The following is a 72,089-nucleotide window of genomic DNA, read 5'->3' as shown; positions in this document are numbered from 1 at the left end:
AAAAGCTTTAACCAATTCAGGATAAACAGGCAATTGTAATGACATGAAGGGTATAAGACCTAGGTTCTGAAAGGCTTGAATGCAATCAAAAGTTTCAGCAGAAAAGAATTCCATATCAACAAACTTAGGGTCGATAATGGAACGAGATGAGAAAAGATTTGAATACCGTTTCTGCTGTTCTTCGGAAGAAAACAATGTGGAAGAGGATAATGAGGGTGGAATTGGTGCTGTGGATGCGCTAGTGGCTCCGGAACGATGAGCTCTTGAAGCCGAAGCGGAGGCGGATGAACCCTTACGTTTCTTTGACAATTCTGCCATTTGAAGGAGTTTTTGCAGATTTCAATCGGTGAAATCAAAAGAAAAATGAAAAAGAAGAAGATTGCAATTTACGGGAGTTGATTTGATGAAGAAATGAGTGAGATAGGAAGGTTTGGAGGTTTGGGAATGGAGGAACGTCGCAAGGAGGAAGGGGCTGCACAGGGATTTCTGGAAAATGTGATATTTATAGAGCAGGACGCGTGGTAATCGATTACAAGTAATGGTAATCGATTACAGGAGGAGGCAGCCTACTGGTAATCGATTACATGAATATTGTAATCGATTACAGGCCATCTGTTCTAGTGTAATCGATTACAGTATTCATGTAATCGATTACCAGAACAAAAAATAGTCTTTTCCTAAAAGAAAAACTTATTTCTAAGTCTAAAAACTTATACTATCTTAAGAGTTAATTATACTAACAAGAAAAGTAAACTAAATTAAACAAAACAAGCGTCATACTTAATCAAAAACACAATCAATCATTCATAAAAATTACCTATCCAAATCACTAAGGTCTAAAAGGCCTAATTCTTTTCTTATTGAAAAGAATATTTCTTTTGGGAGAGGTTTTGTAAAGATATCAGCAAGCTGATTCTTTGTATCAACAAACTCTAATATACAATCTCCCTTTAGGACATGATCTCTAAGAAAATGGTGCCTAATTTCTATATGTTTGGTTCTAGAGTGTTGAACAGGGTTTTTGGATAGATTTATGGCACTAGTATTATCACACCTAATAGGTATACGATCAAGAAGGATACCATAGTCAGATAATTGTTGCTTCATCCATAAAATCTGTGCACAACAACTGCCGGCAGAAATATATTCCGCTTCAGCAGTGGATAAAGCAACACTGTTTTGTTTCTTACTATGCCATGACACAAGAGCGGATCCAATGAATTGACAAGTTCCACTTGTGCTTTTTCCATCAGTTTTAGATCCGGCAAAATCAGAATCAGAATATCCTATTAAGTTACATGTTGAGTTCTTAGGATACCATAATCCTAAATTTATTGTACCTAATAGATATCTCATGATTCTCTTAACTGCACTCAAATGTGATTGTTTGGGGTTGGATTGAAACCTAGCACACATGCATACACTAAACATAATATCAGGCCTACTAGCAGATAAATAGAGAAGAGATCCGATCATACCTCGATATTGTTTCATGTCTATAGATTGACCAGATTCATCTTTATCTAAGTAACAGCTAGTGCTCATCGGTGTAGCCATGTGCTTTGCACTTTCCATCCCAAATCTTTTGATCAATTCCTTGCAGTACTTGGATTGATTGATGAATATACCTTCTTGAGTTTGCTTGATTTGTAATCCCAAGAAGTACTTTAGTTCTCCCATCATTGACATTTCAAATTCACTTTGCATATCAAGGGAAAACTCCTTGCACAATGAATCATTAGTGGATCCAAAAATTATATCATCAACATATATTTGAACCAACAAAATATCATTATGCTTTCTCTTTATGAATAATGTGGTATCCACTTTTCCTCTAGAAAATTCTTTTTCTAGGAGAAAATTACTTAAACGTTCATACCACACCCTAGGGGCTTGTTTCAAACCATAAAGAGCCTTTTGTAATTTATAAACATGATTTGGTTTATCCGGGATTTCAAAACCTGGAGGTTGTTCAACATATACTTCTTCTTGAATTAAACCATTTAGAAAAGAACTTTTAACATCCATTTGATAGAGCTTAAAATTCATTATGGATGCATATGCTAAGAGCATTCTAATGGCTTCTAATCTTGCAACTGGAGCATATGTTTCTTCATAGTCTATTCCTTTTTCTTGATTATACCCTTTTGCTACTAACCTAGCCTTATTTCTAATAATTATGCCATGTTCATCTAATTTATTTCTAAAAACCCATTTTGTTCCTATGACAGGATAATTTCCAGGTTTTTCTACTAGTTTCCACACATTGTTTCTTTCAAATTGATTCAGTTCTTCTTGCATGGCAATGATCCAGTTATCATCTACTATGGCTTCTTTTATATTTTTAGGTTCAATCATAGATACAAAAGCCATATTATTGCATAAATCTTTAAGAGAATGTCTAGTTGTTACCCTTTTTGATATATCACCAATAATGTTGTCGAGGGGATGATCTCTTGAGGCTTTCCATTCTCTTGGAAGTTCATTATTTGCTCTAACTCCATTATCTTGAGAATCTTCATTGCTTCCTTCATCTTTTTCTTTAGAGTCATTTCCATGAATATGTGTATCTTCTAAGGAATCTGAAATATCATCTAAAAAATCCTTCCTTGGAAGAATGGCATTAGACTCATTAAAGGAAACATGTATAGACTCTTCAATTTTCATTGTTCTTTTATTATATATTCTATAAGCTTTACTATGCAGAGAATATCCAAGGAAAATACCTTCATCTGACTTAGCATCAAATTTTCCTAAGTTATTTTTTCCATTATTCAATACAAAACATTTACAACCAAAGATATGAAGATGTGAGATGTTTGGTTTTCTGCCATTGAACAATTCATATGGAGTTTTCTTTAAGATGGGTCTTATTAAAGCCCTATTTAAAATGTAGCATGCAGTGTTAACGGCTTCAGCCCAAAAATATTTTGGAAGAGGTGTATCATTTAATAAAGTTCTAGCAATCTCTTCCAAAGATCTATTTTTCCTTTCAACAACACCATTTTGTTGAGGGGTTCTTGGTGCAGAAAAGTTATGCTCAATCCCATGCTTATCACAAAATAATTCAAATTCTTTATTTTCAAACTCACCCCCATGATCACTCCTAATAGATATAATCTTGAGATTTTTCTTATTTTGAATGATTTTTGCAACTTTTCTAAATGCTTGGAATGCATCATTCTTATGAGTGATAAAAAGAGTCCATGTGTATCTAGAATAATCATCAACTATAACAAGAGCATAGTAACTTCCTCCAAAACTCATGATTCTGGAAGGACCAAACAAATCCATATGTAGTAATTGTAAGGGTTGAGTAGTTGAAACAATGTTTTTTAGATTTGAAAGAAACTCTAGTTTGTTTTCCCTTTTGACAAGCATCACATAGCCTATCTTTTTCAAATCTTAGTTTTGGCAAACCAACAACTAAATCTTTTGATATTAATCTATTTAAGTGTTCCATGTTTATATGTGCAATCCGTTTATGCCATAACCATGGATCATCATCTTTACTAAGAAAACATTGATTATTATCTAGTTTTTGACTTAAGTCTATCATGTAAACATTGTTGACTCTAAACCCTATATGCTTTATATTCGTATCATGTTTATGTTCAATGACACACTTTTGAGAATCAAATTATACCAGATAGCCTTTGTCACATAATTGACTCACACTAAGCAGACTATGTTTAAGACCTTCAACAAGTAGAACATTTTCAATGGAGGTTGAAGAATTTGTACCTATTTTTCCAACTCCAAGAATTCTACCTTTGTTGTTGTCACCATAAGTTACATGTCCGCTTTTCTTGGGAGAGATATGTGTGAATTTTGATTCGTCTCCCGTCATATGTTTTGAGCATCCGCTATCTATGTACCACTTTTTCCTCAATGGTTCCTACAAAATCAAGGTTGTAAATTAGGTACCCAAACTTTATTGGGTCCTTGTGTGTTAGTATGAATAACAGATCCTTTTGGGACCCAAATCATTTTAATATTGTTACAATTTCTTCTAAAATAACATGTAGATGTGCCATGCCCTTTTCTTCCACAGTAAAAACATGTGATAAAACTAGAATTATATTTTTGTGTGGAAGTATAGAAGTTTTTATGAAATTTTTGTTGCTTTTTAGATTTATATCCTAGTCCAGCCTTATTGGAGGCATGTCTTTGTTTTCCTAATATGACATCTAAATTATTTTTACTATAAGAAAATTTTGCAAGTGAGTTTTTCAACTCTTTGATTTCTTTTTCATATTTTTCACAACAACTACAAGAATCTGACATTTTCTTGTCAGAAATAGTAGAGATATGAACTTTTTTATTTGGTTTAGAAATTGAGACTTCATTTCTAAGATGATCTAATTCTTTGTTTAATTTTAAAATTTCATTTTCTAAATTTGAAATTGTTTTCTTTGAAGATGAAACTAACTTTGCAAGTTTAATTAACTCTTTATGCAGATCAACAAATGCATCTTGCAATTCATCAAAAGAAATAGATAAATTGTTTGAAGATGTTACCTCTTCATCACTTTCATAACTTTTTGCCATAAGGCAGAGGTTTATTTCTTCATTTTCTGAATCTTCAGAAGATTCCATATCGTTTTCATCCCATGTAATGTATGCTTTCTTCAATTTCTTTTCATTAATATTTTTCTTTTCAGACTTCTCCATCTTTTTCTTGAAGATGGGACAATCAACCCTCAGATGTCCAGGTTGATTGCACTCAAAGCATTTTAGAGTAGAGGATGAAGTTTCTGTCCTTCTTTTAGGTTTAAAATTGGGTCGCTTTTGATTTCCTCTTACTCTCAGGAACTTGTTGAATCTTTTTACAAACAGACTAATATCTTCATCATTATCCAAGTCAATTGAATCTTCTTTATCACTGTCTTCTTGGATTGCAGATGAGGCTTTAAGAGCGATTCCCTTCTTCTTCTTATCAGTTTCTTCATGCTGATAGTAATTCCATTTCATGCTCCTGCAATTTTCCAAATAATGTAGCAAGAGACATACTAGATAAATCTTGAGATTCTGTGATGGCTGTTACCTTTGGTTGCCATTCTCTATTAAGACATCTTAAGACTTTATTTACTAGATCTTCATTTTGAAAAGTTTTTCCTAGAGATGCAAGATGATTAACTATGTGTGTGAACCTCTTTTGCATGTCTTGTATACTTTCATTTACATTCATCCTAAAAAGTTCATATTCACGAGTTAAAGTGTTTATCCTAGATCTTTTAACATCTGTTGTGCCTTCATGTGTTACTTGTAGTGTATCCCACATATCCTTAGCACTTTTATAATTTGAAACCCTAAAGTATTCATCTATTCCTAAGGCAGATGTAATAATATTTTTGGCCTTTAAATTATATTGTACTAATCTTCTTTCTTCCTCAGTCCAATCTGCTCTAGGTTTTTCAATTGTTGCACTTCCGGCCATTATAGAGGGAACATAAGGTCCTTGTTCTATGGCTTCCCAAATATTTAAATCTATTGCCTCTATAAAGATTTGCATGCGGGTTTTCCAGTAGTGGTAACCCACTCCATTAAAGATGGGAGGTCTATTTATAGAATTTCCCTCGGGAAACAAGTAGTTTGATGAGGCCATAATTTTTGAAGCTTCTAAACTTTATACAAGAATGAAGCTCTGATACCACTTGTTAGACAAGTGGCCTCAGATATCTTAAGAAGGGGGGGGGGGGGGAGGGTTGAATTAAGATATTACAACTTATTTCCCCAATTAAAAATTCTATTTAACTTTATATTCAAGTTATAAATTCCCTTAATAATGAATTTCTTAAATAATGATTCAAAAGAACAATTTGAATATGAATATAAAACAATAATAAATAAAGGAGTTTAAGGGAAGAGAAAGTGCAAACTCAGATTTATACTGGTTTGGCCACACCTTTGTGCCTACGTCCGGTCCCCAAGCAACCCGCTTGAGAGTTCCACTATCTTGTAAATTCCTTTTACAAGTTCTAAACACACAAGGACAATCCTTCCTTTGTGTTTAGAATCCTTTCACAACAAGAGACCCTCGGTCTCTTAATCCCTTTTCAGAATGAAGAAGAGAAGAAGAAATCTCTCTATAAAGAGATAGATTGAACAATTTGAGCACTCAAATAATTCCTTATTGAATCAAAAGAGTTTTGGCCAAGGAATTTGTAAGAGGATAAAATTATTTTGCTTTCTAAGAGGATAAGACCTTTTTGTTCTGAAAAACTCTTATCAAATTCGTGTCTCAAGTCACATATATATATATATATGCCTTTGATGGCCATTCAAGAACCAAATAAAAAGATGTGACTGTTGAGAATATTTTCTGAAAATCTCCTCTGGTAATCGATTACAGTATGTGTGTAATCGATTACAAGCTTTAAAATTTGAATTAAAACGTTCAATAACTGCTGGTAATCGATTACCATATATGTGTAATCGATTACACAGTGCAAATTTTGAATTCAAATTTTAATAGCTGTTGTAAATCATTTTTGGCCACTGGTAATCGATTACATCCTTTGGTAATCGATTACCAGAGAGTAAATCTCTTGAAAAAGACTTTTTAACTTAAATTTCTTGGCCAAACCTTTTGCTACTTCAAATAGGAATTCCCTTCCTATTTAATATACCCTTCCTAAGACTCTAGAAACTGTATTGATCATCCATTTTGAATATCTTTAATTTCTTTGTCTTGAATAAAGCTTTGAGAACCATGTGATCCTTTTTGAGAAGCATGTGATCCTTTGGCATCATCAAAACATTCAGCTTGATCCTTTGTCTACACACCCCATTCCTAGACTTGATGATTTGCTTGATGAGTTGCATGGTGCCAATATCTTTTCAAAAATTGATCTTAAAAGTGATTATCACCAAATCAGGATGAAAAAGGGTGATGAGTGGAAAACCGCTTTCAAGACCAAGTTTGGTTTGTATGAATGGCTAGTGATGCCTTTTGGGCTCACTGATGCACCAAGCACCTTTATGAGGCTTATGCATCATGTCTTAAGGGATTTCATAGGTAGATTTGTAGTTGTTTATTTTGATGATATTTTAGTGTACAGTAGGAGCCTAGATGATCACTTAGGACATCTCAGGAAAGTTCTTTCAGTCCTTAGGTTAAGCACCCTCTATGCAAATATAGAGAAGTGTACCTTTTGTGTAGATAATATAGTCTTCTTAGGTTTTGTAGTTGGTAGAAATGAGGTCCAAGTGGAACCTGAGAAAATCAAGGCCATCCAAGAATGGCCCACCCCAAAAAGTGTGGAAGATATTAGGAGCTTCCATGGGTTAGCAAGCTTCTATAGAAGGTTCGTTCCTAATTTCTCTACAATTGCATCACCTCTCAATGAGCTGGTGAAGAAGAATGTGGCATTTACCTGGGGTGAAAAACAAGAGCAAGCCTTTGCTTTGCTCAAAGAAAAGCTTACTAAGGCACTTGTTCTAGCACTTCTTGACTTTTCTAAAACTTTTGAGCTACAATGTGATGCCTCTGGAGTGGGAGTTGGAGCTGTATTGTTACAAGGTGGGCACTCTATTGCTTATTTTACTGAAAAACTTCATAGTGCCACCGTTAACTACCCCACCTATGATAAAGAGCTTTATGCCTTAACAAGAGCCCTCCAAACTTGGGAACATTACCTTATTTCCAAGGAATTTTTCATTCATAGTGATCATCAATCACTTAAGTATATTAGAGGGCAAAGCAAGTTAAACAAGAGGCATGCAAAATGGGTAGAGTACCTAGAGCAATTTCCATATGTTATGAAATAGAAAAAGAGAAAAAAAATGTGGTAGCTGATGCCCTCTCAAGGAGACACACATTGTTTTGCTCCCTAAGAGCTCAAATTTTAGGATTTGATAATATTAGGGATTTGTATGTTTTAGATGAACATTTCTCTCCCATTTACGAGAGTTGTGGGAAAAAGGCCCAAGATGGATTCTATTTGGCTTAGGGGTATTTGTTCAAAGAGGGAAAGCTTTGCATACCCCAAGGATCCATTAGGAAATTACTTGTGAAAGAGAGCCATGAGGGTGGGCTCATAGGCCACTTTGGGATAGACAAGACCCTTGTCTTACTCAAAGAAAAGTTTTATTGGCCCCATATGAAGAAAGATGTCCATAAGCATTGCACTAGATGTGTGGCTTGTTTATAAGCCAAGTCTAGGGTGATGCCTCATGGGCTATACACACCCTTACCCATCCCATCTGCACCTTGGATAGACATTAGTATGGACTTTGTCCTTGGGCTTCCTAGCACCCAAAGAGGTGTAGACTCTATCTTTGTGGTGGTGGATAGGTTTAGCAAGATGGCACACTTTATACCATGCCACAAGGTGGATGATGCTTCCTATATCTCAAAACTCTTTTTTAGGGAAGTTGTGAGACTCCATGGTTGGCCTAGGACCATTGTGTCAGATAGAGATGCTAAGTTCCTTAGCCACTTTTGGAAAACCCTATGGGCTAAGCTAGGAACTAAAATTCTTTTCTCTACCACTTGTCATCCACAAACTGATGGGCAAACAAAGGTAGTGAATAGGTCTTTATCCACCCTTTTAAGGGTTCTTCTGAAAGGCAACCATAAGTCTTGGGATGAGTATCTTCCTCATGTAGAATTTGCCTACAACAGGGGGGTTCATAGAACCACCAAGCAGTCCCCTTTTGAGGTTGTCTATGGGTTCAATCCCCTAACACCATTAGACCTCATTGCCCTCCCACTAGACACTTCTTTTATACATAAAGAAGGGGAATCTAGGTCAGAGTTTGTAAAGAAGTTGCATGAGAGGGTTAAGAACCAAATAGAGAACCAAACAAAGGTGTATTCAACTAAAGGCAATAGAGGAAGAAAAGAGCTAGTTCTTAATAAGGGTGACTGGGTTTGGCTCCATCTTAGGAAGGATAGATTCCCTACTAAAAGAAAATCCAAGCTTAGCCCTAGAGGGGATGGACCTTTTCAGGTTTTGGAGAGGATCAATAACAATGCCTATAGGTTGGACCTCCCAGAAGAGTATGGAGTCAGCACCACTTTTAACATTTCTGATTTAATTCCTTTTGCAGGTGGAGCTGATATTGAGGAGGAGGAACTAACAGATTTAAGGTCAAATCCTTTTTAAGAGGAAGGGGATGATGCACTCCTCCCTAGGAAGGGACTAGTCACTAAAGCCATGAGCATGAGGCTCCAAGAGGATTGGGCTAGAGCTGCTGAAGAAGGCCCTAGGGTTCTCATGAACCTCAGGGTAGATTTCTGAGCCCATGGGCCAAGTTTGGGTCCAATTCTCTTTGTACATATTAGACTAGGATGTCATTATATTTGATCCTTGTATTTAGGGCTCCATATTGTAGGTAGGGTACCCTAGAAATATAGGATTTTTCAGCCCTTGTATTTTAGGGCACCTAGACTAGTTTTTGTATTAGGGGTAGTTTTGTAAAGTAGTATAATGAAGTTGACTACGATTAGGAGTTAATATCTGATCTCCATTGTTAAATGTTAATTCAGAAGCTATAGTGGAGATCGGAATAGCTAATGCATCCTTTGTAATTGCTTGTAGTGTTGGATACTTTAGCTCATTCAATTTCCACCACATTAAGATATCAAAATCTAAACTTCTTGGTAAAACTTCCTCTTCTAAGTAATGATCTATCTCTATTTTCATAGTTGAAGTTCTTGCCTTTTTCTTTCTTTCAATGTATCTATCATTGTCACACAATTTACTCTTTCCATCACTAACCACATTTGGCAATTGAAAAGAACTAGTAAATCTTCATGCTTTTTGGCTTTATATTCCGAAACCAAATCATAACACAAGTTTCAGATCCTATTAACTTTTGAAAAAAAATCCATGGGGTAAATTGATTTAAAGTAAAACTCAAGCAACTTCATTTTTGTATCTTGGATCTAAAACAGTAGCAACTCTCATGATCACATGAATAACACTCCAATAAGAATCAAATTTTTCTAACATCTTTTCTACCATTTTTTGAATCACTTCATTAGGGAAATTGACCTATTCAGATAAAGCCATTTTGATCTCACAAATTTGATGAAAATAAATGTTGGTAGTTGGATATTTTGTGCTAGAAATCATTTTTGTAATATCATTAAATAAGGCCAACCTCTCACACACTTCCTTTGCAAATTCTCATTGTGAATCACTTGGAAAACAAGAGTATTGAGTTTCACGATGCTTTAATCGGGAAAACACATCCTTATATGATATTGCAACATCAAGAATCTTGTAAGTTGAATTCCATCTAGTTGGACAATCTAAACTTAACTTTTTGGTGCAAGGCATTCGCAATTGTTTAGCCGTTTCTTGAAATTTTTCCAGCCTTTTAGGTGTTGCAATCCAATATGCTACACTATCTTAAATTTTTTCCACTCCATCCTTCAACAACTCCTAAACCATCTTTTGCTATCAATTTAAAGATATTTGCACAACAACGCATGTGAAGAAACGCTCCTTCATAATTAAAGTGCCTAATTGCAATTTATCCTTAATTTTTGCAATCATGCAATCATTTGTACTACAATTATCCAAAGTGATAGTGGACAATTTTGTAATAATGTTCCAATCCAGCAAACACTCAACTAATGCATTGCAAAGTCTTTCACTTGTGTGAGGTGAAGGAGCATAAATGAACCTAGTATATAATATAACAATAAATAGCTTAATCACACTATCACACAAAAAGATCTAACACAATATATCAACACAAAAATATCTAAAACAAAAAATTCTAAAAAATATCCAACACAATATATTGGGAAGCTATAAAATTAAGAATGTTGCTAGTACCTCAAAATGTGACTTTGCAAAGTCCATGAGCTATCAATGTAATGAGCTGTGATAGCCATATACCCTTTCTTTTGGTTGCTTGCATTGCTTGAGATGTCCTAAGTGATCATCTAGGCTCCTACTGTACACTAAAATATCATCAAAATAAACAACTACAAATCTACCTATGAAATCCCTTAAGACATTATGCATAAGCCTTATAAAGGTGCTTGGTGCATTAGTGAGCCCAAAAGGCATCACTAGCCATTCATACAAACCAAACTTGGTCTTGAAAGCGGTTTTCCACTCATCACCCTCTTTTATCCTGATTTGGTGATAACTACTTTTAAGATCAATTTTTGAAAAGATGTTGGCACCATGCAATTCATCAAGCAAGTAATCAAGTCTAGGAATGGAGTGCCTATACTTTACAGTAATGTTGTTGATAGCCCTGTAATTTGTAAACATTCTCCATTTACCATCCTTTTTGGGCACCAACAACACTGGCACAACATAAGGGCTTAGGCTCTCTTGGACCCAACCCTTCTCCAACAATTCTTTAACCTGAGACTCTATCTCCTTAGTTTCTTGAGGGTTAGTCCTATAGACTGGCCTATTAGGAAGGCTTGCTCCTGGGAATAAGTCTATTTGGTGTTCTATTCCCCTAAGAAGAGGTAGCCCATGGGGTATCTCTTTAGGAAATATATCACCAAATTCATGTAAGAGTTCTTGGACCTTTTGGGGTAAGGTCTCAAATGTAGGAATTGTGGCAGTGCTAAGGGAGGTTTCCCTTGATAGAAGAAGGTAGAAGAATTGTTTTAGAAGGAGTGATATTTTGATATCACATTTTGTTGCAAAATGAATTTCCTTCTTAACAATCTTCTTGGAGGAATCCTTTTCATTTTTTTCTTCCCCTTGGCCTTTGAAGACAAGGCCTTACTATCCTTCTTTTTCTTTTGTTTTTCTAGTTTTTCTTCCTCATCCCTCTTATTTTTCATAGTTAGTTGATCTTTGACCACCTGTGAAGGTGTTTGAGGATGCAACACAAACTTTGTTCCAAGGTGGGTGGGGGTTATCTCATTAGTTAGGCCATTATAGATGATTTTCCTATCATATTGCCATGGCCTACCTAAGAGAAGGTGTTTTCCTCCATAGGAACTACATCACAAATCACTTCATCCTTATATGTTCCAATGGAGAAGGGCACTTTCACTTGTTGATTGACTATCATCTCTCCTTTCTCATTGAGCCATTGAAGTTTGTAAGGCTTTGTATGGGAAGTAATAGAAAGGCTCAACTTAGAGACTAATCTTGTGCTGCAACAATTGCAACATGAACCACTATCTACAATGAGAGAGAATGTGTTATAAAAATTTTTACACCTTGTGTGAATAATATTATTTCTTTGAGATTGGGTCAAGTCACAAGAATGACCTCCTAGAAGCCTTCTAACCATTAGAAGGTCCTCTTCTTCTTGGGGGTATATTTCTTCACTAGATTCTTCCCCTTTTTCTTCTTCACTTTCACTAGAGGAAGGCAAAGTAGTAACCTCATCTTGGCTACTATAAATGTCTTGGCCCCTCATAATCATGGTTTTCTTGGTGGGACATTGAGAAGCAATGTGTCCTCTTCCAAGACATTTAAAGCGCTTTATAGAGCTAGTCTTCTCTTGCATACTAGCCTTAGGGGGTTGCTTTCCTATTGTCCTCCCCTTATCAATTTTGGGCTTAGAAGGTGCAGCCCCTAAGATGCCTTGACCTTGATCTTTCTTTGGATAAGAGTGAGAGCCATAAGATTTTGAAGTAGGTTTCCTTTTAATTTGTTGCTCTACCTTTATGCAAAGTTGGGCTAGGTCATCTAGGTCCCTATAAGGAAGCAGCTCAACCTTGTCCCTCACTTCCATATTAAGTCCACTTAGGAACCTAGCAATGCTTGTTCTTTCCTCCTCCCTAAGCCCAACTCTCAAAAGGAGTAGTTCCATTTGTTGCCTATACTCAACACTCATACTCCTCTGTTTAAGCCTTTGGAGCTTGTCCATAAGCTCCCTTTCATAGTAGGAGGGGATGTGCCTCTTCCTAAGGGCACTTTTCAAGTCATTCCAATACTATACTGGAGGATCCCCATGAATCCTTCTTTCCCTAACTAGGGAAGTCCATCAATAGAGGGCATACCCTTGGAAGCTAAGGGTAGCCAAAGGAACCTTCCTTTCCTCACTTGTATGATGGCAAGCAAAGTGTTGCTCAACCTTCATTTCCCAATCTAAATAAGCCTCTACATTTCCCTTTCCATGGAAGTATGAGAGGTTAATGTTAGCTTCTTGAGGTTTTCTTTCCTTTTCTCTCCTATGGGAGTGAGGTCTAGGATGGGACCTATGCCTTCCTCCATAATAGTCACTAAGTTATTCACTTAGGCTCTTGCAAGAGTCATGACTACTATTGGAGGCATATTTTTCTTTTCTTAACTCTTTCATTATTTTTGTTCTTTCTTCCTCTCTTATTTATTCTCTCTCATCTTGATTTATTTCTACCCTTTGTTTTCCTTTTTCATTTCTTTCTAGTTTTTCTTTCCATAACTTGAGGGAACTCAACTCATATAAGATTCTAGATAGAGGATCCTTATGACTAGTACCCTCACCATTAACACTAGATGAATGATGACTCATGTTGGTTCCTAAGTTATGGTTCTTTCTTGTTAGGGGTTTGTAAAAGGTAAAAGCTAGGGTTCAGAAGAACTCAAGATAAGCGTGATAAGCAAGAAGAAAGTATTATGCAATTACAAAATGGTCCTCAATTTTGGTGGTTGTTCTCTCTTTGGTGATTCACTCAATTTGGAGTGCTTTTTAGTCCAATAGCGCTTAAGGTGGTTGGCCCCTTGCTTCTTGACTCAAATTCTTCAAGGGATGGCACCAATCCTCCTTTCTAATTCCCTATATGACAACTCACAAACAAGGAAACAAAGAGACAAGCAATAACCAAAGACCAAAAAAAATGAAATGAAAGCTAAACCAAACAAGTTCTAACAAGACAAATTTTCAAGGATTATTCAATAATTAAAGCAATGAAAAGCACATAAAAGCAAGCTAGGACTCAAAGAGAAACCTAGAATGGCTCTAGAGTATAGTAGAAAAACTAAACAAAAAAACTCAAGAAACCTCTAGTTTTGGCACTTGTTTTCACACTACTTTTCAATTGAAATTTCAAAACTAAGATTGGTATAAAATAGGCACCAATTATAGAACAAATTTTGAGCCAAACAACAAGCACATTTCCCTTTCACTTTTTTTTTCTGCACACTGATTTTCCTCCCAATGTGTATGCTTTGTCTTATTTTTTTTCCATTTATCCAAATCACTTGGTTATTTATTTTCTAATTTTGGCCCAGATGTCTAGAAAACTCAGTAAAAATTTCAGCTCAAAATTCCCAGTGACCAATTCCCATTAATTTTTACAAGTTCGTATGTTCAAGTTGTCAGTACCAGCGATTTCAACCTAGAAATCAAGAGTAGTGTTTATGTTGCTTAAGGCTTGAATAGTTACAATTTGTGTTTGAATATGCTCAATTGTCTTGAATAACACAATTCAAGAGAGCTTAAGACTTATTTTGATTCACAAATCCAGCAACAACTTAGCACCACAACTCAACTTCTTCATAGGCATCATGTAAGAAACTTAAAAAAAAGTTCAACAACAAGACTACTTCTAGGAATTGATTTAGAACATGTTATGAACTGAATAACATGCATGAATTAGACTCAAAATTAAAAAGATAGGCTAAGAATGACAAGAATACATGAACAAATATATCTAGAATTCAACCAACAAAATAAAAATTCAACACAAACTTAGAACATAATGTGACAATTATTATGACTAAACATGACTCTAAGATAACATGGAATAAATGATTTACACTTAGATTTTTGTGTTTTTTTTCTAATCAATATTTTGGAAGAAAATTTAGATCTAAAGGTTCAACACAAGAAGATCATGACTGAAAAATGATAGAACCTAAAATCAACACAAAAACATGATTCAAGAGTAGATCTATAAAATTTGAACCATAAAAATGCAAGAAAAAGTATAGATCTAAGATTTAATCAGTTTATTTTTTTGAATCTACTCTAAAAAGCACCAAACCACAAGACAATGGAGGATATACATTTAGAATAAGATGAAGAACAAAGAATTGAAGTGAATTGACCGAACAAAAAGATAGAGGAAGCAAAAGAACATCACCCAGACGAAGATGCTCTGATACCACATGATGTAGCTCCATGTAAAGCTTGTGGGCCTTGGATCTTCTTCATCAATGGAGTCCTTTGCTTCTTGAAGTTCAATGGTAGCGGAATGGAGAAGGAAGAAAGATGATTAGAGATGCCACTTCAAGGAGAAGATGAGTCAAGAACAAGCTCACCAGCATAGGAAGTCATGCATAAGAGCTTGAGGGTAGGAGAAGATGAGTGGAGGGAGAAGGAGAGAAGGAGCATGAAATTTTATGCCTCAAATGAGGTCTGAACTTTGAAGTGTAATTCTAAAATGATAAAATTTGAAAAAATGCACACACATGACCTCTATTATAGCCTAAGTGTCACACAAAATTGGAGGGAAATTTGAATTTCTATTCAAATTTCACTTGAATTTGAAATTGAATTTATGGAGCCAAATTTTCACTAATTATGATTAGTGAATTTTAGCTATGGTTCAGCCCACTAATCCAAAATCAAGTCCAAGATTCTCCACTAAGTGTGCTTAGGTGTCATGAGGCATGTAAAGCATGAAGGACATGTACAAAGTGTGACTATATGATGTGGCAATGAGGTGTAGCAAGAAAATACTCACCTCCCTCTCTAAAATTTAATTGGATTGGGCTTTTCCCAATTCAATTAAATTTATTTCCCAACACACATCAAATATTCACTATAACATGTGAAATTACAAAACTACCCGTAATACAAAAACTAGTCTAGGGGCCCTAAAATACAAGGGCTGAAAAATCCTACATTTCTAGGGTACCTTACCTACATTATGGAGCCCTAAATACAAGGCTCAAAAATAATGAAATTCTAATCTAATATGTACAAAGATAAGTGGACCCAACCTTGGCCCATAGGCTCAGAAATCTACCATGAGGTTCATGAGAACCCTAGGGCCTTCTTCAGCAGCTCTAGCCCAATCCTCTTGGAGCCTCTTGCTCATGGCTCTAGTGACTGGTCCCCTCCTAAGGAGGATTGCATCAACTCATGGTCGTCATACCAACGCTCAACAAGGGCATCGCAATGGTGAACGAAGGAGCCACGATAGGACTGACTGAAGTGACCAATGTGGAAACTACAACAACAGGAGAACCGAAAACATCCTAAACAGGCGTAGGAGGAGGAATTGGAGGAGCAGGAGCAACAAAAGTAGCAGCAGAAAGAGTAGAAGCCTAGACGACTGATAGAGCCGAAGGCAGACCCTGCAAACTAGAGAGGTAACCCAATCCGGGCATCAACCCTGTAGCCTGCCTTATAGCTCAGAGGCTGAAAGGGCCCCTCAACTTCTTGTGGTCAGACACCCCAACACTATCATCACGCTTCCTCTTAGCCAAAACAGAGAAAGACATGTTGGGGGAGACCTTAACAACTTCATCATTGGGGAAAACCCTAGCAGAAGGTTGACCCCCTTATCCAGCAAAAGGAGTGACAACAGACAATGGCATAGTTCCACCAGAAAGTCCGACCTACTTCACAAGGGGCCTCCATGAAAAGTCACCCATTATACCTGGAAAACAAGCAAAAGACAACAAGTGTTAACTCAAGCCAAAATCTACCTCAGACACAAAAGAGGACAAGGTAAGGCACATTACCATATATGGCAGTGATAAGATCGTCTGTCGAAAAAAGAGACAGGATGGCTCGTGCATCCGATAAGGCCAGCAGTTGCTCCAAGATAGCCTTGTCGAACCTTTCCACAAGGGTTAACAAATCCTCGTCAAAAGACTTGAACCCGGTAGGATTTGACTGCTGGTAGAATGGGAAGCAAGGTTCCTCATCCCGGTTGAACACTAGTGGCAATCCATCAGCCACAACGTCAGTAACTAGGACCTTGAAGAAATAGTCCTTGAAGTGGCGAAACACATTCGAATCAAACTCATATAGCTTCTTAGACACGTTGTTCAAGGAGATCCAACCTATCTTTCTTGTCAATTTCATCTGAAAGAAATACAAAAACACTATCACACTAGGTCAAATGTTGAAGAAGAGGCATAGGACCTCGAAGGCCCTCACCATGGTCTAACTATTGGGGTGAAGCTGAGAAGGGGTTACATTTAGATGCTCAAGTAGAGCACACTGGAAGGAAGACAAGGGGAGAACCAAAACCAAGACCATGAAGAGAAAATGATACATAAAAAGGAAAGGCGGACTACCCGATGCCGTCCTCAGAAAAGGGAAATCGTCACTCCCGCGAGTTTGGCCGGCTATTTTGCAGCAATCCTCCATATGGGCCAATTTCACATGGCACTCAAGAGCAGCGACGCTTGCTGCAAAGGTAATGGAGGACCGATATTTCAAAACATCGTCCCTCACCCACTTATAGCCAACAACAATAAAGGGGGACGATGGTGACCCAGTACTGTGGCTACGCCGCACAAGGGGGGAAGCCTTAACGTCCTCGCCACCACTCCTTCTTGCTCCCCCAAAAACAGAAAGAGGGAGAATAATGGTAACTAGAACAAGTTTCCTATTTAGAGAAGAAGTAGGAGGCTACGCCCTCCTACAGAGACAAGAAGTGCCTCTGATAACACAGTGCGAGACTGTCAACCTCTCTGACAAAGAGGACTCACTATCAAAAGCCCCACGATGAGTCTCCTCCTCCGAGGAACCGCCAATGGGGATGACCTCTTAGTCCACCAGGAGTTTCTGAATTGAACCCCCAGAGTCACTACCTCTCATGCTCATGGCAAAGTCAGAGATGAAAGACATCGTCAAAGGGAATGTACCTTAAAAAGAAGAAGACAATTGGAAGAGAAGAGGAATTGTAAATCACGAGCAAAAGGTAAGGAAGTTTCAAGAAGAGATGGCAAAAATTGAAAGTGACGGTGATCACAAAACCTAACGTACACTTCATTTAAAGTGGAGGCGCGACTCTTCGGAAATAGGCGGGAGCTGAAATGATGCCCTAAAATTTCGCACCACAATGCAGCTCCACTCACCCATAAATTGTGTCTCTAGTACGTGTCCATGAGTGACGTGTACGCAAGAGTAACGCGTGTGTGCTGCACTCGCCCTTAGCAAAATGAAAAATGAAAGTTTGTCTTCAATGCATTCCCCAAAGGTCAGAAAATGGAAAAATTGTCAAATGCAGAGACTCCACTCACCTGACACATCTGATTTTGCCTGCAAAACCAAAAGTAGGTCCTTCCTAGACAACTTAACTGCAGCAGCCCAGACAATACTTGTCCAGGTGGGGGGGGGGGGGGGGGGCTTGACAAGCCTCATAGACCTACAACTCACACACTCGTCAAGGTTACCACTCTTGACACCGAACAACACTTTTTCATGCTTAGGGACTTGACAAACTTGTGACCCTCCTACTTGTCAAGGCTACTACCCTTGAAACCAGACAATTCCTTGACATTAGACAATCTCTTTCACCTGCAAGCTGGCTTAGAGCTTAGGGGGCTTATGTAGTGTCTAGGATCCACATAATACAGGTGCCAAGCTACGTGGCACTCCTATACACACGTTACTCCTCCATGTCAGCCCAAACACAGGAGCACAAACGTCTCGGCCTTAGTAGTTGGGCTCCCAAACCGACAGGTTATCTTTAACCACTTCATTATTTGAATATGTTATAACCTCCTTATCTCAGGGAAGGTATTCAATTATCTATAAGCCACACATTATCTATAAGTTACAATTATCTACAAGCTAGTCATTATTTGCGAGGGTTGTTACACCACTATAACATGATGGGATTTCTTGTGGAGCTTCTATGGAGGCTGGATCTTTAAGCTTCAATGAGGTCCTTCAATGGTGATTTTCCACCATGGAGATGCAGCGGAAGGCAAAGGAGAAGAGAAGAGGGGAGGCACCATCCACTAGGGAATAAGCCATGGAAGAAAGAGCTTCACCACCAAGAATGTGCCTTGGATAAGAAGCTTGAAGAGGATGTTGTAATGGAGGAAAAGAAAGAAAGAAGGGGGGAGCACAAAATTGAAGGAATAAAAGAGAGAGAGAAGTGGAACTTTGAAGTGTGTCTCATAAGACTTTCATTCATCAAAGTTACAACAAGTGTTACACATGCTTCTATCTATAGACTAGGTAGCTTCCTTGAGAAGTTTTCTTGAGAAAACTTCCTTGAGAAGCTTCTTTGAGAAAACTTCCTTGAGAAGCTAGAGCTTAGCTACACACACCCCTCTAATAACTAAGCTCACCTCCTTGAGAAGCTTCCTTGAGAAGATTCCTAAAGAAGCTAGAGCTTAGCCACACACACCTCTCTAATAGCTAAGCTCACCTCCTTGAGATGAGAAGCTAGAGCTTAGCTACACACCCCTTATAATAACTAAGTTCACCCCTATGCCAAAATACATGAAAATATAAAAAAAGTCCCTACTACAAAGACTACTCAAAATGCCCTGAAAATACAAGGCTAAAACCTTATACTACTAGAATGGCCAAAATACAAGGCCCAAAAGAAGGAAAAACCTATTCTAATATTTACAAAGAAGAGTGGACCCAACCTTGGCCCATGGGCTCAGAAATCTACCCTGAGGTTCATGAGAACCCCAGGGCCTTTTTTAGCAACTCTAGCCCAATCCTCTTGGAGCCTTCTATCCAATACCCTTGGGGGATAGGATTGCATCATAACAACCCCTACAAACAAGGTTTTTCTCACCCTTTTCATACTCACTCATTCTCACTTAACAAAGGGTATTCTCAGTCCAACATGTGAGATCATGGAGCCTACCTTGGTTATGTCCACCCTAATGTGGGACAGTTCTAGATTTTGGTAAGTTCACTTTGTAAACATTACTATTTTACAATTTTTTAGCTGAAGCATATCTTATAGTATTAGTAGTATTGATTTTAATTTTATCTATTGTTCAAATATGGTATGTTCTTTGTATATTATTCGCTTTGTTTCCTTCTTTTTCAATTGTGATAATCTTGAAATGATTTATAGTTAGTTTTTCTACTTGATGTCATCCATCTTAGGTTTGGTACATGGTTGTGAATTGCGGTCCCTAGGATGATGCTCTATATAAGGATGTTGCTGAGAGAACTAACATGGTTTACATATCTCTTAATGGTTTCCTAGCACAGGTGGGGTTAACTTATGTTGTCTTCTATTCTTCAGAATGAGTTATTGATATATCTCGTAAATTGTATGATGCAATAAGCGCTTATGACATTACTATTTTTCCATCATAGTATCAGTGTATTACCTATTTCCCATCACATTGATCTTCTAGTGGGTCACTTATGCTATTTCCATTTTATAGTTGGGACAAAAATTTTAGGGGAAGAAATAGTACTCCATTCCAAGACAAGAATGTTACTACAAGTCTGAATGGCTCCCTCATTTTTGGTAGTTGGGACACAAATTTTAGGGAAAAGAAAAGGTAATCTAATCCAAGATAAGAAAACCTTTGGTGTATAGAATGACCACTCTAAGGTGGTGAGTGATTATTATATAACTATTGGACAAGTGGTCTCAATAACTTAAGAGGGGGTGAATTAAGTTTCAAAATTTCCCACTAACAAACTTTTAACCCCCTTCTAAATGATAGGCTCAGAATACAAAAGAAGAAGTAGCAACCATTTTTAATAATATTCTTTAAACTTGCAAGACAAAATTGATTGCAATAACACATAAATGAGATAAGGGAAGAGAGAAATGCAAACTTGATTTATACTGGTTCGTCCACTTCCCGTGCCTACGTCCAGTCCTCAAGCAACCCACTTGAGATTTTCCACTATCTCTGTAAATCTTTTACAGACTTTGAACACACATTGGGATCCCTCACCCTTGTGTTCAAAGATTCTCCAAGAGACAACCCGTCTCTTGATTACAACTGACTTTCTACGATGAACAGAAAGATTTCTCTCCTTTAGAGTGGATGATACAAATTGAAGTTCCTAGAGGAATTTCTCTCTTTTAGAGATGATAATACAATTTGAAGTTCCTGGATGAATTCTCAATAGATTTGCAAGTGTTTGCCCAAGAGTTGTTGAGAGAGTATTTGGCAATTAAGTTCTCTTAGAATATCTCTCTCTTGCTTTTCAAAGTCAGACACATATATATAGGCCATTCGTGCAATTTCAAAATGGTTTGAAGAGATGTGTCTTTTCAAAAAGTTTTTTCTGAAATTCTTCACTTGTAATCGATTATAGGTTTCTGGTAATCGATTACATAGTTATATTTTGAAGGGTCATGACTTTTCAAAGTGTTTTCTGAAGTGTCGTTGCTGGTAATCGATTACAAACATCTGGTAATTGATTACATGATTCGAAATTCAAATTCAAAACCCTTTTTAAAAGCTGATTTTCAAAATTGTCTTCTGGTAGTCAATTACACTACCTGATAATCGATTACCAGAGCCTTGATCTCTTGTAAACACTTGTTTTGAGGCAAAAGCTTGATCTTGAATTAATCTTGAAGCAATGCTTGTTTATTGAAGCAACATTGTATTAATCTTAAAGCAATGCTTAACCTTTGAATGTTTGTTGAAGTAATCTTGAAAGCAACCTTGTTTGATTATTCTTTGGCATCATCAAAACCATGTATTCATACATTCACAATAACAGTATATGCCTTATGGCAATGAAAAATGAGTATTTAAATAGAAGATTTGGGTGAATAGACAATATTTGAATAGAAAAATGAGTACATGCAATATTGACTAGAAATCTAGAACATAGAAAATTAATGAAGCATTTGAAGTACCAAGTAGGGGAGTGAAGAAGTGGTTTCATAGAGGACCAAGATTTGAACATCAGCATCTCAAAGTCACAAACAAGTGATGATTTATTTATATCTTTAGTAACAGTCTACTACATGAAGATGCCTTCTGTTGTTCAAATCTGATATAGTTATGGTTGTTAACATGGTTTAGAATCATGACAGAAAAACTGTTCAATTGAAATTTCAAGCTATTTGATGGGTGTTAAAAATTGAATTAGCAGAGACAGTGGACCCATTACACTCAATATCCTAACAACTTAAATCATGCAGGGGTAAACAAAATAAGGTCAAATCACAAGGACGAAAATAAATTATAACTTACCAAAAAATAATTATGGCATTAAATTGATATGTTTTCAGTTCATATATGTTTTGACAACTTGGCCCAGTTTACTCTACTTTGGCCAAACCAAGAAATTAATTCACAAGAATTATAAAACTAGTAGACATATATACTTGTCGCTTCAACAAGACAACACTATAGTGCAAAAGGGATTTCTACTTAAAACTCAGTATATATAGGGTTTAAACAAACACAAACATAATGTGGCAATGTCAACAAATTAATAAGCATGTTGCCAACACCAGCCGTATATAAATGAAACCTATAACAAATGAGGGAGCACGAACAACAAAGACATTAATCTTTTGAAGAAGCATAAAGTATACATTGCTACTTACTAAGCAACGAATGTTGGAGCAATCTTGGAAAGTGCTTTCATCGTGGGACGAAAGTGAGGTAGAGTGAACCAAAATGGTAGTTGCAACAGACTTCAGAGGTCACAGCGGTCATGGTAGAGTCAATAACACGAGAGTAAAGGCACCAAAGTGAGGGCGCGAGAGTGAGGTTTGTGTACAACTAGAGTGAAAATTTTAGAGTATCTATAAACTTAAAGACGGTTTTGATTAAAACGCCATTGTCAGCTTAAAATTAAAGATGATTTTTCAAAAACTATCTTGGTAACATTCAAATCAAATGTAGTTTTTCAAAAACCGTCTCGGTAACCTTCATATCAAAGACAATTTTATAAAAATTGTTGTTAACACCTTCTACCAAAGACGGTTTTTATAATACCATCTTAAAAAAGTTGGACTTAATTTCAAAAATGTCACCGCTTATTTTTCTAGACCGGTTTTTTGAAAACCGACCTAGATACAACGTTGTTAAAACACACTTTTTTAGAAGTGAAGTCAACCTCATGTCAACACACCACCAATTCGTGAAAAAGTATGTTACCTTAATTATAATCAATAAAGCTCAATTCGACATTGATTTAAAATTTATGTTGAAATCTTTTTTTTAACCGATGTTAAAAGTCTTTTCTACAGTAGTAGAAGTTGTTTTTGCTTCATAAGATGGTAGAGATCCATGGTTCCAAGTAATTTTGGTAGAAATGAAATTGCCCATATTTTTTTTAATACAGATACCCAAGGGCGGAGTTATTTAGGGATGGGGGAGTCATGGCCCCCCTAAACTTTTGAAAAATTATTTATAAGGCTCGGCAATTTAATAAATGAGATCTATTAATCTTTATCTAATAAAGATCATTACATATATATTGATCTATTCGGATTATTGATGTCCTATTCACAATAATCTTAGGTTCAAGAAAAATTTAGATTAAAATTATAAAGAACCTGTTTCTCATTATCATAATCTCTATCGTGACAACAAGTCTCTAATTTTAATCAAGGACTTCTCAAATTAATAATTTAATAAAACCATAAATATGATAATAAAATAAAGAAAAATTCTTTACTAAAATTGATAACAGGATGGATTGGATCTTGGACATACATATTTATCCTCAACAATCTCCCACTTGCACTAGAGTCAATCACTCATGTATTCCACTTCTAAATCCAACTTATGTTCACCAAACTACTTTAGTTTGTAATTTTGAGTCTCCATAAATGAGGCACAATCTTTAGTTCTTCTTAAGTACTTAAGAATGATCTTACCCACTTTCAATGCTCCCCACCAAGAATTTCTTGATATCAACTTATTACACCTAGTGCATAAATGATATTAGAACATGCAAAAACCATGTCATATACAATAGCTCCCACTACGCTAGCATATGATACTCAAACTACGTATTCTCTCACTTCATGGGTTTTAGGACAATCCTCCATATTAAGAGTAACTCCAATTCCTATTGCCAAATAGTCACTTTTGGAGTTTCCATGTTATACCTCTTTAGAATGGTATCAATGTACCTAGATTGGGAGAGTCCAAACAACCTTTTAGATCTATCTCTATAAATCTTTATTCCTAGAATATAGGTTTCTTCTCGTAAATCTTTCATGGAGAACTATTCTGATATCCAAATCTTTGTACTTTGCATTGTTGGTATATCATTTCCAATGAGTAATATGTCATCCACATATAACACTAAGAAAATGATTACACTCCCACTAACCTTTTTGTACTCACACAGTTTGTCTTCATAGCTAACCAGATTGAAACATTCAATTATCTTGTTAAAATGAATGTTCCAACTTCTACACACTTGTTTCAATCCATAAATGAATAATTGAAACTTGTAGACTTTATTATGATTAGACAAGGGTGTGAATCCCTCGTGTTGTATCATATACAAATCCTTTTTTAGCTCACCATTAAGGAAAGTCATTTTTCACATCCATTTCATATTTCATGATCATAGCATGCTACTATAGCAAGAAGAATCCAATTTGATTTGAGCATTGTCATGGGAGAAAAGTTTTGTCATAATCTATAGCTTCCTTTTGACAATATTCCTTGGCAATAAAGTGAGCTTAGTAGGTCTCAACCTTTATATTTGCTCCAATCATTTTTCTTGTAAACCCATTTACAACCAATTAGTTTTATATTCTTTGAAGCTTCAACTAAAGTCCATACTTTGTTGATCTTCATTGATTCCATAACGGATTCCATAGCTTTTTTCCATTTCTAACAATCCAAGCTTCGCATAGCCTCTTCATAGCTTCTTGGATTATCATTATAATGATAAACCTCATTTAATGTGTCATCTAGGACCATCAAGTTTAATTTATCAGGTGCATGGTGCACTCGAGTAGATTTTCTAGAAGGCTCATGCATTGGGTTCATAGGTTGTTGAATTGGCTCTAAGATTGATTCATTAACCTAATTTTGAACTATAGCTATCTGTTGAACCACAATTGTTGGAAGTGATGACCTTTGTGGTAACTTTAGAATTTAAAGAAGGTATCTCAGTTTTCAACTCATAGTCCTGAGTTGTTTCATTGGTTAATTGAGTTTCATCAAGCTCAATTTCTTTACCATGACTTCCTCTTGCAAGGAATTTCCTTTCTAAAAAAATATAGCTCTTTTTGCCACAAATATTTTATGGTCAGAAGGTTGGTGTGAACAATATCCCATAATTTCTTTGGGATACCCAATGAATCTACATTTCTTAGACCTTGCCTCAAGTTTGTCTATTCACAATCTCTTAATGTAAGTGGGACAATCCTAAGCCTTGTGTTTAAGATTCATTTTAGCCCTTTCCATATCACATATGTTGTAGACACTAATTTTGAAGAAACTTTATTTGGCAAATAAGTTACTACTTCTAAAACATATATGCACATAAACTTACTAGAACATCATTGGTAACTTGATTCTCATAGTCAATTATCATATTAAACATCTTATGCATGAGAACAATTCTTAGGTAACGACACTAGTCGTCATAATTGGACCCAACCAATTTGTTTCAATATTTCTTTAAGTGGGAAATTCCTTAAAACTATGAATGAGTCACTTGGTTGTCATGTCGTTTCTCAAACATATTCTAAGGTAGAATATATAACATTATTTTTCTAAGACATGATGTTTCATATACACTTTGAAAATATAATCATACCGAATAAGTTCTTGGTTGTCAGGTCAATTCTATTAGTATCTACAAATTAAATTTAATGCTCCTTCGGGTAGTCTAGATGTTTGGTATAAAAAATAATTTTGAAATCCACATCTCATGTTATATCAATTAATTGTAAGTCCCCTGGTTGTCAGGTTATTCCTTATTATAAATTAAATAAATAACTTGCATCACAAGCTTTTATTTTAAGCTACAAGTCTCCTGGTTGTCATGTTGTTCCTTGTAATACAAATAATTTTCATCACATGCTCCAATTTATTTTTCAAATTATAAGTCTCTTGTTAGTCGAGTCATTCCTTGTAATAAAATAAATCAAAACAATTTGCATCATTTGCTCCAATTTATTTTCAAATTACAAGTCTCCTATTAGTCAAGTCATTCCTTATAATAAAATAAATCAAAACAATTTGCATCATATGCTCCAATTTATTTTTAAAACTATAATGACCCTCCTTGTCACTATGATATCACTACTCTAAAATGCTTAAAATTTTAATTTTTAAATGAAAACTCCGTTAATTTGTTTTTAAAAAACGAGAGTAAATTTTTCGCGATATACATTCACCAAACATCACACAAATACTTAAATGAATATACATATATAGATATATTAGCAAAGTACACATCATTCACATGACGGAAAGTAAATTAGTTCATACATATAATCAAATCTTTGATTTACATCCTCAATTCAAAAAGAATTATAGAACTAGCTACAAAGGAGTTGATTAACAAATCACAACTCTCTCCCAAAATAATCTCAACATCATCACGTCGGCTTGATGGCTTCAACAAAAAGAATCTTACTCCATGTAATCTACTAATGTCCATCTGATCCCACAAATGAAGGTTCGTGATCCTTACAGGTACCAACGATACGGTACAAAAAAACATGCAAGGGTGAGTTTATTATAAAAGAAATCAACACAAAATCAAATGACCATGATTAGTAAGGAAACATTAACAAATACCATAATCATACTCAAATGTCCATTAGTCCAACATATACTCAACAAGTAGTCATCAGCTTTCCACAATTCCAATCAATCATGCTCAGTATGATGATTGCACCTGACCTCAACCCTTAAATGCAATGTGGTACCATTCATCAAGAAATAGCCTAAGCATGTCCACATGACACTTTCACTTAGAAAAACTACACAGTAAGTGTCGAGGTGACCCTATCATGCATAGACAACTCCCCGTCCCTTCCATGGTGATCAAACTAAGTCTCAAAGGAGTTCCAAACCGAGTGACATGCCCCCAAGTACAAGTATCTTCCCTCATGAAAAACTACAAGTACTTACTAACAAAGTTTATATTATTTTTATTCAGTGTGAAGTATGAAACATGGGTGCCATCAATGCACTAACCGTGGATAATTAAAGATTAATTCTAAGTCATCCCCCACCAGAGATGCTTAAAAGTCTTTAACCATTCTATTTACCCCACCAGGGACATCTAACTTGGTCACTACACCCCCATGTACATATACAACACACATCATCACAATGGCAGCATCAACATTATCTCATTTTGATGTCATTATCATCATCTCATCACAATATCATCATCAACATCAACATCAACATCATCTCATCTCAATGATATTCTCAACATCAACATCATCTCATCTCAATATCATCATCAATATCGACATCATCTTACATCAACATTATCATAAACATCGACATCATCTCATATCATCATCATCATTTTCTAAGTTTATACTATTTTACAAAGTCTCATTTTCAAGGGTATTTCAAATGAAGTGTAAAAACATTCTACTACGGTGCCCAAAACACGAGACACTAAGAGAAACTAAAATTAACTAGGATAGAGGCATAGAAGTCAAGATTACATTAGAGAAGCTACAAAAGAAAGAATTGAGAGCTTGGTCTCCACCGAATCCTTGAGGTTATGTGGAGTTTTAAGCCATTTTAAAATATTATTTCTTATTATATTTTATTGATAATCATTTAGCAATTTAAAATTGAAATAATAATTGACCATGCCAAGTCCAACGTGTACTTAACAACTTTTTCAAACTCAATTCCAAATATTTTATATTATCTATATTATTTATATTTTCAGTACTAGCAAAAAATATAATAATATTCCACTCACTACAAGAAAAATGACCTATACCTATAGACAAAAACTGTCACTATAAATAAAAAATCCGTAGGTAAATGTATAATAGACTTTGTCCTACGGACGTTTCTTCCGTCAACTTTGAGGGGACATATAATGACGGCTAATTGTCTGTCACTATAGGTTTTACCTACTATGTATAGTGTGTAGGTAAAAGTCATTAACTTCTACTTACATCTCCTAACTGTAGGTAAAAGTCTTTAATATGTACATATCATCTTCAACTGTAGGTAAATGTTTAGATCTTAGAGAGAGCTTAGAACATACATAATTTATACCTTTAAAAATGAATAAAATTTTGCATAATTTATATATAGCCATATTTTTTTTGGAAGGCAGAAATTATATATTATTAATATGAATCATAACAGTACCAGAGGTACTGGTGAAATATACATGAACAAATTTATATATAACCATAATTTCTCTTTCAGGTCTCAAAATTTTATATTACTGCAACAAGAACATTAAGCTTCAGAACACCGGCCTGCTCCCCCCCACAGTAACAATGCTAGTTCTATTTAGTTATATAACCACAGTAACAATGCTAGTTCTATTTAGTTTAATTCTCAAACTTCATATATCTCTAAAATCACACACAACAAAAAGTGCTGCAACCTGCTTACCAGAGCAAAGTTAAAGAATCCGCCAGACCGCTTATTTGGGGAACCAAACTCCACCTTATTGTCCAGCATCCTCTCATAGAGTGCTCTGTCTTGACTACTTGGAGATGACTGATGACCCTATTAGTTGCTGGAAATTTCATACAAATTAATATTAAATATGTCTCCCTGGAGGATGGTGCAGGTGAGTAACTGTGATCACTTGAGTCTCTTCTCCATGAATTCTGAACTTGGGCTGCAAACTGCAAATTCCAGAGAATATGTTCCACAGAAGGCCTTTCAGTTGGGTCACCAGAGAGACACCTTACACATATCTCCATCATGGTCATTAAGGATTTGTTTGACGAATGTCACTAGCATCAGAAGAGTAACTAAAACTCGTCCCTGTAGGAGTGGAAAGCCTTGAAAGTGCAAAAGAATGTGATTACAAAGCCCATTTAATCTTGACATCTACATAGCTAATAGAAATGATAGTAGAATGGAAGAATTTAAATACGAAATCATAATAGAAAGAAGAAAAGTATAAACATATTTTTTCCCATGAATACTTCAATTATAATGCAGACCAACCTTTAAACAAGAGAAACATTAAAGCATCAAATTGGTTTTCAGTCTTGATGATAAATTTTATTTTCATCTCATTTCCAGATCCCAAAGAAATAAGATAAACCGGGGTGTACAGTCATTCTCATTTTTAAGACCAATATAATTTTTTCTTTTAAAGTCATTCTCAATTAGCAAAACACTCCAGGTTGTCCTTGATGGTAAAAAAAAAACATGAAAAAGTTAACAGGTAATCTATCATGAGGGAGCAGCACTTAGAACAAAAAACTTGAAAGGAAGGATAGACGAAAAGAGGATGTAGATAGTGATCGCAGTAAATCATGAAAGGATAGGCTTTTGGAAATTATACAACCTTTCTGATGACCTGCTGATTGAGCCACTTTAATCGATCCTGCAAGCAGAGAACAGCACCCTCAGGCTCGGATCCACCTAACTTGCTACTTCCAGACTCATTAACATCTACAACATCTGCAGCAGAACCGGATGGCTGACTATCCATTTCTGTTGTCCAACCCACATTACATGATGCTTTTACTTGGTTCTTACCTCTACAGATAAGCAGTGCCAAATCAAATTAACATGACAGACTAACCATTGATATTCATCCACCTAAAAGAAACATTACATTATATACTTACCTGTTAGGTGACTTTTGGACTTTGTAATTTAAAAAAGAGTTCCCCTTGTAGTGGTCATTCATCACCATTGAAAACTCAAATTCACCCTCCACCTTAGGGAGCAGAGGAGGGTATTATAGATATGCAATAAAGAACAGCTAAGCTAGCATAGGGAGTGCTCTAACCAAAAGCTAAAGCAAACAAGGCAACAAATAGTAGCAAAAGTTCAAAACACGATCACCATACCATCTGGCCTTGTTTGGCACTTTTCTTTATCTCCAAAATCAGTTTCTTCTCCTGTGACTGCAAATCTTGTCTCTCTCATTCTATTTCTCTAACTGATTTGTCCAGCATTCTCTTATTTTCCCGCAAAAGTTCTAAAAGCCACAGCTTTATTACAATCACGTACAATGATATCAACAGAGAGTGCATCAGTATATGAACATTACATTGAATACCATCATGTCAACCTAAAAGTGTACACAATGAAGGCTATGTAAAGGTGTTCATCATTTGCATAAAATGGGCAATATGCCATATAGAAAATAGCTCAGTAAAATTCTGATTGTGACAGATACAAAAATTACAACACAACTCCTCAACGTGTTACTTTTCATGCTATCAAAAATACATTGTACTCACACATGAATAAAATTGACGAGTAACTTGAGCAAACTTGATATTATGCCGAAGAAAATGTTAAAATATTAGATGCAAACTTTAATGACATAAGTAAAATTTAAGCAACAGAATCGAAAGAAAAAACACGAAAAAATTAGAATTTTTTATTTTATTTTTCTGAATGAATGTAATGAAATAGTTGATTTTTTATTTATGGGGATGGCTTGCTAAATGCTAGGAATGTGAGGAGGAGGGTCTTATTGGAAAAGTATGGATGGGCATCCAACATCCAATGAGTCATTATACACATAGTAATAGATAAACGAGAATAAAATATATTATAGATATTATGATGTGATATAATAATAATAAAAAAATTATGAGTATTTGATTAAGTGTTTAAAAAGTGATACTTATGTATCATGCTTGGTCTTATTAATTGGGTTTGCATGTGACTTAGAGTTAAGAGGTCCCTACAATATGAAGGTTTAATTTATCTCTTTTTAATACTATTTTCTTTAATTGGAATATTCTCATTTCATCATATGAAAGAGGACTGATTGGCAGTCCAAAATATCGTTATGTTGGAATGAAAGAGATTAGAAAGTTTTGAAGGAAGAGATTACTTTACAAATGATCACTTTTTGATTTTTGGCTTGATTTTGACTTTATATAAACTCTAATATATCATCCTTATTTATAGTAATAATTTTTCCTAAACAAATGGTTAGAATTTTTCCAACTATCACTTAATCCAATGGCTACAAATAATTCTTTAAAATTTTCCTTATAAATACAAACTTACTTACTCATTCTAAAATATTTTATAAGTTACTTTAGGATTATCTTCTACAATAGATCTTTCTATAGAACATTCTTTTAGAATCTTATCTTAACATGTCTTTTAGAATCTTTTAGAACTTGAACTTTTTGATAAAAACCCCAAATAAAGTTTATATTTCAGTATGCTCAAGGGTTAATTTGGCCAATTTTTTTCTTGACATAAAAATTTAGGGAGTAACATGGTGCTTTAATTCAAGGGGAAAAAACTTCCAAATTCAAACAATATTTATAAAAGAACTTATATTATCCTCCTTCCACTCTATTCATCACAATCAATAACCAGGCTTTCGCTTAATATATCAGTGAACAAATTAAAAGGAAACTTTTATTATTTAACTTTCTTTAACAGATCCAGAGAATTGTCTGAAGAAGCTAACCTGATTCGAGCAGAGTACAAAAGCATGAGGAACTTTGAAATTAATTTATGTGTCACTTGCAAACTAAAATCTCGAAATTCAGAATTTAGCTAAAGGCTAATTAAGAGATTTTTTTTTCCTAATAAATATGTCCTTACCATCCATAAGGAAATTGATGACTGACTCCACTTATTCAAGTGCCTTTGTCCAAATGTTGTGTCCTTTGCAAGCCTGAACCTCTTAGGAACTGCAATATGGAGATGGCCAAGGACGGAGTTAGATACAAAAAAAGAAATATAGAAAGTAGAAAAGTATATTTGCCCCAATTTTCAAAGTTGTCTGCTCTACTTACGCATCAAACTTTATTAATTGTCTAGCTGACTTTTCTACCCAAACTTATATATATATATATATATATATATATATATATATATATGAATATGAGTCTCAAGTATGAAATCTCTCTCTTTCCTCTCAATCACTAATAAGTATTCCTTTACAAGTAATTGTGCTCTTCACGGGATATATCTACCCAATATCCACCCAATAATGCCTATAAAAGGACAATCCAATGACTGTCTTTGAGTTTATACGTATATTTTATATTGAAGATTTCAGCTACTCGGATTAAAAAAAGGTTCTTAATTAGGTATGTGCTATAACTTAATTTTCAGTATTTAACATTCAAACTCAAATCTTTTTTATCAAACTAAACAATTTTACGCCAATTACTCCTAACTCAAATTCTAAAACCTTCTTCCTATTTCTTTTCACTCCATTTCTACCCGAATAAACAAACATCAATAAAATAACGATTTTCTTAACATGTGAGTGTTTTAAATAGACATAATAATTTGTGGACATTAAAAATTGGTCGTAGTAGTTTTGTTTTTTGTACAAGAGTTATGAAATACTCTGATATTATTGTTGCATTATAATTGTTAGAATTTTTTAAAATAAAAAAACTAAATTATACACTAACAAATTCCAGAAAAAGGAATATCCTCAACCATCATGTCAAGTAACTCAGCAACATCTTGTACTCTATAAGCCATGAAATATTCAATTTAAGAACTCCAATGGAAGGTTTCACAGCTATTTAAAAATCTAACCTGTCATCAGAACTTGACAATGTCATATCAGAGCCACTGGATGTCCTATAATTAGAACTCAATTAAGCTCTATTGATGATTGCTTTGGAAGAGACATCCTGTGAAACAACAAAAGAAATGGATGAATGATGTACTTAGAAACTAGAAAGTACATAAATATCCTATCATTGGATTTCAGAGACACTCTTTATATACGAGAGGATGTCTTGGCTTTGATCTTCTGCCCCTCTGAGATCTTGAAAGTTATTTACAATTAGTCATAAATATCTTCTAACTAAATCCAGCGATTAAATACGAGTAAATTGTTAGTTGTGCAAGTGTCTTTTACAGCTGATTGAAGATAAACTGGTGTATATATGTCTAATTAAGGAGTAGGAAATAATATTATTGAATTATTTACATGAATTATGGAGCAGTTAGTTACCTAGTTTTTCCAAATTAAAATAAAAATAAATAACACTATGGCAGAGAGAGTGACAAGTATGTAGCATACCACTAAAGGAGGTATATCTTCTCCATCTTTAAACTTCGATTGATGCTCAGTAATCTGCTGTTCACACCAGAGAAAGACAGGTACATAGTAATGATAAATCCTAGCCTTTTGAGGCTCCGTAAGGAACAATTCATTAAGCTGAAACAGTCTGCATAGGTACCAGCCATATAACAACCCATCCTGTACTCATGCCAAAAACAAAGGAACTGTTCTGCAGCCCTGAACTTCCACTAACTGCAAGAAGGAAGTGTTGCAATTGCAAATTAAAGATTTAAATAACAGCAGCATCAAAAAAATGTAGCTGATGAAGATGAAAATACAGCTCCTAATAAAGTTCATTTCATTTTTCATGCTCCTATTTTCGACTAAAAGATCAAAGATGACAAGTTACTATTTAGTTAGTTGAAGCTTTAACAGCAAGGTCTAGTAATCAATCAGCTTGGATGAATTTGAATTGAAACAATTTTCAATTCAAATGCCCTTTAGTAAACATAGAGTATGATGTATGATACTATTACTACCCATTTATGCTTGCTGAAAATTAGAGTTAAAACTCATTAAAAAAGGACTCAAAATAAATGGGCTCACTCACTCCACTACTCATTCCATTTCTCTGGGAAAACTCATGAAAACAACCAAGCTTGGATTTTTAACCCTCCAGCATAACCAAACGTGATCCTCACAGACACCCACATGCACGAATGCAAGAGAAACTCTTGTTTTTCTCTTTGGGGAAAGCAAAGGAAACAAAATGAGCAAAAATGGGTGTCTCAAAGGTGAGAGTACGTGCACACACACCTTCATCGCTGAGAGGTGAAGCAAATGAAGAGACTAATAGCACAAGCACCATTGCCACAACAAGCAGCAGAAGGTGCCTTCTCAACTTGCCCACAAAAGCCAACACCAACACAGCTTCTTCCATTGCCACCACACGTACAAAAAAGCTCACCTTGGTGAGCAACAACATGGAAAGAAGAGAGATTGAAGATGGAAAACATGAGTAACAAGTTTAATAATAAACTCTAAACTAATCAAAATTGAACAAACTTTAAACTAATCAAAATTCAATAATAATAAAAAATTACAAGTTTAATAATAAAACTCTAAACTTTTTAAAATAATCAGTGCCCTTAGTATTGAGATTTACAAGGATTTACCAAAACCTAGTACTGAGATGAGAGCATGAATAAAACAAATTTATACAGCCAGATAAAAACAGACAAGATATAAATCTTAACAAAGATAAGAGGAAAACTACACCATTTGTGTCATGATTATCATTGCCATCTTCCTCCTCTTCTTCTGAAGATTCTATATCATCATCACTGGTAGCACCATCCTCATCCCCTTCTGAATCCTATCAATGAAGTCAGTCTGAAATTATGAGTAACCCAGTAGAGCATTATCAATGCAAACTGATACACATATCACAAACAAAAGTGAAACAAAAGAAAAATAATTTTATTGACTACACAATCATTTCCAAATATTGCTCTTCTCCTCCATCTTCCATCATGAAAATCAATATGTTCTTGCAAGTGGACTCCATTCTTAGCAGTACTATTTAGTGCATCTTCATCTTCATCAGAACCAGTCCCAGGCTGATATTTATCCAAAGCTTCTATTTTGTCATTCTGTTCAACATTCTTAGCATTACTACTCATTAAATTGTGCCATGTTCATCACCTAGAGCTCCTGATGACACATTTGCCTTTTGACCATGACCCTCGGGAACCCATGAACTTGCAATATGTTAAGGAACTCAAAGGTTTCCTTCAAGTGAAGTAAAATCTCAAAAATAGCATCCTTATTATATAAAAACTAATGTTGAACCAAACTTCAAGAAAATCACACAGTAGCACCTCGACATGAGAACAAACACATTCACAAATATGTCATCATTCAAAACTAACTCACCATTTCGAAACCATAACTTCCATCGATAAGAAGAAGTGTTAGATCGGCAAACTTCGCGGCATCTATCATGCCATTGATATCATTCGGACATTCCACAAACTGCAAACTGCACCCGCCTTTGCTTCCCTGACATATGTGATACACAACAATCATCGTTAACCAAGTCCAGAGAAATTCTGAAATACACACATGCATTAATAAACAAATAAAAGCATGGGTATAGAAAAAACAATCATAGACCTGATACGATGGTAATTAGACCTCTCACATCGGGAAAATTATGCTTCGTGTAATGCTTAACCAAAGACTTTATCAACAGTGACTTCCCAACCTGAAATCAAAGCAAGATTAGCAACTAATTGCGTTGTGTTGAGTTGAATTCAAGAGAAAGAAAAGAGAATAGAATAATATGCACCTGAGGAGGGCCCTGCACGACAACGACGTAGGGAGTAGGCCCGCCGTAGGAGCGGTCGATGATGGGAGCGTGGAGGCGGCGCTGCTCTTTCTCGACGGCGCGTGATTGCAAGCACTTGGCTTTGTTGGAGGAAGAAAAGGCAAATGCCTTAGGGTTTTGCTTCCTCGGATCCTCAGACGTTATTGGGATTCTGCTTCTGCTTCTTCTTAGTCTTCTTCTTGTTGGTTTTGGCACTAGATTGACTAGTTCTGTGAGCCTTATTGGATTGATCGGTGTCATTGATAGACATTGAAAGAGGTTCCCTCAGTGAAGTCTCTCGCCAGTGCAGTGTTTGGTGAGGTTTAGGGTTTATCGGCTAACAAAAGTCAAGCAAACAAACTATTAGCTAACATATTTACCTTCACACTATTTATTAACTGAAGGTGTTGAACTTTCCACTCTCCATGTTCCATGACAACACCCCTTCCCCTTCTCTCTTCAAGTAAGGGCTTATTACGCTTGGATATATCCTTCGATTTTGATGGAAAGGGTAGACTCACTTGTAGAAATTTCTAGGTTTTCTACAAAGGGAATGGCATTGATTGAGAGAGACAGACAGAGAGAGTGTGGAAATAGAAAAAATAGGGTTTGTTGATTGAGAGAGACAGAGGTGCTGCAACCGTGACTAGGGTTAGAAAAAGCCAATGTTTTGTTCAGCGCGAAAGGAGAAGGACCATGTGTTGCGCGTTTTTTAATCGAAATGAATATTTGTAGTAGTGCAAGGATGAAATGAAATTATTTTTTTTTACTTTTACCTACACTGTGACAAATAATTGTGGGTATAAGTATTTTTTTGACTTTTAGCTACACTAATTTATGTGTGTAGACAAAAGTTTCTGTAGGTATATGTCATTTTTTTTTGTAGTGACTTAGGAAATTAATTAATCATTTAAACATATTAAATTCTCTAATTTAATTAATCATCAAATATTAAAATAATTTCTTTGACAAAGATTAGAAAACTCGTTTGTGTGTGACCTTGTAGGTTCAATATTAAACCGGTAGTAATTAATCATAATTAATTTACTAATTAGATAGGCGTCTAGCATCACTTCTTAATGTCTGGATAACATGAAGTAACATCTTTTACCTTCAAGAACCGATAGAAGAATAATGTAGTATTTTTTTCCATCATTTACAACTCTAATAAGTTAACACATTATATTTAATCAATGAATGACTTAAGAAACTCTGTTCTTCTTTCATTCAATTGCCTTGGTCAAGGTCTTAATTCTATTATAGAGCTCAAACTCATTACCTAAAGTTGATGGATTCCTTCTTGATTAATCATTAATTCTATCAGTATTTAATCATATTCAATATTCATTCAACTAATGCCCTAAAGCATTAGATGTTCGAAATTAAAATATAACAAATAACTTATTAATTACTAAAGGAAACTATTATATTTCTTATTGACATATCAAGGTACTATTAGCTATATATATATATATATATATATATATATATATATATATATATATATATATATATATATATATATAATAATAAATGAAATTTATTAATCTTTATCCAATAAATATCATTACATATATATTGATCTATTCAGATTATTGATATCCTATTTACAATAATCCTACGATAAAGAGCAATTTAGATTAAAATTATAAAGGACTTCTTTCTCATTATCATAATCTCTATCATGATAACAAGTCTCTAATTTTAATCAAAGACTTGTTAAATTAATAATTTAATAAAATAATAAATATGATAATAAAAATAAAAGAACAATTCTTTACTATAATTGATAACATGATGAATTGGATCTTAAAGCGTAGATGTTTATCCCCAACATTTACAATTATAGGGGAACTAAAAATGCAATCTAGCCAATTATTTATATATAGCTTTAGTTATTTATTTGAATGCGTGTTTTTATTAATCTCATTTTTTTTCTGAAATATTTTTCTTTATTATATTTTCATAATTTACCTAAAATATAAAATATTTATATAATACACAAAAATTTCTTACTAAGTAATATATAGAGTAATAATATTCTGATTTCTCTAAAATTAGAAACTAAACTACTATATAAATCCACGATAAAAGCAAGTACGTTTTGTGTGTATTCCTTGTCCTTTTTTTCCGTTTAGTTATAGTGTTATTCTTCTTTGCTCCCCTGTGTAGCATTTATTAAAGAAAAGAAAGCAGAAACTTTAGATATAGTAGAGGGAATGATACTGTGCGTTACCGCATGTTGATAAAACAATATATGTAGTGTGTATTTCGATGAAAGTCACGTCAAAGTCAATTGAGAAAAAATATTTGCCAAAAAAAATAGGTGAAATTTTTCTTGAGTATTTTTTCTCCTAAATAGCTCTTGAAGTAATAAAATTATATATATAGTCCTTGTAGTATTGAATATATCCATCAATTTAAAATACGTGTTAATATCTTTATGTTCTTGATAAATGATTAAATTTTGTTTGGATCTATAGCAAAATTTTTTATTATTTTAAATCTCGATGTATTGAAATTTAAGTTCTTGTCACCCAGTTAAGTGATAAAATGTTACCTTACAAAATAAGTGATAATGTTATATCATAATTGATAATATATACTCAAAACAAAAAGTTTTATTATATCTAAAACTCAAAATAATAAAAAAATTTATTAAAAATATATAAAAAAATTTAATCATTTATCAGATACTTTAAACATATTTAAACTTATATATTAATATATTTTATTAACATCCAAGACTAATTTGAAAGATTTTGTCCAATATGAGAGTTTTTAATATGATTTCTAATACTTGAAGTATTAGTTATATAATTTCTGTATTTTAAGGATTATTTAGCAAAGAGAGTAATACTTTATCAATGAAATTGGTGGTTTATTCTATAATATCTAAAAATAATAATTGATATTTAATAATAAAAAAATAGCAAAGCGACACAATTAAAACTTTTCTTATTTTCATATTTTTGGTAGATTCTTTCTTTTATTTTCTACACTTTAAACAAAGAGGCAATGGTCATATCATATTCTCAAAGATATAAATTAAACAAATGTTGAGCCCTGTCTTCTGCCGACAGTTTTCAAATAGAATTTTACAAGTAAAATGAGAGTCAACCTGCCAGCCACATTTGCTTTCTATGGTTGGATTTCATCACACGTTAGGTTAAAAATGGTAGTCGACTTTGTACTTTGATAACCCAAGAACTAAATAAGACGTGTGCACGATTCGTTCACTTCTTTAAAACAGCTCGGAATCAATTTTACCCAAAGGAAGAAAAAAAAAGTACCGTTTAATTCCTATCTCTTGGCTTGTCCTGTTTGATCTTGACCCTCTTAAAGGGTCCTCCGTGCCCTAAATTTTTCATTGAACAACTGCTATTGGGACCCATTCTAAAGTTAAATTAATAGGCTTAATGATCAACAAAATGCATGTTTAAATTTATCTCTGATGGGAAACTATATCCAACATTAGATTGGATCTGGTCACAAACCTTCAAACCAAATCTTACATGGATGAATTGGTACGAAATCATTACAATTTAATCAGTAATTTTCATTTCGAATAATAAGTATTTAATTACCTTAAAGGAAGAAACTTAGATATAATATCATAGATAGTATTGGTGTTGTTTTTCTATCAGATTTAGAATTTTACCTCCATAATATGTCATAACTGAATAACTTAATGGATTTTTTTTTGCCATTACCAAGATGAAAGATGAAACTCCGAATATGATTGGAGAAGAACACCAATCTACATATAGTACTATATCTAAGTTTTTCTCTTTATTTTAATAATTAAAAATAAAATTTTATCATTTATAATAACCTAATTTTGACAGAAATGAGTACATTTTCACTTAAAAAAGATATATATAATTTTTTTAAAAAATGAATCCCTATAATATAATCCAACTGAACAAAAACCAAACTGAAAGACTATAATATAATGCGCAACCATAATTGGATTATGTAGTCTACCAGCATAGATTTGCTATAAATTAAAAAGTGGTATCATGGGACTCATTCAAATGATTTGTTCTTAATCATGGACAACAAGAATCTCATGCTTATTGGAATTGTTAGGCCCTAGGGAAGCTTTCCTAGAAATAGCTCAGCTAAGGTGTGCCCTAATATCTCAGTTCCATTACAACAGATTCCTCAATCATCTGAAGCATATTAGGCTGGAACTGGAAGGTGGCACATCAAAATCTGAAATGTGGCTGCAGCATTTGAGACATTTGCCCAATTGATTATTGGCATGTGCGTGAGCAACCACACACGCAACATTAACATTATTATGGTTTATTAATGCCACTAGTGACTGTGCATTAGTGCTTCTTGTTGTTGAAACAGCTTTGTCTTTCGAGGTCATACTTATTACTTGGGGGAGTTAATGGCGTAGCATTGAGGTAATTTCCTTCGTCCATTTTATGTGTAGTTACAATTATAAATGTGTCTGTTTCCGCGTGTTTAATAGATATCTAGAGTTTTTTTCGTAAAAAACAAAATTTTCGTGCATAAATATGTATTTTGACATTTTTGAAACTAAATTTTAAATTTTAACCTTTTAGTAACATTTGTCACGAAATTAATTGTCAACATAATCATGCTGAATAGATTGGGAAAAAATGTTAATAAGATCTCATTATTGAACTAAAATGTCTCTAATTTTTTATTGGACGAAAATGTCAATAATTTTGTTTGGACAAAAATATCAGTCATTTTTATTTTGGATCAAAATGTCAATATGTTTTCATTGGACAAAAATTTCAGTAAATTATCATTATTAGACAAAAATGTTAATGATTTTATATTGTATCAAAATGTTAATAATTTTTTATTGAACATAAATGTTAGTAATTTTTTATTGAATCTAAATATTAGTGTTTTTCTATTAGACTAATTTGTTAAATCCCAAATTTCATTTCATTTAAAAGTAAAATATAATTTTAAAGTAAATTTTTCCCAAATTTTGAATTGTAATCTTTCAAGAACCAAATTTATTAGTGATTTACATATTGAAGGATGAAAATAGTTATTTACCTTTTTTATTGGTAACTGAAAAGGTGTGACTCATTGAACTTGAATTTGTGGAACTATTATGATATATACTAAGCAAACTTGAGGATGAATGAAAAACATTAATTGTGATTACATTTTAAATAGCATTGCAAGGTTATTTTTTAAGGAAGAAGATATATTTGTGCATAAAAAAATTGCCTAAAATAATAAAAAAAAAACAAATAATTTTAACAAATTTACGTTTATTATTATTTAGGAGGTAAACGTATTCATTTATTTCATATAAACTAAAATGATAGTTAAAAAATTACAAAAGATGAATTTAATATATAATTACATTATGAATTTATTTCATCTTTAAGTCTGTTATATTTTTATTTGGAATATTATATATATATATATATATATATATATATATATATATATATATATAGTTTTATTAAAAAAAGAGTATTTTTTTAGATATTTAATTTTAACATTTGTGTATATATTATTTAATTCATTTAAAAATTTATAATAATATATAATATCTAAAGAAGAGTGCTTGATGACGGTAATCGAAATTTTATTAGAATAAGTATTTTATTTAATTTTTAATATTGTATCATATTTTAGTATTGTATTAATTTTTTAACGTTTTATATAATTATATTAGTATATTTGTTTTATTAATAAACATTTGGGATCTAATAAATTAATCTAATAGAAACATACTGTTATTTAGGTTCAATAAAGAATTACTAATATTACATCCAATAAGAATTAATGACATTTTGATCTAAAACAAAAATTATTGACATTTTCGTCAACAAATTTTTTTTGACATTTAGGTTCAATAATGGTAATTTACTGACATTTTCGTCCAATTTATTCAGTATGACTACACTGACAATCAATTTTTTTACAAATTTGTGCACTTGCATCACAGACTATTTCATTAACATTAACAGACGGAAGTTAACCACCGAATAAATTTGTTACACTTTTTATACTTTCAGGGACTAAATCTTAAATTTTAATCTTTCAAAAATGAATTTGTGTGTGACTTACACATTCAAAGATAAAAATAACTATTTACCCCTCAACAATAAAAATAGATATCCAGAGTTTGGCTCTTCTTCGGGTTTATTTGTAATTTTCTCTTTTATTTACTTACCTTAATTGCTAAGTGAAGCGAATGTAGTTTTTTATATATTTTTTAACTCAATTTTTTTTTATAACGTATGACTTATCTAATTGTTCCGTCATCAATAATTGATAATATATACTAGTATTTAAAGTTTTTAAATTTAAAAATTAAAAATAAAATTAAGAAAGAAAATAAAGTATTAAAATTGATTTTTATTTATATTAATAAGAATTTAGAATATATTTTACCCATATTAATTTTTAAAAAAATTGTTAAGGTAGTAGGTATAACATGATGTTGACCAAAATCTCCTACCTAAAGGTGAGTTTGTACAGATTGGAGGTATCTAAGAAGTTCAATAAAAATATCAGGTGTCTAATTAATTATCTTCAGCCTGTTTGTTGTTTCTTCCGTCGGTGAAGTTTCAACGTCATTAAAAATAAATTAAAAACAAAAGACATGTTAAAGTTATAAATTAAATCTGAAAATTGTAAATTTAGAGTACTGTCAAGATTAAAATTTATTTAATAATTAAATGATTATTTAGAAAACTCATCATGTTTATTTATTTTTAACCATTCAATATTTTGATTTCTCATAATAATTATATTAATTAATTATATTCATTATTTTGATTTCTCATAATAATTATCTCCCGACTAATGTTGTGTATTATACAGCTTAGATTGATGGCAAGTGTTTTAGAATTTCAATCTTAGCTGAGTCAAGGCAAAATCTGAATAACTTTAGTGAACAAAATCAAAATAAAACAATCAACATATTTTAAGGATTATGTATATTGTTTTGAACAATAAAAAATCGTCTTAAATAGTAAAAAATTGTTTATCCAAATATAAAGGAATAAAATAATACTTTTAAAACACAAAGGACTAAAATAAAAAATATTAAAATATAAATCTATTTAACCAATATTTTATTATAGTATAACTTTCTCTCTTCTAATTTATATATTGATTACATATTAGTAATTATATCCTGAACAAATTACATATTAGTGTAGAGTTTTAAATTAAAAGATTAGGTGTATTTAATGCATAGTGGAAATTGAATTTTTATCACTAAGGTTTAGGTGATTTAAATATAAAGTGAAAGATTATATTTTACTAAATAAAGTCTATTTGAATGGATGCATTAAAAATTATTTTTGTTTTAACTTCCAAAAAAAATTATTTATTATAGTTGGTGACAATCTTCACTATAAATAGAGAAGAGAATTAGTGGAAAAGATACACATGAAGAGAGTGTGTGAGAGTGTGATCATTTCTTGTAACTATTGAGTGGGGTACTCGGGTTTGTAGAGTGATACATAATCTAGGGTGGGTTACAATCTTGTAATCATTTTTGTGATAGTTAAATACTTTTGAGATGATTCCGTGGACGTAGACAAGAAGTGCTTAAACACGCCAAATTATTGTGTTCGTTATTATTTTTCATACAGTGCAATCTTTTTTGTGTTCTCACCATCCTTTGTGAGTGTGAATAATTTTGTTTGAAAGAGCATTGATTATCCAACATTGGTATCAGAGCTATGGTCAGGAGCACACAAAGGTTTGAGATACCGTTGTTTGATGGACAAATAAATTTTATGATTTGACAGAGTACTATTTAAGACCTTTTGGTGCAACAAGGTCTTGATCAAATGTTAGAAGATGAAAGGACGACTTCTATAAATGAAACCGAGTGGACTAAGATCCAAAGGAGGACTGTGAGCATGATTCGGTTAGCTCTTGCTCCTGAGATAAAATACAATGTGTTGAAGGAAACAACACAAAAGGCCTTGTGGGAGAAGCTCAAGAATATCTATGCATCAAAGTCGCTAACTAATCGCCTTTGTTTGAAGATGGTGTTGTATCAACTCAAAATGGAGATGGGAGGAGATCTCCATGACCACATCAACAAGTTCAATCAACTAGTAAGTTAATTGTTGAATGTGGATGATAAACTCTTTGATGAGGAGCAGGCGTTGTTGTTGTTGGCCTCACTACCAAGGTTCTTTAAAGCTTTGGTTCAAAAGTTGCTTGTGGGAAGATCAACTTTGAAGTCAGATGAGGTGACCACCGCTCTTAGAGAAAATAAGAGAATGGTGAGAACTGAAAATGTTGATGATGAACACCATGCACTAGTTGTGGTGGAGTCTGAGCAAGGGAAGAATCATTCAAGGAGACATGATGGGCCAAGAGGAAGATCAAAATCACAATTGCGTCCGCAACGAGATATGAGTAACATGTAATGTTACTATTGAGGTGAGAATGGTCATGTGCAAGCGAGGTGCAAACAAATGAAGGAGGACTTGAATAAATTAAGAAGTATGAACAAAGATGGTATCAACTCCCAAGCTAATGTAGTAAAAAGTGTTGAAGATGAAGATGACGTGTTTTTTACAACAAACGATGAGGTTGCTAAAACAAAATAGGTGATGGATTTTGCTGCCTCAAATCACATTTGTAGAGATCGAGAGATGTTTGACACGTTGAAAACCGATGGAGAATTTGGCCATTTCAAGTTAGGGAATAGTGGAAAAATAAAGGTTGAAGGCATAGGGAACGTGAGGATGAAGCTCCATGATGGTGCTATTCGAGCTTTCACAAATGTGAGATTTGTACCTTTTGTTGTTGTCAATATCATTTATATGGGGAAGATGAAATCACAAGGGTACGAGTATGTTGGTTCAAAGTGAGGATGCAAGGTGTACAAGGGGAGACACTTAGTGTTACGAGGATAGAAAAATTAATGTAACCTTTACTATTTGGATGGACAAGCCTTGAAGAGGAACCATGATAGCAAAGTGAATAAGAAAGTTAAATTTTCTAATGTTGTAGAAGTGTTGGGAGATACTTCTGTTGGAAGGGGAGTTTGTTCACTTTCAAATTGATCGAAGGATAAAGTAAATGAGTTATAATTTAAAACTTGTTAATTGCAGCTTTGATGTGAATATCAAGCTTCTTACGCAAAGAACAAAACCAGACAACAAGATCGTTCCTAGGACACACAACGACAAGTTTCCAATGGCCCCTGAATTCGAGAATAATTAACTACTTATAATGCAAACATTCATTTAATTCATTTGTTACATTTTACTTACTGATTCAAGTAAGGTCCTTGGTAGGTGTTAGTCGGTGAATACGACTAACTTTTGTGTATAAAACTTGTGTAAATTGTATCAAACTCCTCCAATTTATGGTTATTTTGTAGTGTTATAAGTTCTTTTAGTTAAAGATAGATAATAAATACTTAGTAATTCTGTTTTGTGTGTTTAATAATCATTTTCTCTCAATTTCAGGTTAATTAGGCAAGTTTGTGAAGTGCTCATTTTCACCTTCTCGCTAAGCCAATCTGCTGGCTTAGCGAGCCATAAATGTCATTCGCTAAGTGCAACACTCCTCAGCTGAGCGCGAGGAAGAATCTGGAAGAAGGATGAGTTGTGCATGTTCGCTAAGCGAAGGGTCACCCCGCTAAGCGCACTGCTTCAGCCCATCCGCTGAGCGAGAAAAGCACGTGCTAAGCCGATATTCACTAATGTGCACTGAGCGGATCAGAGTTGTGCTAAGCGCACGAGCACGAACAAAGCCACCTATTTAAGCCTGAAATCAGATTTATAAAGGGAGTTTGGCCATTTTCTTGAGGAGCTCTTGCATGTCTTCAGTTCTAGAAAGAGAGAGGTCCAAATTCCAGAGAGTTTGAGAGATTTTGTTGTGTGAGGATCTGCAGAGACTAGAGCTGGAAAAGGAAGTTGTCCTGAGAGCGTGAGTTGAGTTTATGAGTGATTGAGAGGTCCTAGAGATGGAGGAGACATCCCCACCACTTGTATTTTTGCAATCTTTCATCTTTCTCTTTTCTTTGTTGTAAAGGAAGCTTTCCAGTTATGGAAAGCTAAATCCTCTGTTGGATCTTCCTTCTAGGTACTTGATGTAAATATCTTTTTTTATCTATTTAATGATGATTTGTGTGTTCACTGTGCTATCAGAACTTCATTATACCATGCATTTACCTTGATCACGTAGATGCATGTGTCCTTAGGATCATTCAACAGTGGAAACTGGTCTGATTCTTAGAACTTGATAGGACGAGGCTAGTTTGTCGTATTTTCACAAGGAATCGGGGTACGGTAACCTAGTTGTTGTATGTTTATCTTAATGCGGTCATGGTTGAGTTTAGTCCAACAAGAGGAATCTGCGGACGATGCTTGATCAGGATTAGGCTAGACTATCATGAGGAATCGGGGTTTAGCATTTCAGGAGACACCATAGAACACATAAGCATTGTTAAATAGAGAATGTCCTTTGAGCATTAGACACCTACTAGGAAGACCAACGTGTCACCTTCTTGTCTTTACGCATCATTTCTCACGTGATTTTCCCTTTTTAATAGTTAGTTTACACATCTGTTCATATTAATACATCTCTTTTCACACTAGACACCTATTCACTAAAAGAGCTTTACCAGGTAACACAAGTTCCCCGAGAGTTCGATACTCGGTTCTTATCGTTTTATACTACTTGCGTGATCTGGTGCACTTGTCAGAAGCAAACAGTAGGCCTCTCTTTGTGATTCCTTCATCCATGTTTCATTGTAATTTTCACATTCATCATGTGTATCCTTTGCATTGTGTATGAACTGAGGCTTAAGGAATCTGTACACGGAACCATGACCCGGCCTTATACCCAACTCATCCATAAACCTATTTTTAAGATTACAAATGAAAATTGTTAATCATATATCATAAGGAACATTAATTATTAGTTCATGAAAGAACACCTTCAAATAGAAATTACTTACATCATCCACAACTGTAGTATAGATATGTTCAAACATTTGTCACCTTATATGATTTCATATACATCCGAATATGTTATGAAAAAGGATGCTTCTTCATTCGGAATCCCAAATTTAGTCCCATTCCATAACAACTCTAGAGGCTTCTCGTAAATATCAAACAAATTTTTAATCAAATCAACTAAGGGATTAGTTCCACTAACAAGAGTCAACCTGAACAGGTTCATCTAGTTTCTTTGGACGAATATGTGAATCCTATTTAGTTGATAAACATAATGATGAACCTAATGTTAGTAAACATATATTAACAATACTAGAATGTCTTAATACTATTAAACATAAATAAAGACCTTACGTGAAACATGTTTCACAAGTTGTCTCGGCCATGCAATGAATGTGTCAAGGGTCTGTCTCACATATTGAACCTTTGACATGGGAAAAGGGACTTGAGCGTTATCGTCGTAAACTTTTGCAACACTCACCTTGACCACATCATCTACATAAGGCATGTTGTGTATGGTGGACGCCCCTTCATATACTTTTCCCACGGCCACCAGGCGGGTAGAATGATCATCTTGAACATGCAACCTTATAGTTGGCATGACATCAATGACGTGCTCTTCCCCTGATGGATTGACAACAGTTTTAGCACAACTCCCCTTTATGCTCACACATGCACCAAATACTTGGATATTTTCCTCAATGGGGGGTGATTGATGCGATGTCATTTGGGATAACTCAATTTTGATGGTCTCCTTTAACTCTTCTTTCATTTTCTCCAGCCTTTGTTTGTTTTCCTCTTCTACTTCTTTCCTCTACTCTTTCTTAAGGTTTCCAATCATCTCAACCAACTATTGTGGGTTGATTGATGCAAAGGAACTATTAGAGGCTCGTGATGCCTATCCAAAGTATTGGCTGATTGAGACACCACTTCTTGCAGCACGAACACGACCTTGGTGCTTTGGTAGTCGAATGACAATATTGAGTATATCCTCACAACCATGGGGAACAAAGCCACCCTGTGTTGTCTGTTAATGTAAGGAGTCCTATAGCAACTATCACATGTATATATATCAAATGAGGTTGTTATCATACAAAAAGTACACTTGAAATTGAAAATTAACTCACGATTTTATCAAAAATTTGTTGTGCCACCTTAGATGTCATTTGCCAATATCGCTTTGTGCAGGCCAACTTCCACTTGACATGTCTTGCAATGGAAAATGAAGGGTCGATGATCATTTCTGAATCCTCAATCAGCATTGCTTCCTCTTGTCTTTTCTTTTATTTCTCATCCATGAGCTTCTTTTCAAGCAGATCACAACCCCCATGAGACAGTAAGTGTGGACAGTCATTGTATTTTTTAATTTCCTGAGCCTTCTTTCTAATTATCTATGATAAATTACATAGAATTTCAACAATCTAATAAAGATGAAACTTGAAGTTTGTAATTTCAGTATAAAGAAAAAGATGTCCACATCTAACCTGCCAATTCAAGGTTTTGCAACTTGCAGCAAATTCCTCCCAGGTTTCAGGATAAAGGCCATACTTTTTACTAGGAATATGATTATCTTGACTCTCATTGTCTGCATATACGTATATAGTCGTCAAGGATGACATAAATTGCCTCCATATAATGGCCACCGATGACAACATCTTCTTCTTGGCATTGGATGCTTCTGGGATAGCAAATTTTCCCTGCCTCAGAAATAGTTATGTAAAAGTTGGTGAATCACAATGTTCAACTTAAATTAAACAAATTCAAAAACATAGTTAGTTAAGTGGACATACCAAAATGTCATCCCATATTAGATTATTTAGAGATTTCAGTATAGCTTTCCAATTAGAATGGACAATAGGAATCTTTTCTCGAGTGACCACCCCTAAATAGCTATGGAACTTCTCTTTATATGGGCTTGATCCTCCCCCAGTGACAGGATTGACATTAACTATTGGCCCGGGCTGATGCAAGTTTCTTAGAGTCAAGCTTCTCAATCATGTAGATTGTCTACTCCTTCTAGACGTAGACTCCGAAGGATCTAATGAATGGGGAGGAGACCTTGAGGGTGTTTCCATAACTTTGTGGAAATACATCAATTTTAAAATTAACATTAATTACAAAGATACAAAAGTAATAAATTGTAAATATGCATATTAAAAAAGTTGATTACATATCATGCAATATCATAAACATTACTTTGATATAACACAGTTACGTTGGAATGTACTCCCATAAACCTTCATCATGATCATTATGATTTTCATGTACGTCATCCACTTCATGTTCTTCAATTATGGAAGGCATTTGTGTGGAGGAAGAATGTGTCTCGCAAATATCAAGTGTTGAATCATCATTTTCATGATCGATACCACTTGTTCTTCCTTGTAGAACCACTGACCATCTTGAGTAACACAGATCTTGGACATAAAACGTATGTCTTGCTTATTTTGCCATGTTGAAAGGCTCGTCCTTGTAAGCCACCTTATAAAGGTCTACCAAAGTAAATCCCATTTCATCTTGATGCACACCGATATTTCCATTAACCCATTTACACTTAAAAATAAGAACTCTAAAGTCACTATAATCAAGCTCCTAAATTTCTTCAATCACTCCAAAGTAAGGCATGGATGCTCGAATTGGGTTGTTATCTGATGCACTACAAAAGTATTCAGAATCAGCCTCAAGGCTCACCCCACTATTTTGCATGCTACTTTTACCATCCTGTGACTTTGTATAGAAGGAATAGTTGTTGATGTCATATCCCTTCCAGGTGGGGACATTGAGATTTGGCCCGACAACTAACAATCTTGATGTTTTAGAAGCACTGTCGTCACCCAAGATTATTTCTTTAAACCAGTTTATCAAAGTTCTATTATGCTTTTGCAACACCTTTATCGTGTTCATTTTTGGGTGAGTAGCTGTCAAAAATTGTTTGTGAGTGTCTATGTATGGAAGAACCTCTTGTGTGTTATTCAATATATACAAATGCGCTTGTGTGACCTCCTGTCGACTCATAGTGACAACATTGTATCCTCATGTCCCTTTACCTCCCCGTCTACAGTCATGAAGAGTTTGAGGAAGCCCAACAAGTTTCACTATTTCAGTGTAATATAAACAAAACTCAATAGATTCTTCAGCAACGTACCTTTCAACAATTGATGCTTTTGGTCGGTGTTGATTCTTGGTATAACCTTTTAAGACCTTCATGTATCACTGAACCGAATACATCCACTGTAAAAAAAAAATGGGACCACACAACTTGATCTCCCTCACTAGATGAACAATTAAGTGAACTATTCTGTCAAAAAATGAAGAAGGAAAATATATATCCAATTGACAAAGGATAATGGTAGCCTCATTCTCCAAATCATCCAACTTTTGAGGGTCAATGAGTTTGCTACATATAGCATTGAAGAAAACGCACAAACGAGTTATGGCAACTCTAACTTTGTCAGGCAAGATACCTCAAATGGCTACAACCAAGATTTTTTGCATTAAGATGTGACAATCATAAGACTTCAAGCCAACCAATTTCATATCATTCACAGATACAAGGGACTTGATGTTTGAAGAGTATCCTTGTGGGACTTTCACATTCGCAAACACTGACAAAACTTTTTTCTCTTTTGTTCACATTGTGTGGCATGCTGGGGGCAAATACGTTTGCTGACCTTGTGATATCGGATGCAACTGCTCATGTGTACCTATGTCAACCAAATCATGATGAGGTTTCAAACCATCCTTTGTTTTGCCTTTAATGTTAAGAAGGGTGCCAATTGAACTATCACTAATATTTTTCTCCACATGCATTATGTCTATACAATGTCTAACATCTAGATCAGACCAGTATGGAATATCAAAGAATATTGACCTTTTCTTCCATATGTTCTTCTCAGATGCATCCTTCGTTTGCGCCTTCCCAAAGACAGTTAGGATTGTTGGACAAATGGCATCAGAAATATTAAGAAGGGGGGTTGAATTAAGGTTTTGTTTCTTAATTATACCCTAGATTCAATTGTTTCTTTGTTAACAAATTAATGAAATAATAAATGAAGAAAAATAACTTGTAGAAATGTAAAGACAACAAAAAGTAAAAGAGATAAGGGAAGAGAGAATGCAAAACCAGATTTATCCTGGTTTGGCCACAACCCATGCCTACATCCAGTCCCCAAGCAACCTACTTGAGATTTCCACTATCCTTGTAAAATCCTTTACAAGCAATGAACCACAAAGGAATCCCTTCCTTTGTGTTCAGTGATTACAACCAATAAGTTATGCCCACTTCTTGCAATGAACCCAAAAGCAGTTAGTATTTTGAGTCCAGTGATAACAACCAAGAAGTTGTACCCACTTCTTGCAATGAACCCAAAAGTGGTTAGTCTTTTGGATCCAGTGATCAACCAAGAAGCAAATCCGCTTCTTGCAATGAACCCAAAAGTGGCTAGTCTTTTGAGTCCAATGTTTAACCAAGAAGACCTTCTCTTTAAAAACAATCACCAAGAGTCAGTCTCTTGAAAAGCTTTTTGTAAGAATGGAGAAGGAGAGGAAAATAGAATAGCACAAGTTTTTGCCCAATGAAATTTTCTTGACAAAGCAAGTATTGAACAAAAACTCTTAGAAAGATGTTGAGAATGAATGAATGAAATCAGTTTTTTGAAATTCGTGCCATGGTCACATATTTATAGCCATTTGAAGGCTCTTGAAGAAACCACGTTAAAAGTTGTGACTTTTGGCAATTTCTTTAAAACTAGTCACTTTTAAAAGTTGTGACTCTTGGCCAATTAAAAACTAGTCACTTTAAAAATCGTGACTCTTGGTAATTTATTTTTCAAAACCAGACACTGGTAATCGATTACCATTATAATGTAATCGATTACACATCAACATATGTGACTCTTCATGTTTAGATTTGAAAACCAACGTTTGGAAACACTGGTAATCGATTACAAATGTCGTGTAATCGATTACACAAGTTTGAAAATATTTTATTACAAGTTGTGACTCTTGAAATTTGAAATCCAATGTTCAAAAACATTGGTAATTGATTACATTCCCATGGTAATCGATTACTACTTTGTAAAACAGTTATAAAACTATTTGGGCTTCTGGTAATCAATTACTGCCTTATGGTAATCGATTACCAGAGAGTAAAAACTCTGGTAAAAGATTTTTCTTTGATAAAATTCTTTTGGACAAATTGTGTTATTCAATCTTTTCTTTTGAAAAAATATTTTTATACTTATCTTGATGCTTTTCTTGAAGTTCTTGCATATCTTAAGTCTTCTCTTGAATCTTCACTTGAATCTTGATTCTTGATTGAATGACTCTTTAGTTCTTGAAACTAGCTTGAATCTTGATTCTTGACTTGAGTCTTTGGCATCATCAAAATAAGCTTGGATGCTTTGCTTCCACAAGGATGTCCTTCACATCATCACCCAATGAAATGACATGTTGTTGCCACTCCACTTATGTCATATCAAAAGCCCCATACTTGAGACGTTGCAGTGGATGGTGTGGGATGTGTTGAACATGACCTAACTGCATCAACACCCTCTCTAGAAGATAACATCACACGTTTGTCCCAAACCTGATGAAACCAGAGAAATGGGCATGTTGGGGGAATGGTCTGACACCTTTATGGCACATATAAGGACACCAAATGAAAACATCATCCAAAGGTCATCCAGCTTCTCCCTAATTAGATAAGCCTACCTGATGCCTTGTGTTGGCTTCCATCTACTAGCTGCCGGGTCATCCAGAATATCAGCCCCAAGCTCGAAATAGCCAATAGTGGGTAGATGCAAAAACACCAAAGATTGTAAAAAAATTGTCAAAAAAATTACTTGTAGTAATAAGGAAAATAAAAATACAAATAATCACAACTAAAAAATTATTTAGTTATCATGACTAACGACATGTAACCTCCAACCTGCTTTTTGGTGTACTGACTTGCATAGGATAAATGGTTATTAGGTACACCAGTGTAGTGACTACCTAGGCATACCAATGATAGTCATCTAGGTTACTGACATAGAGGAGATAAGCGAACGTGAGTCGAGGACTTGTCGGCAAATATCATACTGCCAACCAAGTGCAAAAGATAAGTTATGGCAGCCCACAGGTATGGTCCTGATTGGACGTATCAGTGATATAGGTCTGCTAGCCACGTCAACCTAACCCTGGCACCTGCAATGGTCACTATTATAGCCTCTTTCTCTATTGGAATGCCTTGGTGAGTTATAAGTAGAATCTTCACGACCTCTCTACTAAAGGTGATATAGGTTTGCTAGCCACATCAACCTAACCCTAGCACCTGCGATGATTGTTGCTATAGCCTCTTTCTCTGTTGGAATGCCTTTGTGAGTTATGAGTAGAATCTTCACGACCTCTCTATTGAAGGTGGGGGGGACATGATCAATGGGTCTGCCTATCAATGGGAGGTGCAGGAGACATGACACATCATCTAGAGTAATGGTCATCTCTTCGACAAGTAGGAGGAAGGACGAGGTCTCCTGGTGCCACCTCTCCACAAGGACATTCACGAAGCCCTTGTTTGTGGTAGGGTATTACGCTATAACTTGAGTGACCATAATACATAAGCCATCACCGCCAACTTAGTGGGAAGTGGTAAGACCTGGGAATCATGACTGACTAGCTTTATCTCTGGTCATGGCTGCTGGATCCATACATGACCAACACAGTGGTCCTTGTAAGATCCAATCAATGACAAATCAACTAGACTTCTTCCAAATAGAAGTCTAATGATCCTGTCAAATGGATGTGTTTGTGCTTAAGCCTTTGGCTCTAACTTCGTCGGGGGAAGTCGTTAACCACGTGCAAACGTAGTCAGCCTCCGATGCCACTTTCTAGCACCATCCCTTTCATGTGAGGGGCTTGGGCCCTCATGAAAGGGATCGCATCCAACCACGTGTAAAGCATGTTTGGTCCAAGCCATCTAAAATTAAAAGAAAAACAATTAAATTGTTAATAAAAAATAACAAAAAAAATAAAATAAACTTTAATAACCAAAATGGAATCACAATTTTGTTGTTGGTTTTGCCAAAAACCACAACAGAATCACAATTCCATTGAATGCAAAACCTAAAAAAAAAAGTAGATCAGAGGGGGAGTGCATAAAAGGAGAACAAAAGGGTTGAGAAGGAGAAGACAAGGTTCATTTAGGTTGGGAAGGGAAGCTTTAGGTTGGGTAGAAGGAAGGAGAATGAGAACGAGAAGGGAAAGGAAGAAGGAGAAGGAGAAGGGGAAAAGCTAGGTATCTAGTGGAGAAGGAGAAGGAAGAAGCAAGAACGAGAAGGAGGAAGGGAAGGGAGTGCTAGGAAAAGAAATAGGGAAGAGGGACAGGTGGGGAATTTTGAACTTGGGGGTAGAAGAGTAATTGCAAGGGGTAGTAGAGGCCAATAATATCTCCTATAAAACAACAAAAACTCTGTTTTTAGGGGGAGGGTCCATTACAAAGAAACTCTTAACTAGATATGTGGCTATTGCTTCCCGCACTCCCTTTTTCCTTCTAGCTAGAATGGTCAATCTAGAATGTAAAAGTACATTTTTGAATGCAATCCCCTTTTTCGGCTTTCAGAATGACCAATCTAACAGGTAAAAAAATATTTCAAAAAGAGTGTAAGAAGCAACAACCTAGATATATAGGTGTTTAATATCAAACCAAACTGTTTAAACCGAAATTCGTAAAACCCAAGAATCTAAAAATCACATATTTTTTGCAGTTTGGTTTGATTTTTGGATACTATGACAAATCAAACTAAATCGCATATTATAAAAAAATTTGATGTGATTTTTACAATATTTAATATTTTATTATATATTAATATCGTAACTGTTGTGTGTATATAATATATATATATATATATATATATATATATATATATGTATATACTAATTTATTTTTTATTAATTATTCATTTAAATAAACACAAAACCCTATTTCAAGCCTAGTACATTAATGGGTGTTTGATAGAGAATAAATATTTTTATACTCGGGAATAAATATTTTCATGTTTTCTCACTTTCTTGAGAATAAATAAAATTTGTTTAGTTAGACATTGGAAATATTTAGATAGGTTTTCTAGGAATCAAAGAGTTGTGTGACAATTTTACCATTTACCTTAATGTAATAAGAATAATATCATAATTTTATTGTAGAAAAAGAAAAATTAAATTCAGAAAAAATAACATTCTCACCTCCCTATGGAAAATATTTCATGGGAAACTATTTAAAAAGCATTCCTAGGAAACATCCTATCATATGAATGTGAATTTTTTTTAAAATGGATATCAAATATGGAAAACTTAGGCGGTGTTTGGTATGAGAGAAGTTTCTTTCGGGTATCATGATTCCTAGGAAAGTTGATTCCTACAAACCATCATTCTTAAGAATGTGTAAAATATGTTTGGTTAGTCTTAATATGTTTCCTCAGAAATCAAGATTCATGTAAAATATACAACTAAAATTTTTCTTTCACTTGAAAAAGTTAAATTCCCGCCTCCCTTTAGGAATGTTTTTGCGCAAATGTGAACTAAAATTGATTCCAAATCATATTTTTCCGATAATCTTTTTTATTAATGGCAAACCAAAGATTAGAATCATAGTTTTTCACTTTAAGATTTAAAAAAAAAAGTAAAAAAAAAATTGTATATCAAATGCCTACTAAGATTCAAAGGATAAACTTTTCAGAAAATTATAAGTTTTTCTCCTATCAAACACAACCTAAGTATCTTTAGAACACTTGTGTTGCACAGTATGATAAACCTACATATCTTTAGAACACTAGTGTTGTAGTGTGATAAATGTTAACAATTAATCCAAAATTTTCTGCAAGTGTATATGTACATATAATAAGATATAAAATGTTTTATAGGTGTTGAACAATAGATATTGAGAGGAAACTTCTACTATATACAAACGTTAAAACTTTTATAATATATTACCTATTTTATATAGTCTTTTATTGTTTTACAGAATCTTTACATAGTCTTATTCTTACATTTGAAATATAATATATTAGATAATCTTATAGGTTTTTAAATTTAAAACTTTTGATATGAACATATATTATATAATAAAATATACAGGATATAACATTGTTGTTCACATATTTGGCCAGTCTTTTATTAAAAACTTGTCTTCACTATTCAGTGTTATTGTGAATTCAACTTCAAGCCAACCACTATTTACGGTCAACAAATTAATATTGATATGTGGTGGGTATTTTTTTTATGAGAAGGTGTCGAGTTGAGTAGATTTTATTTACATTTGCGGATAAAGCCTCACTCACTATTCTTGTTTTTTTTTCCTTGATAAAAGTTTAAATTACACACACACACACACAATAACATTAATCCATAACGTGTATATTAATCAAAATTTGAAACAAAATAATTTATCATGGAATATAATGTATTTTATCATTTACCTTGATATTATTTTTGGATAAACAATACTAAAAAACTATTTTTTACGACGTGGTTTCGATGACGGTTGTCATAGACCCGTCTTAGAAAGCATGCTGGTAGCATTTTTGTAAATATTGAGATTTAAAACAAAGGCGGTTTTGTTTACCCATCTTCAAATGAGCTGTTCTACAACGGTTATTTATAAAACCGCCTTAAAATGTATTTGTGAAATAGTGCGAAAGCATACAACGGCGGGTTTCATATAGGATCGTCTTTGTTTTTAAACATTAGGGAAATAAGTCACGACTACCCCCTTTTTCTTCTGCTCTCCCGAATCAGAAACCCTAATCTATGTTTGGGATTTCAGAGAAAGAAATTTAAACAGATGAAGGGTCTCTTCAAGTCTAAGCCTCTTACTCCTGCAGATGTTGTGCGCCAAACCAAAGATCTTCTGCTCTTTGTTGATCGTAGCCCCAAAACCCGCAAAAGAAAACGTGAGGAGAAGGTTCATTAAGAAGGGTCACCATACAAACCAAGGTCAGATTTCAACACACCCAAACCCTTGGGAAGGTTCTAGAGGTAAGCATTATAGAACTTGTTCGACGTCATGATATCGTTGAAGACTGATAAGGTAGGGTTAGTTTTGTAATCTGCACAAGCCTTTTGAAGCCCCTGAGCGTAGCGAGGGTTGTAGGAGGAGGAAGTGTTGTTGGAGAGGTTGGTGACGAACTCGAAGCAATGAGAGAATTCGATGGTGTGGGCCCCACTGAGGGCGACGAATTCTTCGACGGTGAAGCCGCATTTGGCGAAGAGTTGGGTGATTTGGGAGATGGGCATGGAGGGGGTGGAGAGGTGGGAGGATACGGCGAAGGCGAGGGAGGTCTGGCCGTTGCAACGACCGAGGAAGACGAGGAAGAAGGGGCCACCGAGCATGGTCAGGAGGTCGCAGGTGGCGTCGAAGAGGATGTTAGAGCAAGAGATGGTGTTGGGGCAGGAGAGCTCGAGGGCGGCCTTGGCACGGATGATGAGGTCAAAGGTGTCGCTTGGGAGGGAATGGTTGATGTTGGCGTTGCGCTCAACCTTGGAGAAGGCGATGGAGGAGAGAAGGATGGAGGCATCGCAGTCATTGGGGAGAAGGCAGTCGTGGAGGAAGAGGCGGAGGGTGGCAATGACTGTGGTGGGGCTCATGATCTGCTTGCGGGTTACTATGTCCCTAATGATCTGGCTGAACTGTGGACACGTGTCATTATAGAGGAATGAATGGCCTCCATTGATTTTTGGTGATTTTTAAATTTAGTTTTGTCTTATGTATGTCTTGTTCATATCTTGCGATGCCCATGTTATTTCTTATGTTTCACATTGTGGTTGTCATTAAATTACGCTTACCCTTATAGACTCTAATTCTAATGTGCAAATGACTAACAAAATTTCATGAAAAGGTGTACCCACACCAGAGCCACAACTTAGGTTTGGCCCCAACCTGCTACCATCTATCTACATTTCCTTTCCTGTAATTATTACCTTTTACTTCAATATTTTCACTTTTTTCATTAGGAAACATTATACCATAAACCCATTATTCTTATTCTTGCTGATAGAGAGACAGTAGAAGAAAAGGCCCTTGAAAATCCTTTCTGAATGCATTGATGCAACATGGTAAGTGTGGTGAGTATACCGAATCTGTCATTTCGTAGCTGATAGATCTATGATTTATTCAATATATAGTTAGCTTTCTCTTGTCATGAATATTGACTTTAAGCTGAATATTGTAACAACTTTAAATCTTTAACAAGTTCTAATTATTGAATTATTTTAAATATTTTCTATAATATTTTATTGGTGACCAATCATTAGATCCTTCAATTTTTAAAAAGTTCTTACAAGTCTTTGGTTACTCTGATTTTCAATGGTATATAGTGTTGTGTTGTTTCAGGAGCTCTTGACAAGACATAAATCTATTGTAGTTGAATTCCTTTCCAAGAATTATGAATGGTTAGGTTCCCTTTCAACCCCAGTTTAAAGTAGCCTTTTAATTTTAATTTATACACTTGTATACCGCCTTTTCCTTTTCCTAACATTCTACAGCTAAATAACATACATGGGTGACATATTTGATTGATAAAGGTTCTCGTATAAGGGTTTATAGTTTGGTGCTAATATGGGCATGACATTGATTTTAGAATTAAAGAGTTTTGATGGACAATGCTTTTGGTATAAATTATAATCTGACAAACAATTTTAGAACCTTTAGTTTTGACTATAATTCTAATTTTTATTCTTTTCATCATATGGCATGGTCCTAGTAGATGTATATTTTTTGTTTCTTTGCTTCTAAACATTGACTTCTGTACAAATTAAAATACACACTTCTGGAAAATTATTCTGCATGCATGGTGGATGAACACATTTTCTATCAAATAGCCATATTTGTTTTTGTGGTTATTAACTTGCTTATTTTTTTATATGATTACTAACTAGACAAGCATGTTCCTTCATAAAATATATGTGCATGCTTGTATATTTACAGAAGCACTTGGCTTCTAAGATTTCATCAAGGGAGATTATGTGCTAGAAGACTCCTAAAACCAAGTTACCGGAGCAACAAGGTATATTGGTTCATGGCTTGTGGAGGCTCTTCTTGAAAGAGGGTACACTGTTCATGCCATTGTTAGAGATCCTGGTTAGTAATAACCTTTTACTACTTCTAGCTACACTTTTCCCTTAACTTTTTGTTTTAGCATTTTCTGAATCAAAGAGAGGTGAGAAAGAGAATTAGTTATGATCACATACTTAGTTATGAAAAAAGTATGTGTTACATAGTAAAAATCTAATACTTCTTCCATCAAATATAAGAAGAAAAAATACTTTTTTATGTTATATATAAAGAAACATTTAATTAATTTTATTTTATTTTATATTATTATCTCTGAAATACCTTTGATTTAATTATTCGTAGGAGTTACTTGCTTCCTTCTTTTCTTTTTTTGGTAGGCACTCTTGGTGCTTCCTATTAATAAGTAGTATTCTTTTCTTTATTTAATCAATTAAAATGTTGTTAATTATTAATTAAAATGAACACAATCACTTAAAGTTGTATTAACTTTATTTTTGTATGGACAATGGAAGAAAAAATAGTGGTCTAAACATATATAAATAAAGGACAAAATTTAAGTAGAATATTTTAAGTACTTTTTATATTTTTCTTTAGTTTAACTTAAAATTTTACTTTAGCAACTTGCACAATAAAGATCAGCCTTAATTATGGAAATGAAACTCTAATATTAATTAAAGAACCGTATAAAAAATATTTAAAGGCAATTGAACCTAAATTTTGTTTAGAAATAAATTTTTAATCCAATTAAAAGAGCGAATGACTCTAATTTTCATTGCTTTTTGTTACAGATCAAAATTAAGTATAAACTTGTAGGCTTTATTGCATAATTAAAATAATAGTGTCAGATCTTTTTGATAATTTTTTAATATTTAATAATAACTATTGAATAAAACATATGTAATTAATCTTTTGAGAATATAAAACTTTAGTAGTTTTAGTAGTAAAAAATTATTACAAGAATTTATAACTATTTAATTAAAATAAAATAAAAGATTGAGAGAAAATTCCTACTTCCTAGCTATACACAAAAAGTAAAACATTAAATTTAAAATAAAAGCTTAAAAATATTTAATTTTTTTAAGCGATTGGATAATATATCAAAAAGTTGTATGATAAAAAATTAGTTGTTGTGGACTTGTTGGCCTAGTTAAAAGCCCATAACTTCTCTCTCCCAGTCTCTCTATTTACTTTGTGTAAACGAAAATGCTCATAGTGTCATTTCTTTCTTATAATCCTTCCTTCTTAATATATATATATATATATATATATATATATATATATATATATATATATATATATCATAACATTTTATGACAGCATCCCATTTCTTTGAATTGAGATGCTCATGCTTTTATAAATATCATGAAGTTGATGAGAAATATTCTATTTTAGATTAGCAAGCATTATTTTAGTCATGCACTCTAACATCATTTGGTATATACTTCTACATATCCTTGCCACAAGGATTGGATGCAGGGTAATGCTAGAACATGAAAAAAAAATTGGCATTATTAGATTCTCTTAAAAATATAGTATTCATGACCATCTATCTTAATGGATTAGTTATGGTGTTAATTTATTCTACACTAGAGTGTAATATACAAAAACTTTGATGCATTACTTATTGTTGTATGTATAGTTTTTATTTCATTTTATATCTCGCCTCTGTTTTGTGCAATAAGATGTTATCCTTAATGATAATTAGTCAACTGTAACAGAAGCAGTAATCATGTGCGTTTAATACTTTCTAAGACGATTTTTTATCTGGAATAGTCTTAGAAAGTATCCTTTCTAAGATTTTCTAAGATGGTCTCAGGTAACAACCGTCTTAGAAAGATATTTTTTCTATGACGGTTGTTTACTGACAACCATCGTAGAAAGTTAAATTTTTATATGTCAGTTGTCTTATTACCGTCGTTAAAGATCTCAAGTTTCAACGACGTTTAATATAAAGATGGTTTGTAACCGTCGTTGAATGCATCTTTTAACCGTCGTTAAATACTTTTTTTGCAGTAGTGAAATTATATTTTAAGATCCTCCAACATTTGAATTTGGTCCCTCTATTTTTTTGTATTATTTTTTTATTCTTCTAATTTTGAAATGTGTCTTTTTTGGTTCTCAAAATTTTAAAGGTATCACTTTTAAGTCTTTGAAATGCTTTCAGTAACATTTTATACAAAGATAAAGTGATGTAAATAGCGCTTAAAACAAAAACAAAAAATCAAAATTAGAGTGAGAAAAATAATACAAAAAATTAAAAGGGCCAAATTTAAACATTAGTAATTTTAGAGGAAGCTAAAACATTATTTATCCTTATTTTTTCATCAACTTTGTATTTATGTTACAACTTAAATTTTGGATATATAATATAATATTACATTTTTAATTTATGTATTAAATTTTATTTGGGCTCCCCCATTTTTTTTTTCAGGCTCCGCCTTTGCATACACGGGTCTTTTAGATTTTTGCTTTGGAAATAATATTGAAATATACTTAGTCTTTTATTCCTCCGAATCAATTTGGTAATGATATAAATTAGGCATAAATGTTAAAAAAATTATTTTTGTAGGCAAAAAAAATATGATAAATAAGATGTTAAAGTCACTAAGCTTCTGAATTTTGAAAAATCATGTCGTGGCCAAGCCTCAAATTAAGTCGTAGAGCCAATGAGGCAGGAGCTACTTCCTCGTGCGATGGGTTGCTCCTGCCAAATGAAAACCTGTCTTCAATTCTCTTTTATTTGTTCATTTTGTTTTCCTAATTGCCTGATAAAAGGTACTTTAATTTTCTATCTTAAAGTATAAGGAGGCATACCTTTTATCAGACCTCTAAATAGATTAAATTAGAGAAGAAGATAACAGCTTTTGATATAGCTAGTCTACTTCAAAAGTTACTAAGTGAACCACAAAGAGCATGCACAAACGAAAACCTGGAAAATGGTCAATTATATCAAGTTATTTGTCTATAAAACCAAAGGAGTAAGCAATCATTATTCTGTGCATCCCAAAGCATTATCTACATTATACATTATGATCACTATCTTCATATTGCAACCGACACAAAAGCTGGACTTTTCAGATAGCAAGTACCAAACAGTCAGCCCATGCTTACATACATAAGACCACCCGTGAACACCAAATTTTGAACCCACAAAGTACATGTGACCCAAAAGTGTGATCTTGAATTTAAAAGATAAATTACTCAACCCAACCATGCAATCAAATTATATAATTGGCTGAATTAACAACATAATAGATTGATTAATAAAATAATTTGCTTACACGGCTTAAATAAAATATGTTATTCTAAATTGTAATATCTGGAACCTCATATGAAATACCTCTCAAAAACATGTTTAGAATACCAGAAATAACAATACAATAATCATTTTAAATTATTACGTTTATAAAATAAATATAAGTTAATTAGATCAAATTCTTGTAACCTAAATATTCATGTATCAAGACTAAGTGACTATAGCAACCCATTCAACACGTATACCAGAGTTTCACTAATAGCACACCCTCACAGGAACAGAACCAACATCACTTAAGCTTAAAAGGATCATAACCTAGATCTCTTTATAATAAACTTCACTCCAACTCTGCTCCTAATAACAAAACTGCTTCTTAATGAAAAAATACCTCTCTGATTGTGCAATTCTAATATAGTTATAGGATTTAGGATCAAACCGAAGAACTAGAAATGAAGAAGAGAATCCCAAAGAAGAGATTCTGATATTATTGATATGCAATGAAGAATACAGAGAATTACAAGAGTATTGAGAAGTCAAATGTAAAAATGAGCCTTCACATTAACTTGCTATATATAGCAAGTTGTTACTAACTACCTCCTAACAAACTTCCCAATTGGAAAACCTAACAGAATAAACAACTCTTCAGAGCCACTATCTAATGACATGTGGTATTATTAACTAACTCCCTCAACCTCATATTATCATCTTATTGCAATCTAATTACAGATTATACTAATGATCCTGCATTAATTCCTCCCTCTCAAGCAAATCCTTGACCTCAAGGATTGAATTTTGGAAACTTTTTCTTTAGATTATAGTAAAATTCCCATGTGGCATCCTCTGGAAGTTGATGTTTCCACTTGATGAGCACCTTTGTCATAGCCTTGTTGCCTCTTTTTAGTGTCATCCTATCGAGTATAGCCTTAGGCTCCTTGTGACTGATTTCTTCATCAGTACTTGGACAATTAACAAATGTTGATGCCTCCCCTATAAACTTCTTGAGTTGGGAGATATGGAACACATTATGGATCAAAGAATTAGGAAGAAGTTGAACCTTGTAAGCCACTACACCAATCTGATATAGAACAGGATAAGGACCATAGTATTTAGGGGCCAATTTAGCATTGCTTCTGAAAGCTACAGAGACCTGTCTATAGGGATGTAGCTTTACATAAACCAAATCTCCAATTTGCAACTTTCGGTCAAATCTATGCTTATCTACTAGCTATTTCATCCTATCTTGAGCCCTCCTCAAGTGAAACTTCACCAATTTAAGCATTTCCTCCCTCTTCTGTAGACTTCTATCAATCAATTCAACCTTAGATTCACCAGGCAGATAGGGAAGGTAGGCAGGTGGGGCTTATCCATACACTACTTCATAGGGGCTGGCTTTAATTGAATTGTGGTAGTAGGTTGTGTTGTACCACCCTCACCTGAAATGAAATAACCCAGATATTCCACTCTAGCTACCACAAAATAGCATTTAGAACTCTTTGCAAATAATGAATTATACCTCATTGTAGAAAAGACAGAATGTTGTTTTGTGAAACACAACATTCATAAGACCTTGAAATGTAGCTGGTGCATTTGTTAAACCAAAGGGCATAACCAGGTATTCAAAGTGACATGCATGAGTCTTAAATGTTGTTTTGTTCACATCATTTTCATCCATTCTCACCTGATTGTAGCTAGACCTTAAGTCTACCTTAGAGAATAACTTTGAACCATGCAACTCATCTAAAAGATCATCCATAAGAGGGATTGGAAATCTATTCTTCATTGTAGCCTTGTTCAACTCCCTATAATCCACAAGAGGGATTGGAAATCTATTCTTCACTGTAGCCTTGTTCAACTCCCTATAATGCACACAAAGCCTCCAGTTGCTATCTTTTTTCCCCACCAATACAACTGAGCTAGAATAGGAACTACTACTATTTTGTATTATGCCTGAGTGCAAATACTCCTTGAGCAAACCATCAATGATGTCTTTCCGGTGTTTAGCATATATATATGGCCTTTTATTTATAGGAATAGTGCCTGGGACTAGAGGAATCTTGTGATCATGGGTAAGCCTAACAAGAGGTAGATTGGTAGGTTCCTAGAAAATATCATCAAAACTGCATAGCAATTCTGCAACACTAGTAGGCATGGCAGATGTAGGTGCATGAGTAGTAAGTGAATTCAACAATAGGTCTTCTTCTCCCTCACACAACTGCAACATAGAAATGTGCATACCAGAAGAAAGTGCCTTATGTAATCGTTGCTTCTTCATTATTTTCAGCTTAGCATTAGAAGCCCCTCTCAGCACATGTCTCCTTCCTTGCATAACAAACTCCATAGTCAGCTGATCAAAGTTCCAAATAATGTCACCCAAAGTTATCAACCACTCCACCCCTAGCACCAAATCACAACAGCCTAAGGGTAGCAACATCATATCAGATGAAAAACTGGTATTCTGAATCACCCATGTAAAACTCTTAACCACATTCGAAATTTGTACCTTATTTTCATCAGGCACAACTATATTTTGAAAAGGAATCACCTCAATTCTACATCCCAGTTTCTTGGCCACATGTGCATCCAAGAAGTTATGTGTACTAGCATTGTCAATGACTCGCATTGTTCTGAAACTAGTAGTTCCAGTTAAAGCATTTACTGATATTAGTGGTTCACTAGCTAAAGAGACAGCCAACTCCGAATCTTCTACCTCTGAATCTGAATTATCATCAACCTCAATAACATGTATCTGCAATTTCTTGTGTGTCAAACTATGCTCTGCTATAAAGGGCTCATCACAAAAATAGCACAACCCCTTTGCTCCCATTTCACTTACATAGGTAGGTGTAAGATTTCTTGTAGTTTATGTTTTGGTCTTAGATGTTTCAGCGGGTTTAAGGGGTGTAGGCAACAAGGGTGGTTTTGAGAAGGGACTGGTCTTGGCTTATTTAGAAAATAGTTTTTGCTGGGAGTTAGCAGTAATAGCAAATTCATACATTTTGGCTAAGGAAAAAGCCTTCCTAATTGAATCCAGCTGGAACATCTTCACCAACATTTGAACATCCTGTTTGAGCCCTCCCAAGAAACAACTCAATTGATGTTCCTCAGCCAATTCAACTCTTGATACAATTGCATCAAATTGTTCATGAAATTCAGTCACAAATCCCTTTTTCCTTAACCTCATCAACTCAGCCATAGGATCCTCATAGACTTCACCAAATCTATCCAATAAAATTTGGGAATAATCCTTCCAAGAAGGAAAATTTCCCAATTCCACTATTCTAACATAAGCACTATGCCATTGCAATGTTTTTCCCTCAAAATGTACCATAGCCAACCTAACTTTGAAATCTTCTGGAGTATTATCCACCGATAAAAAAGTCTCACACTAAACCAACCAATTCTTAATCCCATCGCCATTAAACCTAGGGAAATCAAGTCTTGCAAGATGCGTATAACAAGAGTAGGTAGAAGATTTCTCACCGCGTGTTGCAATTCCCACGCTGGAAGAAGGAGAATGCCCCGTTGCCCGTTGCTGCAGAAGTTCATCCATGTCTTCACGTAGCATTTTTCATAATGAACACACAAGCTCCAAGAACCTCTCATCCAGCTTCGATCTCAAACGTTCTTTTTTCACGAAGAATGGCCTGGTTTCTAGTGTTTTCTGTCATTTCGAGATGAATCTGGAAGGTGCCAATTTGATAGGATTTAGGATCAAACCGAAGAACTAGAAATGAAGAAGAGAATCCCAAATAGGAAGAGATTATGATATTATTGATATAGATTGAAGAATACAGAGAATTACAAGAGTATTGAGAATTCAAACGTAAAAATAAACCTTCACATCAACTTGCTATATATAGCAAGTTGTTACTAACTACCTCCTAACAAACTTCCCAATTGGAAAACCTAACAGAATAAACAACTATTCAGAGCCATGACTTAATGACACATGGTACTATTAACTAACTCCCTCATCCTCCTATTATCATCTAATTGCAATCTAATTACAGATTATACTAATGATCTTTCATCAAATTCTGCACTTAGTCAGAAAACCCTACATAATTGTGACATAGTCACTTTTTTACATTAGACCCGCCTCTGCCCATGACCTGTTTGACAAAAAACCACACCACTTCTCCAATTAATATAGAAAGTAGATTATGAAATCAAGGATAATTATACTGCTAGTAAATCCATGCTAGCAGTACCAGAACATGAAAATCATAAATTATAGATGTAAAATACATGTTTTACCTTAAAATACTTTGTGTAAGTGTCCTATACACTTCAAAAACATTGCTTGGAATAGCTCAAACCATATGATTTCAATCTGTGCAATAGAAAACAAATTTTGTGTAGTATCTGTGGTCATGCAATATAATTCTTGTCTTGTTGACTCCTCAGAGGTCATAGGTCATAGGTGTCACAATAGACTATTGAAATGGATTCAATATCCTCCAATTTTGATCACCCTCCATATATGCATAGCAATAAAACTTATATCTTGTTTGGTTTAGGACAATTATAAATGGATATGACGGACTTATTTGTAAGGGTATATGTGTAGAAAATCTCATCCTTATTGGCAACATACTCAAAATCAAAGATGTAGTTGGGTTGTAAACCTGGCCTTCCGCTTAAATATTGGTTGAACCAAGGTTCAATCCTAAAGAACATTGTTTATACCTTCAATCATATAAAACTAAAGATAATCGTGGAGTCTTAAAACCCACAAAAAGTATCTTGTTCTATGGATAGATCATTTGGACTCTTCCAAGAAATTAATGTCTAGTCTATACCAAGTTGAAGGTTCCTTCTTAACTTCATTGCAAGGTTGTATTAGACATATAAATATTAGGTGTGTCTCCAACTGAAATATCTAATAAACCTATGAAGATTCATGAGATAAAATATCAAAATATTTTATATTAACACAACAAAATCGTTTGCAGTTTTCTTACACTATATTTTGGAGAGCAAAATAACGCTTAACAATCTTGTCTAGTCTGCTCTCAACAATCCACCTGCATATTGTTATATAAAATTTTCAATCTTGTTATATAAAATTATATAACAAAATATTTTATTAATAGTTTTTCTAAAAATATTCTATATAATTTGTAAGTAAATTAAAGATAATTTTATAGGATTTAAAAGTTATTAGTAAAACACTATTGCCTCCCATGATTGATTGTAGTGGTTTCTATAATTACTAAAAGATAAAAGCTAATTCAATTTATAATATTATTGATTAAATAATTTAAAATTATTTTGTGACTAAAATATATTTAATAATTAATTTGTTGTAGATTTATGTAGTAAATATATAAATAATTATATAAAGATTAATCAACACAAATTTCATTTATGATTTTATTAATCATAGAGTTACAATTTGATTTTTGACCGATTGAATGACATTTCAGTGAGTGGATAACATGACCAATCAAAAAGCTTACTGGGTTAGAATATGTGTTTGGTTCCCAGTCTGACCGATCCAATTAGTTTGGGGCGAGTCAATTTAGTAACACAGACTCAAATTCATTTAAGTGGTTGACTTTTATTTAAAAATATTTTTTTTATATTCATGAGCTAAGAATCAAATTCATAACTACATACTAAAAAAATAAAATAATCTATCAATCAAGTTATACTATGTTGCTTTTTACCAAGGTCAACAGGATCACGACACAAGTAATTATTGTAAAGCTAAACATCAATCCATAAAAGAGAAGTAAAATCAACATAGCATTGCATGAATCAAATTCTTTTTCTTGGAAAATTGACCTAATGGGTTTTCATTTAGAAACTATTTCCCAAAACGGGTCTCTTTTGAAACTTATTCTAGAGAGGGTCTATTTTTACGTGTATACCGCCATGCATGTTGGCGAGATGGCGGCTGATGTGGAACAGGTTTCGCCATTGGCATTGGCGAAACACGTGAGGTAGGGGTTTCACAATTGGCATTGGCGAAATAGGGTTGACGTGGCGCGCATGCAGGTCATAGCAGCAAAAGCTAGCTTAGCTGAGGGTCGCAGAAGGCAGCAGAAAGCTTTTCAGAGGGTGTCGCCATTGGCAGTGGCAAAATACCTTTTCAGATGTCGCCATTCATAGTGGCGAAATAAGCTTCACGTGATGCATGTCCTGTTTCCTCTTATATAAAATGCTACGCTCTCCCGAATGAATGAACACATTCATTTGCTTTCTAGGTGTTGTTTCGCTCCTGGCGATGGCGAAAAGCTTGTGCTAAAGGCTCCCTCTCCAGTGCTTCGTTCTGGTACCTTGCTAATATTTTGTGTTCTGTTTATTGTGTTGTTGATAAATTATTTGTTTTCGGTATTATAAAGTTGTATGCTATATTTATTTTACATATATATGTTAATATTATAAAAGTATATGCTAAGTTATTATTCATATATATATATATATATATATATATATATATATATATATATTCTGTTATTTATTTAAATTCGTCTTTGCATGTATTTTAATTTATTTGTAGAATATATTTAATTTAATTTTTGTTATTTGTATAATATATATTTTTATTCAAATATATAAATTGAAATATATATATATTCTATTATTTGTATAATATATATTCTTTGCATATTAATTTTTGTTACATATCCTGTTACATAATTTATTTTTTATATATATTTAATTAAATTTTTATAAATGTACTCAATTTCTTTTATATTATGTACAAATAATTTATAATTTTTTTGTCAACTTATTGTATTATATTTTATTTTGCAGTATTAATGGCATCTTCTTCATCATGTTCATCAAATATAAAAATTAAATCTTGTCCAGTTGATGATGAAGTTTTATGGATGCAAGATAAGCATGTTTCAAAACATATTTGGAATGGGGAAGAAGATAGAAAATTACACATTAGACGAGTTGTCCCTACGTATCAAGGTCAAGAAGAAATATCAGGCGAAATTATTCATCTACTTCGGTAATCTGGTTTTTACTGGATTATGAAGATGAGATATTTAGAAATAAATATGTCATTATTTAGTGCCTTGATAGAAAGATGGAGGTCGGAAACACATACTTTTCACATGAGATGCAGACAAGAGTGTCACACACGTGCACTGTAACGACCTACCTCGTCGTCACGGTATCATCACTCAAAAACGCGAGAAAATTTTAGATTTTTAATGAAAACTTCGTTAATTTGCTTATATAAAATATATTATAGTAAATCTGAACTCCACAATATATATACATACATGCACACTCTTAGACAATGCACCATTACTTAACCAAATACATACACATGAGTATAGTAGTGCAGTACACATCATTCACAAAATTAAAGGTAAATTTGTTCGTACATATAAATAAATTTGTGATTTACATCCTCATATCAACAAAAGAATTACAGAATCAGCTATGGAGGAGTTGGTTAACAAAACACAACTCTCTCCCAAAATAATCCCAACGTCATCACGTCGGCTCGGCGGCTCTACAAAAGAATCTCACTCCTCGTCCTTTACTACTGTCATTCTACTCCCACAAACAAGAATTCGTGATCATCACAAGTACCAACCACATGGTACAAAATGCAAGGGTGAGTTCATTATAAACAGAAAACATTAACAAATATCATAAGCGTACACAAACATTTACTAGTCCAACACATACCCAACAACAATCATCATCAGTCCATCATTCCAAACAATCATGCTCAGTATGATGCATGCACCTGACCTCAACTCTCAAATGCAATGTGGTACCATCCCCAAGGAAATAGCCTAAGCATGTCCACACGACACTCCCACTTAGGAAAAAAACTAGGCAGTAATTGTCGAGGCCACCCCACCGTGCACAGGCAACTCCCTCCCCCCCCCATAGTGATCAACCTGAGTCTCAAGAGAGTTCCAAACCGAGTGACACACCCGCTAGTACAAGTATTTCTCCTCACGAGAAACTACAAGTACTTACTGGCCAAGTTACAATATTTCCGTGTCAAATGAGGTACGAAACATGGGCACCATCAAGTGAAATGATCATGGATAAACTAAAGATCCTAAGCCATCCCCCTCAAGAGATGCTTAGACTCCTTAATTGCTCTATTTCCCCCACTAGGGACATCCGACAAGGTCAAAGCACCCCTCCATGAACGTACACAACATCCAATATATGAAACATAACATTATCAAGTACACTGACCATGGATAGATTATAGATCCTAAGCCATCCCCCTCAAGAGATGCTTAGACTCTCTAACCACTATATTTTTCCCACTAGGGACATCCGACAATACACAACATGCAACGTATGAAACATGACATCATCAAGTACACTGACCATAGATAGATTAAAGATCCTAAGCCATCCCCCTCAAGAGATGCTTAGACTCTCTAACCACTATATTTTCTCCCACTAGGGACATCCGACAAGGTCAATGCACCCCCCATGTACATACACAAATTGCATCATCACAATGTAATTTCAACATCATCAGCATCTCGTCTCGACATCACTCTCAACATGAACGTTATTTCATTCTCAATGGCATTATCAATAACAACAACATCTTCTCATATTAACATAATCATCAATAACATCATCAACTCATATTGACACAATTCATCTATAACATCATCACAAACATCAACATCACCTCATATCAATTCATGACATCATATCAACATCAACAGTAAGTCACATTCCACTTATACATACATCTATAGTTCATGCCTAAGATTTACACTTCTCAGGTCTTCAGACCGCACAAGTCTAACACTAAGGTTATTAAGCAATGATAGATATGTCGCATCCCATTAGTGGAAAACATTATTTTTCTTGAAAACCAGCATGCAACAGGGACAGACATACATCCCCATAGTTAGGTTCCATGACCCCTAACTATGGCATTAAAAACTGTAACTATAATGAACTCCCTTCACCTATTGTAAGCTCTCCTTCAGTTCCTCTATGCGTTACTCAAAAGTCCCCCTCGTTCACGCTCGTCAGTCCAAACGCGAGGTTCTATATACCAAATTGAAGGAAATTTAGTATAAATTTTAGGAACAAGGTTAATAACAACGTTCAAAGTCAAATACCTCTGTCAAAACATAAGGGTTGAAGGGTGTTTTGGATTTTATTAAAAGGAAACATCATTTTGAAATTTTGATCACGCCAATGTGATCGAGGCTCAATGAAAGTCACGAAAATAACAATGTTATAAAAGATAACTTTTACAATGTCTCATTCTCTAGGGTTTTTCAAAGGAACTGTAAAAATACTCTATTACAGTACCCAACACACAAGAGACACTAAGAGGAACTCAAACTAACTAGGAGAAGGGTTTAGAAATCAAGATTACCTTAGAGAAACTATGAAATGGAGGATTGGGGGATTTTCTCCACCGAATCCTTGAGGAGGATTCTGAGGATTCCGCTCCGATTAAAGTGTTCCTCTTGGTGTGGGGGTTCAACGGCAAGCAACGGCAGCTCACAGTGGCCACAGGTGGTCTTGGGTGGTGGAAAATGAGGTTTTAGGGTTTGGGTGGCATTTTGGAGAAAAGGGGAGTGAAAAATCATGTTTTTCATGCTGAGAACGTATTTATAACCTGCATATCTCCCTAAGATGGGGTCCACTTTTTGCGCTTAGCGCAAGAATTCGCGCTTAGTGCAACTTCCACTGCACTATGGCTCGCTTAGCGCGCCCTGCTCGCTCAGCGCAATTCCCTCTCTGGTTGGAATTGCACTTAGTGTGCCCTTCTCACTTAGAGAGACATAAAAAGTTGGTATTCTCCAAATCCCAACGGTCGGGCTTTGAAAACATGTCTCAGGAATATTCAAACAAAATTTGAAGATGATCCAACGGATAACGAATCTAGGATCGCGATTTTACTGAGATAGGTTTGGGAAAATTCTGAAATCTCATAATTTCAACTTAGTTCAACAAAACTCCACAGAACTCAGTATCCACATCAATAAATTCATACACGACTAACTCAAGTCATACCTCAAATCATTCAAGTCAACCATATAGTCAAATAACAAGATAAATACAATTAAACATCAATTTATAACTATAAATATTTCAAGGTGTTACATGCACGTGGTATTCTTGGATGCACTGTGTGACTTGACGTAGAGTGGGACTTACGCTTGGGGCGTTGCTGCACTTGTGCACATGTATAATAATTTAAATGAGGCATCGAAGAGCACGGCGAGATAGTTTGCAGGATATACCACTCTGTTACAGGTTAGTTAAGATGTTACGAAAAATTCTTTTCATTGACGTTGATTATTATATGTTGTCGCGTATTTTAATGAATATGTTTGCAAAATATATTTAGTGTTGGATCTACGAGCATTTTTTGTCCATTGGTTCCACCCTAGCTACTAAGGATTATGATGAGAGGAGATCGCGTGCATGCCGATGGACCTCTGGAAAGGCACTGCCCGTGTCGACGTATTGCAGGTGTCTGGACAGACTAACCCCTGATGTAGTGTGTTGGAT

At 34.2% G+C, this 72,089-nt stretch overlaps 1 long non-coding RNA gene and 1 pseudogene across 1 annotated transcript; both read right to left on the bottom strand.

Annotated features, from left to right (window-relative positions):
* Positions 1-28,885: 28,885 nt before the first annotated feature.
* Positions 28,886-34,949, bottom strand: LOC114386412. The gene is made up of 3 exons (XR_003661074.1): positions 34,909-34,949; positions 31,545-31,633; positions 28,886-29,417 (listed from the first exon to the last, which is right to left on the bottom strand). It is a non-coding gene; the product is annotated as an uncharacterized LOC114386412 (long non-coding RNA).
* A 21,286-nt stretch (positions 34,950-56,235) lies between these two features.
* LOC114385936 lies at positions 56,236-57,215 on the bottom strand (annotated as a pseudogene).
* Positions 57,216-72,089: the final 14,874 nt, after the last annotated feature.

Source organism: Glycine soja, chromosome 15 (assembly GCF_004193775.1).
Source record: "Glycine soja cultivar W05 chromosome 15, ASM419377v2, whole genome shotgun sequence".
Classification (NCBI taxonomy): Eukaryota; Viridiplantae; Streptophyta; class Magnoliopsida; order Fabales; family Fabaceae; genus Glycine; species Glycine soja.
Note: the sequence above shows the minus strand (reverse complement) of the source record. Positions and strands in the feature narration are given on the sequence as shown.